Raw genomic sequence first — 72,089 nt, forward strand, 5'->3', positions numbered from 1 at the left:
GGAGCCAACACATGCCCATATACCCATACACAGTACAAGTATGAAAGCAGTATCAAACTCAAACTACCTATATACAAGATAACTGTGCTATCTCAGGTCTAAAGATTATATGCACTGATATGATTTATGACAAAACATTGACAAGAGTAAACTCCATGTGCTTGTCATAAGTGTCACTAGTTCGGCCTACTTATCATTTATAAGTGCCTATCATGTTTGTTATATGGCATGAGACTCACCATTCCATCTTATTTATATCTCATATAAATAACTTGGGAACAAACATGAATACAATCTTTCTGGATAAGTCATGTCCTTATTATGAAGTATCCTCGATTGTGAACCTATTTATGATACTTTGTGCTAGAAATATTGTCACTCATATTCTTAACAACTTAAGAATAATATTTCTAACAAAATATCAATGGACCTTTTCTATTACACATAAATATATTATATAAACAGAAAAGTGGAAATGCCATTTATTAATAAAATATGTACAAGATACATACTAAATGATATGCTCTAGGGCATACTACTAACAATAACTTGAGATTATTGTGTAGAGCTACGTACTACCCGATAGCACACCTAGATGAGAATAGTTGCCAACGGCATCTTTTTTGGTATAGTTATGCCAGGACAGAATTTAATTGTTAGAAATAAGTTTGAAAATCCTACTTAGGGATCTAAAACTCAAAGGTTAGAATATCGAAAGGTTATAGTTCAGTACAAAAGAAAGTAAGTTATAGAATATTGACAGATAAAAAGAGTTATGGAAGTAAAAATTCGAACAGTTGGTTCAAATATAACAAAGAAATGTTACGAATGTGAGGAAGACTATGGACTAGAATGGTCAGAGGACCAATGACTAGATAAATGATTCTAACATGACCTCAAGGGTCATTCAAGAAGGAACATGAATCGAAATATTAGACAGGACAATAGTAAGAGAAGATTGGTGTTATACAAACAAATTAAATGTTGTATTAGATTGTTAAAAGTCTTATACAAATTCGAGAGAAAGAAGATTATACGATCATATAGAAAGGAGAAAATAAACGTATGACTATTGTAAGATGGCTATTGGGAAAAATTTCATGGACGAAATTTATTTTAAGGGGGGGAGAATTGTAACACCCCTAAGTTCGATAGTGCGTTCTACTGTTCCGGTGACCAGTGTTGTCCGGACAGCTAGAATGCCTAGAACTACACTTCGATATGAGTGAGGAGACATTAAATAATGAAATACAAGAAAAGAAATTACAAGAAAAACAAAGGAAAAATAATAGTAAAGAAATGCAACCAAGTTAAGCGAGCCGAGAACCCTAGCGATGGGTGACCGCACTGGGAAGTCACGGCATGGACCGTTGACTAGCCCTGGACTGCGGGGAACCCTGGAAAATATTTTTAGGACTCAAATAAATATTTATTGAAGTATAAATATCATTAGAAATATCAAAGAAAAATTAAATAATTAGTACAAAGAAAAGTGAGAAATCGAAAAACGGACAAAACCCGGTGTTACCGAAAAATCGGGAATGCAACCCGAATAGGGGCATTGTGGTCATTTGACACCCCGAGTTGTCTTTTGACCTAAATATCCATTAAAAATAAATAATATTACACTTTGAAAATATAATGAAAAATTAATTTAGTGGTACCTAATGTAAATAGCAAAAATGGAGTGTAAATGGAGTAATTATCATTTAAAACATATAAAATAGTTTAATTAAGGTGAGTGGACCACTATGGATTAAATTAGACACTAAATGGGCAGGTGTAAATCCACTAATAAATCTGCAATTCATCTTCTTCAATTGAAAAGTCCCATTGCCGCATGAAAAACTCTCAAACCTCTCCCATGGCCACCCACCTTCAAACCATTACAACTCCATGATCAAGCCATCTTTTCCCACACTTGTCTTCATTAAATTTTATCCCCACATCACAAGGAAGAGTTTGATACCACAATCAAGAAGTGTAGTGAAGATTTGAGAAGTCTCATCCATAGGTAAGTTTGAGTTTTTTAATATTGCTTTGTTAAAGTTTGTAAGCATGTTATGGGTGTTTGATTTATGGAGGAATTTTTGAGTTTTGATGTTAAATGGGAATGTGCACTTTTGGCAGCCATGGAAGCACCTTGAAGGCAATTTAATTGTGCTTGTAAATGGTGAATTAAATGATTGATTAAATGTATATTGTGTAGGAAATTGTTTAGGTGATGTATACTTAGTATATGTAAATGTAAAATGAAGTTTAAAGCTTAGAAATTGATGTAATGTAAATGTACCATTGTGGCAATTTGTTAACCCTTGAAGAATGCTGGAATTCATGCTTGGTTTATGGAATAATGATGTTAAAATGTGTTGGTTGTTATGGCAGTTTGAGTGTGTGTAAGGTGGTGTGAAGTGGGACATGTAAATGAGCATAAAAAGGTGATTGAATTGTTGTAAATTGGATTGAAAAAAATTCTGCACTTGTTGGTGTATGTTGAATGTAATTGTAAGCTGCCAAAATGACCTATAATGTGTTGTGAATTATGTTTAGCTTGTGGTACAAGCAGAATTAGTTTGAATGTTAAGTTTGGTGAGTGTTAAAAGTGATGCTTGATGTGTATGCAAGAATTTCAATAAGGCAGTTTCAGTTTTAGGCCTATAACTTTAAGTGTGTGGCTCCAATTGGTATGAGACCAATTGGAAGTGAAACTAGGCACAAAATGTGCCAACTTTCATGAAGGAAGCTTGCCAAAATTCTGCTTGCAAGGTAGCTTGAAAAATGACCAAATCCGGATTAAGTGCAATTGAGGTCTGAAAATTGACCATTTCGGCAGCAGTTAGTGTTTAGGCCATAACTCACCCAAAACAGGTCCAATTGACCTGAAATTTTAACCATGAATAGTTAAGACCCATATCTACAAGTTTTATGAAGACACCAAAGCCCAGAAATGACCATAAGAAATTCAAACAGCTTGCACAATTTCGGGTCCAAAAACTACCCGAACCTAAAATGACCTAAAGTGACCTAAAATGACCAATTTCGGTGCAATTTGACCAGCAATAGTAAAATGACCATAACTTGGTCTACATAACTCGGAATGACCTGAAATTTTGCCCCGCGTTCCATAAGACATAGATCTACAAGTTTGTAGTTTTGACCAAAACCCGAAAACCGAGGGAACTAGGTTGTCCGGCTAGGTCAAACTAGTATCCCGGAATCCAGCAAATTGCAAGAAAACGCAATATACATGGAAATGAGTTTGGTAACATATACCAACCCTAAAAGACTATCGAATGTGACATATTGGTAATATTAAAACCTAAATTACCTAGAATGCACCGAGGGTCGACATATTAGGTTGACTAAGTAAATAATAGAATTCAGTGAATTACTTATCAAGCATTATCGTTAGAGACAGTTTAAATGAGTACTGAAACACTTCAAATTGTGTTTCTCAGTTAGCAAAGACTCAGGGAGGGGAAGGAAACACTGAGTCAGAGCCAAGAGACAATTATCAGAGGTTTGTGCACAATAAGTATTTCTTTTGAATTTTTCAATTGAAATAAATTATGATTATTTATATGTTATTGTTTTATTGTTTTAAATTGTGTTTGTGCACAATAATTTTGACTTCTCATTTTCTACTTAAAAATTAATTCAACATTATAGTTTTAAATTGTGTCCGTGCACAATACTTTTATATTCACTGCTTTTACTAGCAAATTTATGTAGAGAAATGAGTTATGAATAAGTTTTGATTACTTTGGTTTTGGGAATATTATTTGGAACTTATTGTATTGTCAACTTTGCAAATGGAAATTTTGAGATAAAATATGATTTATGGTTTGTATGAAATATTATGATTTGAAATTGTTTTGATTCACATTTGGCATGACACTGTTGATATATTCCTCCCTCTTTGACTTATCAGTCTGGGGTGAGTGTGATTATGTTCCTCCCTCATTGACTTCCCAGTCTGAGGTGAGTGTGGATGAGTACTCATTATTCAGCTAGCTTCCTCCCTTATTGATTTCGATTATTGGGGTGAGTATGTCTTGTCGTGGTGTACAACACGGCATGTGTGGAAAAAAATTGTGTCATGGCCTAAATTATGTTATCGATTGGCAACATTGTATTATTCAGTTATTTGATCGAATTGTGTTATTGATTTGCAAAATGGTATTATTCAGTTATTTGATCGAATTGTGTTATTGATTTGCAAAACGGTATTATTTAGTTATTTGATCGAATTGTGTTATTGATTTGCAAAATGGTATTATTCAATTACTTGATCAAATTTGTGTTAGATGAATTTTATAAATTGTGAAATGGAATTGTGAATCATTTGATTTGTGAACTGTCAATAAAAGATTTATATATCGCATTTCAAATTGTTATTGTGCACCACTGAGTAAATTTTACTCAGCGATAGCTTTTCATTGCTGTCGCAGGTAGACAGACTAATAGGGCAGCAGACTAGGCTGCTAGTACATTCAGCGAGAAATCATCGGGTATATTGAGTATACCATATTCTGCATTTTATATTGTAATGTATGTTCACTGTATGTGTATAGTGTTCTTGGTTTTGAGCAGTTGTAAATTAAAATTGTACATTAAAGTTGTAAAATAAATTATGAGTTATTTGGACTTGTAAAAATTGTATTATATTTCTTATATCTTAGTCTTTGAAAAATTATTGTGGACTTGTGTTGAATTATGCTAGAGTTTGAGATTGAGAAAAATAGTGAAGTGCTTTTTACAGGTTTTTGAAGAACTGTTTTATCCAAATTACGGAGGGCACTCTGCCAAAATTTTTTTACAGAAATTACTAATAGTCTAAATGTGTTAGTTAATTCACCTCAGTTCAAAAAGGTTTTTAACACCTGTAAATAGTGCTCACCACTGTAAAAGAAGTAAGAAAAGTTTTTGAAAATCCCTTGTAGTGTATTTAATGGGTTATCAGTAGGCGAAGTTGGTAATTCATTAGGTATACTACGGGATCATGTTATGCCTTACAGAGGGGTGGGGTGTGACATGTACCATGGACAAAGGAGAAACTCTGAGACTTGCCATAGTCTTGCGACTTAAGGCGTCAGCCACCACATTTGCTTTCTCTGGCTGATAGTCTATTAAGTAATCATAGTCTTTAATCAGTTCTAACCTTCTTCTCTATCTCAAATTCAATTCCTTCTGGGTGCCCAAGTACTTCAAGTTCTTGTGATCTGTGTAGATATAACACTTCTCCCCATATAAGTAATGTCTCTAGATGTTCAGAGCCAAAACAATAGCTGCTAGCTTCAAGTCATATGTTGGATAGTTCCTCTCGTGCGGTTTTAGCTGACGTGATGCATAAGCAATGACATTCCGATCTTGCATCAGTACACAGCCTAACGCATTGTGAGAAGCATCACTATAAACTGTGTATTCTTTACCCATAGTAGGTAAAGTAAGGACTAGAGCTTCAGTCAAATACTTCTTCAACTCATCAAAACTTTGCTGGCATTTATCCATCCACTAAAATTTCACATCTTTCCTAAGCAGCTTGGTCAGTGGAGAAGTCAACATAGAGAACCCTTTCACAAATCGGCGGTAGTATCCAACTAAACCCAAAAAACTGCGAATTTCTGTGATATTCATGGGTGGCTTCCAATTAAGGATAGCTTCTACCTTGTTGGAATCTACCTTGATCCCTTCAGCTGACACAATATGTCCCAAGAAAGAGATTTCCTTCAGCCAAAATTCACATTTCAAAAATTTGGCGTATAGCTGTTTCTCCCTTAAGGTCTGTAGTACAATTCGCAGATGTCTATCATGCTCCTCTGCATTCCTCAAATATATCAAAATGTCATCAATAAATACCACCACAAACTGGTCAAGATATGGTCTGAAGATAGTGTTCATCAGATCCATAAAAGCAGCTGGAGCATTAGTTAACCCGAAGGGAATTACCAGAAACTCATAGTGGCCATTTCGAGTTCTGAAAGCAGTTTTTGGAATACTCTGCTCTTGCACTTTCAACTGATAATAACCAGATCGCAAATCAATTTTGGAGAACACAGCTGCACCCTTCAACTGATCAAACAGGTCATCAATGCAAGGTAATGAATATCTGTTCTTTATTGTCACGTTATTCAACTGCCGGTAGTCAATACATAAGCGGAGAGTGCCATCTTTCTTCTTAATAAACAATACTGGCGCTCCCCAAGGAGACACACTAGGGCGGATGAAGCCCTTTTCAAGTAGTTCTTATAACTGTACCTTCAACTCCGTCAGTTCTACTGGTGCCATTCTATATGGTGTTATGGAGATAGGATCCACACCAGGTATAACATTAATCTCAAACTGCACTTCTCTTTCTAGAGGTAACCCTGGCAACTCATTAGAAAATACATCTGGAAAGTCACATACTGTAGGGATGTCCCTCAATGCTGGACTCTCCACTTGGGTGTCTACCACATGTGTCAAGTATGCTTCACACCCCTTTCTAATCATTTTTCTGGCTAGTGCAGCCGAAATGATATTTGATGGCAATAGCTACCTCTCCCCGTGTATTGCCACATCACTGTACTGAGAGAGATCAAAAGTGACTGTCTTCAGTCTACAGTCAATCATGGCGCGATGCCTGGCTAACCAATCCATGTCCAAGATGATATCATAATCTTTGAAGGGCATTTTAATCAGATCAAACAGAAAAGTATGTCCTTGAATCACCAAAGGACATTCCCTATACATTCTATTGACTCTGACCTCTTATCCTAGCGGACTTGTTACTAGCACCTCAAAGTCTATTTTCGTACACGGAACAACAATGCAATCAATGATACTAGCACTCACATAGTAGTAGGTAGAACCTGGATCAAATAACACAAACACATCTTGATTAAAAGTTGAGAAGGTACCAACCACAATATCAGATGTCTCAGCCTATTCTCTCTGTCTCATTGTGTAGACTCTGGCTGAAGCACTGCCTTACTCTGACTGATTTATTGTGCCTTGGCTGCCTGATGGACTACCTCTACCCCTGCCTCTACCTCTGCTAGGTGTTTGTGAACCACTGGTGGCTGGATTCTAAACTGACCCTTCTGCGGTAGTAGGAGGTGGCCCAACTCTACGGGTACTGGTGCAGTCTTTGGCAAAGTGTCCCATGCCTCCGCAGTTATAACAGGCTCCTATGGCCTTGTAGCATATCCCACCATGATTTCTTCCACAAGTTTCACATTGACGGGGAGGGTAGAAACTTCTGGTAATCTGCTGACCAGATAGAGGAGGTCTCTGTCCCGAAAATCTTCTCCTAACAGACTTTTTACCACCCCTATTGTATCCTCTAAAGTTCTTTCTCTTCCAAGTAGGACCACTGGAACTCTGATCTACTGACTTCCCCTCCTTCTCTTTTTCTGTCTTCTCTGATTTCTTTTTCTCTAGGGCCGCTTCTGACTCAATTCTTTCTAATTTAAGTGCTTGAGAAATGAGCTCAGAGAAGTTATTATGTTTGAATCTGACCACTTATAGTCTGAGACTAGGCTTCAAGCCGGTTTCAAACCTCTTACATCTTTCCCTGCTGGTAGAAAGGAGACTTCCTGCATAGTGGCTTAGGCGAGAAAACTCCCTTTCATACTCTGCCACTGATGTACTTCCCTGTTTTAGACTTATGAACTCCTGTAGTTTTTGGTTCACATAGGCATCTGGGATATATTTTTGTCTGAACTCCGGAAGAAAATCATCCCAAGTTAGTATTGGAGGTTCCACCAAACTATGGGGAACGGTTTTCCACCAGTCATATGCATCCCCCTATAATAGTGACACTGAATACTCAAATCTTAGCTCGTCTGTGCAGTGTAGTTTCTTAAACACCCTATCCATTCTCTCCAACCATCATTCTGCCTCTAGTGGATCTACTATCCCCTTGAACTCAGTAGCCCCGTATTTAATCAGCTTGTCGTACTACTTAGCTGAAGGCTGTGGTTGTACCACTAGTGCCTGCAGTGGGGCTTGAGCAGGCATGTTACCAGCCATCTGTTGGAACATCGCAGCCATCTGCTGAGCAAATTGAGTAGGGAACTGTGGCACTGAGGGGGTTGGTGTGACTGATCCACTCACATTGTGAAGGGCTGGGGCTTTTCCTTGCACCTCAGTGTCTATTGATTGATCGACTGAATGGTCCACTTCTTTCATAGTCAATTAGAGGATATTATACCTCCTGAACAAATAAAACAAGGAGTTTTTCTCCCCTTAGTGCATATTTATAATGTAATGTACTGTATGTAACAAACCATGACTTTGAGCAGTTGTACTATGAAGAAAGAATATTCAAATTACAGGTCAAAATAGAATTTAAAAACTAGCTCTGATACCACTAAAACATGTCACACCTTACCCTTCCGTAAGGCATAACATGATCCCATAGTATACCTAATGAATTACCAAACTTCGTCTATTGATAACCCATTAAATACACTACAAGAGATTTTAAACATTTTCTTATTTCTTTTTACAGTGGTGAGCACTTTTGACAGGTGTTAATTTTTTTTTTAACTGAAATGAAACCCAATAACACATCTGAAATATCAATAATTTCTGTAAAAATTTTGGCTGAGTACCGTCTGTATTTAGAGCGAAACAGTTTTTCATAAACCTATAAAAAAAAACACTTCCAATATATTTGTTCAATCCCAAACTCCAATATGGCTCAACCCAAAACAATTTTCTCAACAATAAGTCAAACTCAATTCAACATCAATTTTCAATAGTTCTAAAAATAGACTGCAAAATGACTGAGTAGTTTAAAAGCTGAGATGAGAGAAATACAATACAACATTTTTACAGGCCAAAATAATTTACAACTTTAGTTTACAACTGCTCAAGGCCAAGTGTAATATATACATACAGTTCACATACATTACAACAAAATTTACAAAGAGGTGGTATACTCAATATACCCATCAAAATCCCAAAAAGTAGCACAAATAGCCTACTCTGCTGCTCTATCTGTCTGTCTACCTGCGACAGTAATGAAAAAGCTATCGCTAAGCCAATGTCTCAGTGGTGCACAACATTAATAAAATGCAATTTAAAACCATAAACCATAAATCATATAAACTGTGGATACTTAAAATCATAGTTAATTTCAAAAGACAAAGAATATCATAAGGAATTAAATTCTATTTCACAATGTCTCAATAAATACCAATAAATTACACATACAGCTTAATCATGATTCCAAAGTCCAATTCATCACAAAAGCCAATGGCTAACGAGGAATAACATAGCTAGCTAGCAATTATGTGAGTACTCATCTTATTCGTCCTCAACAGGCGCACACCTCAACACTTCAGCCAAAGAGGGAATTCAAAGCCAATTCATCCCACTAGACAAGCTAGCGAGGAATTCAATCAAATATACATGATAGCTGTGATTTCAAACCATTTCCAATATTTTTCAAGCAATAAGTATCCATCAAATTTCATTCAAACAAATTTTCCACAATTTAAGCAATAACATACAAATTGTCATAATTTATTTCAAGTGAAAATTCAAAAGAAATAACTGTTGTGCACAAACCTTTGATGAGTGGCCTCTTGGCCTTGACTCAGTGGTTCTTTCCCCTTCTATGAGTCTTTGCTAACTGAAAAATATAATTTAAAGTGTTTCAGTACTCATTTAAATTGTTTCTAACAATAAAATCCAATATCTAAATTTTCTTAGTACTATTCCCTTCAATTCATTTCATTAGTCAACCTATAATGTTGACCTTTGATGCATTCTAAGTGAATTAATTTTAATGTTACCAATATGTCACATTTTATAGTCCTTTAGTGTTGGTATATGTTACCAATTTCATTTTCAAATGTATTACATTTTATTACAATTTATCGAATTTTGGTATACTGTTTTGACATAACTGGATGACCTAGTTCCCTCAGTTTCTAGGTTCTAGTCAAAATTACAAACTTATAGGTCTATGTCTCATTGAACTTTTGCCACAAATTTTATGTCATTTGGAGTTTACTAGACCAAGTTATGGTCATTTTACCAATGCTGGACAGGTTGCACTAAAATAGCAAACTTAGGTCATTTTTAGGTCATTTCTAATTCTGGTAGGTTTTATACCCGAACTTGTGCAAGCATTTTGACTTGCTTATGGTCATTTCTGGGTTTGGTGGTCTTAACCAAAATTGTAGCCCTATGTCTAAGCTTTCCAACCATATAAATTTTAGGTCATTTAGACCTGTTTTGACTGAGTTATGGCCAAAATACTGACTGCTGTTCAAATGGTCAATTTTCAGGGTTTGAAATGTTACCAATCTGGATTTGGTCAGTTTTCATGTTACTTTTTGGACAGAATTTAGGTCTGCTTTCTTCATTAAAGTTGACACATTTTGTGCTTAGTTTCATGTCCAATTGGCCTCATACCAATTGGAGTCACACAATTCCATTTATAGCCTAAAATATATACTGCCCTTAACACATTTTTAAAGCACCAACCAATCACGCATTCAACTAGCTATACTTCACTTCCCAAACCAAATTCTGCATTTGTATCATACCACAACCATTCATCACTTTACATTATAGTCACTTTGGACAGAATATAACCAATTGACAATGCACCAATTACACTTTCAATTCATAATATCCAATTCTAAACAACATATACACATAACACTCCTAACCATTACATATAACTTCCATCATCAAATTATATATATATTCACTACTAAATCATATACATATTCTGCCACTTTTAGTACCATATTTTAACAAACCTTTCATGAAATTAAACACTTCCAACTTCACCATAAGGCTACCCAAGTTACACATATACATAAAGCTTTCATTTTAAATTTTCAAACTTATAATTCAAACTATATACATGGTAAATCACTCCTATACATTTAAGCACTTAAATCAACACCTCAAAATACCATTTACATGAAGAAATAATTCATTAGCCTTGATATTCCATGGCTACCGATTTGGAGCTTTGTCCATATTCATCAAAACTTTCAATTTCTTTAACAAATCAACTTATCTCAACACCAAGACAACATTAATGAAGAAAGGGAGAGGAAATGAGCACTTACCTATTTTGAAGCTTGTCAAAAACTCATCAAAACCTTTCTCTCTTGCTCCCTATCTCTTGCCCAAGGTGTATAGGCAACTTTTAATGAAGGAGCCTTGAGGTTTTTATGGTTGGATCATGGATGCATGGAGGTCCTTCAAGGTTCGGCTATGGAGGAAACTCTTGGGAGGTTTCGGCTAGTTTGAAGTGAGGTTGAAGATGACAGATTTTCCGTCCCAAATGCAGTACATAGGTCCACTAAAGCTCACTTAGTGGAGCACTAATGGTGATTAATAGATTAAATAATCCAAAGTCCCTTAAATTGCAATTATGCCACAATTCTTCCACTATTTACATTATGTACCACAATTTTAATTTTCATGACATTTTCAAAGTTTAATATCATTTATTTTTAATGGAAATTTAGGTCAAAAGGTAACTCGGAGTGTCAAATGACCAAAATGCCCCTCTTCGGATTGCATTTCGAATTTTTCGGTGCTACCGATTAACTTCTTGACCCGCCGATTTCTTTAATTTTCGTTTTTTTTATATTGAATTGCTAAATTTTCTTTGACATTTCCAATGTCAATTACACTTCTATAATTATTTATTTAATTCTTAAAAAAATTTCCCAAGGTTCCCCACGGTCCAAGACTAGTCAACGGTCCTCGCCGCAACTTCCCAGTGCGATTACCCATCGCTATGGTTTTTGGCTCGTTTAACTTAGTTACATTTCATTGCTCTTATTTTTCCTTTTTTTTTCTTGTATTTTCCTCTATTGCATTTCATTATTTCATGTCTCCTTACTAACATTTAAGTGTAGTTTCAGGCATTCTAACTGTCCGGACAGACACTGGTCCTCGAAACAATAGAACGCACTACAAAATATAGGGGTGTTACATCAATACTCTCTTCAAGTATGATCCTTCTCCTCACGTTGTTCCAGCTTATGCATTTAATCTTGACTCTAACCTTGAAAATGATTCATGCTTGGAGGAGGCTGATTTTTTTTTCCTTTTTAATAGTGATGATAGTAAAGCTAGTGATACAGGTGATGATGACAAAATTGTTTCGTTAAATGCTTATTATGAGGGTTTCCTCCTTAGGCAAGTTCATGGGAGTAGGAGCCTCATGGGGTTGAATTAGCAATGTTAGGCTTATGGGCTTTATCTCTTGTTTTATCTTTACTGTCTATGGATTTGTCATTCCTAGCTTAAAATATTTATGGACCAAATCAAGTTGATTTTCTTCATAAATTTTTCACATAAAAGGTTGCATAAACTTGACATTATAATTCCTATTAAACTTATGATCATCACAATTCATCAAATTGACACCACACTAAGGATGGAAAATATTCTGTGAAATCAGGGTATCACTCTACTAAACAATTAAGGACCGATGTATTTCTTCACCTCAAGCAGGACCAAGCCCTTCCTCAATTAATAATAGCCACAAACTCTAGAGAGAGCTTTGGAAAATCAAACTCCCAAGTAAGTTTACAATTTTCCTTTATAGGCTCATTAAAAAAAAAAAAATCTACCAACTAAGCATCTACTCATGAGTCAAATTCCCCTTATCAATGAAGATTGTAATTTTCTATGGAAGCCTAAAACTATCAAGCACATCTTCTTTGAGTGTCCTAAAGCCATTGAAGTTTGGCTACATTCCCCTTTCAAATTGGGTCTTTGATGTTATCAGATTGAGGTTTTCGATGCTATGAGGCAATACAGTTTCGAGTGTTGGATGAAACTCAACTCAGTCCTAAAAAACCAACCTATTGGTGTATTTTGATACAGTAATAGATAGTCATAGGAGTGTAGATCTAGTGGTAGCTCTTGTATGGGACACAATTGGTCTTCCTTATGGTTGGATTTCCAAAAAAAATCTGGGGATCAAAGACCCATTGGTGATGAAAAGCTCAACATCTGAGAAACCTTCCTTATTGGCACACATAAAGGATTTCAAAACATTATTGTGGAAGGTTTTGTGCAAATTATGATCAATAGCATCAGTAGTGGAAGGTCTACTACTCTATTCAATGTGTCATTTAAGATATTAGTTATTTGGCTGCAAATATTATCTCCATTTTAGTTTTGTTTGAAGGCATAGTAACAGGGCTGCCCATTACTTGGTCACCAAAGCTCTCTATGGTGATTCCTTGCACAACTCAATGGTGGAACTTAACTTTGTAATTTCCTCTTTGCCTACTTATGGCTTTTAATGAAGTTCTACCTTTGGAAAAAAAAGAAAAAGAAAAAAACCCTCATGATCAATAGGATCAATTATATTTTGATTAAAACTTAAAAATTGAACTAAACCAATTTAGTTCAATTTTCAATTTGTTTTTCTAATCATTGTTCGATTTTGATTATATTGGTTTCCCCATCTCGCATTTGCCTTTCTGGAGCCTCTCTCCCTCACCTCACTTTCAATTTTCCTTGACATAGAGGTCTTCCCCATCAGCTTCCTCTCTTTATGGTTTTCTTCTTATTTCCCTCTTTTTTTTTCTCTTTCCTCCATGCTAAATTCCTCACTTGACCTTAGCCTTAACCACTTGCCAATCACTCCAACAACATGTAGTGTGTTAGTGCATCTCCCTCCTTCTATTCATGTTATGTTGTTCATTCTAGATCTCTAGAGATCCATATCTCCAATGGGATGGAGTATAGAGGATAACCTAGATTTATGAGAAATAAAATTGAAAGAAATCACACCTATGAAGAGGTTTGAATGGGGCCATGGACCCATGGTTTTAACAATAAAGCCAAAGCTTAGAACATGAGATCAAGTCTTCTTCTTCTTCTATTGAAGCATGATACTGTTGCTTCATACTCCAAATTCTAGCAAATCATTATTTTGAATATTAATATGTCTTATCTATGTGTAATAGCTAGTTCATATGTAGGAAATCAGTATTAGATTTTTGCCCAATCAAGTTTAAATTTCAAATAGTAATATGTTGATTGTGTAAGCCCATAAAAAGGGTTATGTTTTATTATTTTGTAATAAGAGAAACCAGTAGAGTTTCTAGACTAAGTCCTCCAAGTTTTCTTAGTTTTCTCTTTTTCAAATTTTCATTCCACACCAAAATATAGTATCATGGCTTTATTGATCTTAAAGGACCAAATCAGAGTTCTTTTCTTGTTGAAGAAACGAGGCTATAAATGCTTCACTTCCAGCACCACCAGTTTTAAAAAGGGAGAACTACAACTTTTGGTCTATCAAAGTGAAAGCTTTTCTCATGGCATATGATCTATGGGAGACGGTTGAGAAAGGCTATGAGCCAATTACACTTCCAGACAATCCTACTGAATAGAGGGAAGAATCAACCAAAAAAAAAAATTTCAAAGCACTCTCATTTCTCCATTCAGCAATAGATGATTTCATATTTCCAAGAATTATGGTAGGAATAACAATAAAATTGGCTTAGGATACTCTTCAATAGGAGTTTTAAGATTCAAAAAAGTTAAATGTTATTAAGTTGTTAAATTTGAGAAGGAAGTTTAAGTAATTAAAGATGAATGAAAAAGAGACAATCAAAGACTATGCTTCAAAGATAGTTAAGGTTGTTAATGAAATGAAAATTTTGTGGAGAGAATATTTTAGATCAAATGATTGTAAATAAGGTGTTAGTAAGTATACTAGATAAATATGAGCCATGAAGAAAAAGATTGCTAGCACAAGGAAAAGCCACAATGCTTCACATGTAAAAGGTTAGGGCATATGCAAAAAGCTTATAGATTCAAAGAAGAAAGCATATCAAACACATCATATGTAGCACAAGAAAGCCAAAAAATATATATATATTTTAAAAAAAGAAATTTTTGCTAGTAAGATGTGCACTAGAAAAATAAAAAAATGGTGAAAAAGTGCACCATAAAGAAAGAAGAAAAATGGTGAGAAATTGCACTAAAAATTAATCAAGGGTTGGAGAGAAGTGCTCCATAAAAGAGTTGGAGAGATGTGCATTATCAAAACAAATCAAACTAGCAAATTTAGAGAGATGTTGATATATGATCAAGATGACTCAATTTGGAGTCTCCAGCAAAAGCATAGGGAGTGTTGAAGTATGATATTGCTACTTCATACTCCAAGTTCCAACAAATCATTATTTTGTAAAATTAATATGTCTTATCTATGTGTAATGACTAGTTCAGAAGTATGAAATCAGTCTCGATTTTTTTATCCAATCAATTTTAAATTTTAAATTTCAAATAGTAATATATGTTGATTGTGCCTATAGAAAGGGTTACATTCTATTATTTTGTAACGAGAGAAACCACTACAATTTCAAGACTTAATCTTACTAATTTTCTTAGATTTCTCCATTTAAAATTTTCAGTTCACACCAACATCTTCTTCTTCATTGTGTTCTATTGAAAGTGCAAATATGGTTTGTTTGTTTGTTTATTGAAATTGTTACCCCTTATTTGTTCTATTGAAATTTTTGAAATTATTTTTCACCTTGATTTGTCGAATTGTTCTTCACCTTTTTTGTGTAGTTGAAATTTCTGAAGTTGTTCTACTTGGTTTGTGAAACTGCTCTTTTGGTCCCCCTATTGCAAAATGCTAATATGCTCTCTTGCTGCTTGGGTTTTCTAAATAGAATGATCTCCACTAAGTAGGGGTGAGCATTCGGTTCAAATCGAACAGAACCAAATCAAACCAAATTAAATCATAAAAATCGAATTATATATTTTAGAAACCGAACCAAATCAAAATGGATGAAAAATAGAATCAAACCGAATCGCTCTATTTCAGTTCGGTCTGGTTCAAACATATCGGTTTTGATTTTTTATTATTTTTTAATTTTGTTATGGAAAGTCAATCATTATATTATTTCTGTGTATATTCTGTATTCTGTATTCCTATTTAGGATTTCTTATTTAGGATTTCTTCCTAATTAGTATAACACAATTATAGGAATCAATTGTATATAAATACCCATGTACAGATTAATTGAAATATATATGAGAATCATCTCTTTCTACATGGTATCAGAGCAAGTCATCTATCTAGGGTGATTATTTGTTCTCACCACCCAGCTCAGGAGAGACCTTGGCCGCCGACCGGCCGTTTCGACTCCAATCAACATTGCCAGTGTCGCCTCAATCCCCTCATTCCACCACTGTGTCTTTGTTGCACGATCCGATTACACCATTAAAGGACTTACGAGGTTTGGCTCTCGGATCCTATTTCAGATTTGCTTGATTTGTGATTTTGGATTATTTTGTTCTCACAAGACTTTGGATTAGCGTTTCGGTTAGTTTTCTTTGTCTCAACAAATGGCAGACAATAAGAATGTTATTTCTGATGTGATTCCGATGATGACTAAGATCACGGAACACAAACTTAATGGTTCGAATTATCTGGAGTGGAGTAAGACTGTTAGGGTCTATTTGCGTAGCATTGATAAGGATGATCACCTTACTAAAGATCCACCTACCGATGATACACAACAAACTTGGCTAAGGGAGGATGCTCGGTTGTTTTTGCAGCTTCGGAACTCGATTCACAGTGAGGTAATTAGTTTAATTAATCACTGTGAATTTGTTAAGGAATTGATGGATTACTTAGATTTTACGTGATTCGGTAAAGGGAATATCTCCGTATTTATGATGTTTGTAAGGCATTCTACCGTCTTGAGAAAGAGAATAAGTCTCTCACGGCTTATTTTATGGATTTTAAGCGGGTATATGAGGAACTTAATGTATTGTTGCCTTTTAGTTACGATGTGAAAGTTCAGTGAGCCCAACGGAGCAAGCTGTTATGAGTTTTCTTGCAGGCCTTCCTTGAGTATGAGGCTGCTAAATCTCGAATTCTTTCGATTCCGAGATTTCCTCTTTGCATGAAACATTCACACGGGTCCTTCGTGCAGAGTACCCAATCTTCACGACACAAGAGTGCTCTTATTAGCCATAATCCAAATGGACAACAGGTAATAGAAGAGGAAGTAGAGGAGGAATTACGAACAAGTAATGTCGTAATGGAGAGGCTAGTTCTAATCAGGACTCAAGAGGAGTCATTTGTTATTATTGTCATGAGCCTGGCCATACAAAATATAATTGTCCGCAACTTCAGAGGAAAAATCAGCGATCACAGATGGCAAATATGGCAGCAGAGGATTCTACTGATATCTTCCTCCGAGAAAGCTGTTTTGGTATCCGCAGAGGATTTTGCACTGATTTTCCCGAAGATCGTGCATCTCTAAAGCCTACGGTTCCCTATCACTGCGATCACGAGTCAAGTAAATCCACTACATGCCTTGTGTCTTCCTCATCCAAATGGGTTATTGATTACGGTGCAACAGATCACATGACGAGTAATTCTAGTCTTCTATCTACTTTTCAGTCTAAACCCACTTCCTCTACTGTTACTTTAGCTGATGGTTCTACTTCTTGTGTTATGGGTTCTGGAACTGCGAATCCGACTTCGTCAATTTCTTTGTCATCTGTTTTGTGTCTACCAAATTTCTCTTTTAATCTACTTTCCGTTAGTAAACTTACTCGTACCTTAAATTGTTCTATTTCCTTTTTTTTCTGATCAGTGTTTGTTTCAGGATCTTACAACAAAGCAGATTATTGGTAGAGGACGTGAGTCAGGTAGTCTCTACATTCTGGAAAATCATGTACCGCGATCGCTTGTTTGCTCCAGTACCTTAACACCTCTTGAAGCTCATTGTAGATTGGGTCATCCTTCTTTGTCTACCATGAAGAAGTTGTGTCCTCGATTTGATCTTTATCGATCTAGAATGTGAGTCGTGTCAGTTTGCAAAACATCATCGTTTGCCTTCTGTGTCTAGAGTCAATAAACGGGCTTCATCCCCTTTTGAGTTAGTCCATTCTGATGTTTGGGGTCCTTGTTCTGTTACTTCTAAAACTGGATTTCGTTATTTTGTTACTTTTGTTGATGATTATTCTCGTGTTACCTGGTTATATTTAATGAAGAATCGTTCTGAGTTGTTTTCTATCTTTTGTGCCTTTTGTAATGAAATCAAAACGCAATTTAATATTTCTGTGCGCATATTAAGAAGTGACAATGCTAAAGAATATTTTTCAGCACAATTTCAGTCTTATATGACACAAAATGGCATTCTTCATCAGTTTTCCTGTGTGGATACCCCATCCCAAAATGGCGTGGCCGAAAGAAAAAATCGGCATCTTCTTGAGGTAACTCGTGCTCTTCTTTTTCAGATGAAAGTTCCTAAACACTTTTGGGCGGATGCGCTTTCTCGGCATGTTTTTGATCAATCGTATGCCTTCTTACATCCTTAATGGGGATATTCCTTATCGCTTTGTTCCCTACAAAATCTTTGTTTCCCGTTGAACCCCGTATTTTTTGTTGTACTTGTTTTGTACGTGATGTTCGTCCGCAGGTTACTAAATTGGATCCAAAGTCTCTCAAATGTGTCTTCCTTGGGTACTCCCGGATCCAAAAAGGGTACCGTTGATTCTCTCCTACTCTTAATCGTTATCTTGTTTCTGCAGATGTCACATTTTTTGAGTCCACTCCATTTTTTTCTCAATCATCTGTGTATGAAAGTCAGGGGGAGGAAGATGATATCTTAATATATACTGTCCAACCAATGTCTAGTCCTCTCTCACAGCCTATTTCTTCCGTCTCTAGACCTACTCGGCCTCCCGTTGTTCATGTTTATTCCAGGAGATTAGAGATTCCTGACTCAGATCCTCCACCAGCTACTTCGTTGGGAGATCCTGTACCTCATACTGATCATGATTCTGATCTAGACTTACCCATTGCTCTTCGTAAAGGTAAACGTTCATGTACTTACCCTATCTCTTCTTTTGTTTCTTATAATCAATTGTCTTCTTGTTCTCGGTGTTTTGTTACTTCTTTAGACTCTATTCCCATCCCTAATATCATTGGTGAGGCAATTGTCTCATCCCGGGCCGGTGTGTCGCTATGAAAGAGGAAATGGAGGCTTTAGATGCTAATGGTACATGGGAACTGTTGCCTTTGCCCACTGGTAAGAAAGCTATTGGTTGCAAATGGGTATTTACAGTAAAGGTAAATCCTGATGGTTCTGTGGCTAGATTAAAAGCACGCCTTGTAGCAAAAGGATATGCTCAGACATATGGGGTTGATTACTCTGACACTTTTTCTCCTGTAGCTAAACTTACTTCTGTTCGCTTGTTTATCTCTTTAGCAGCTACATATGATTGGCCCCTACACCAATTGGATATCAAGAATGCCTTCCTTCATGGTGATCTTCAGGAGGAGGTGTATATGGAGCAACCACCTGGGTTTGTTGCTCAGGAGGAGTTGGCTAAAGTTTGTAGGCTTCGGAAGTCTCTTTATGGCTTGAAACAAAGTCCTAGGGCCTGGTTTGGGAGATTCAGTGAAGCAGTACAGGAATTTGGTATGCAAAAGAGTAAGTGTGATCACTCAGTATTTTATAAGCAATCTGAGGCTGGTCTAATTCTCTTGGTAGTCTATGTGGATGACATTATCATCACTGGGAGTGACTCTGCAGGTATTTCATCTCTTAAAACCTTCCTCCAAACCCAGTTTCAGACCAAAGACTTGGGATTATTAAAGTATTTTTTGGGTATTGAAGTTATGAGAAGTAAGAAGGGTATTTTCTTGTCTCAAAGAAAATATGTCCTTGATCTATTGTGAGACAGAAAATTAGGTGCTAAGCCTTGTAGTGCACCAATGACTCTAAATTTACAATCATAGTTGTGGGATAGTGAGTTGTTTGAAGATCCAGAGAGATACAGGAGATTGGTAGGAAAATTGAATTACCTTACTGTCACTCGTCCTAACATTGCTTATGCCGTTAGTGTGGTAAGTCAGTTTATGTCTTCCCCAACTGTTGCTTATTGGGAAGCCTTGGGACAAATCTTGTGCTATCTGAAGGGAGCTCCAAGAAGAGGTTTGTTATATGGTAATCATGGGCATTTGAATGTTGAATGTTTTTCAGATGCCGACTGGGCTGGATCTAAGATTGATAGGAGGTCAACTACTGGATATTGCGTTTTTGTTGGAGGAAATTTGGTGTCTTGGAAAAGCAAGAAGCAGAGTGTAGTTTCTCGATCTAGTGCTGAATCCGAATACAGAGCCATGGCACAATCAGTATGTGAGGTAATGTGGATATTTCAATTACTAGATGAGACAGTTTTAAGACCCCCGTCGCGAAATTGTGGTGTGATAATCAAGCTGCTCTCCATATTGCTTCTAATCCGGTATTTCATGAGCGGACCAAACATATTGAGATTGATTGTCACTTTGTTCGTGAAAAGATTCAACAACAGATCATCTCAACAGGACATATCAAAACTGGAGAGCAGTTAGGAGATATTTTCACAAAAGCTCTGAATGGAGCTAGGATTGACTACATTTGTAACAAGTTGGGCATGATTAACATCTATGCTCCAACTTGAGGGGGAGTGTTATAGAAAGTCAATCATTATATTATTTCTGTGTATATTCTGTATTCTGTATTCCTATTTAGGATTTCTTATTTAGGATTTCTTCCTAATTAGTATAACACAATTATAGGAATCAATTGTATATAAATACCCATGTACAAATTAATTGAAATATATATGAGAATCATCTCTTTCTACAAATTTAAGCTTATTTTCAAGTTATTTGATCTAATTTTGATCTTGATTTAAATCTAATAACCATCAATCAATGAAATTAAACAATTTATATATATAAAATTACATAAAATTCATAAATTTTTCATAAAAATAAATTAATTTAAAAAGTAATAAAATTATTTGATTCAATTTGATTCAATCGATTTTTTTCTCTTCAAAACCGAACTGAACCAAAATAACTAAAATTTTTATAATACAAAATCGAGCCAAATTATATTAAAAATTAAACCAAATTACCGAATTAAAAAAATTCAATTCGATTTATTCAATTTAAACCGAATAATGCCCACCTAGTAAACAGGCTATTTGTATTTGATGTTTGTAATTAGAAAACCATCTTGATTTGATTATGTGGTAAACTATTTGTAATTAGTAAGCTGTTCTGCCAAACTGATAATCGAACTAAACTTTTTTGAGTTAGATTTGATTTCCTCCATACTTGAACTCGGTTTGGTTCCATGATTTTTAATTTTCATTTTTTTATTAGATTGCTTAAATGCAATTCGAAATTGAACAGACCAATTACATACCCTGACCAACATGCTATTCAAATTATTTGGAAATTAGGCTACAGTTTTAATTATTCATATAAATATACTCATGTACCAAATACCCAATGTATTAAATATCTAGTCTAATCGTACCCAAAATGTTTAATTGATTAATTAATTTTAAGCAAACGCAAGAGCTATAAGGTTTGAACTTTTTATTTGAAAATATATCCACGAGAGAAACTAGCAAGGAATAATAAGTTAATAACCATCTTCAACAAATTACAACAAAGGGGTAAAAGTAAAAGAATTTTATTTCATCCCTCATTATGAAGGCCAACTATATGGGCATTTCACGAACTACCTTATCAAACTACCAAGTAATATGATTTGCTAGAAACTGATGCTTAAAGCTTTGCAGCAGCATATCCAGGCAGGTGGAACCGAGCAGGAAGCTTTAGATCTTCCCATTCTTCATCAACTACTTTCAAAAAGTACTGCTCAACCATATTATTACTGATGAGCTCCAATTTAGAAGGTTCCCACTGAATGACCAATGGAATTCAGAGAATTATGGAAAGAAAATAAGTCTACCTATAGAATCGTATTATTGTGAATTTCATGGTTGGTTACTGACCTAAGATGTAGGGATAAAGAAAAAGCCCATACCTTTGGGTTCTTATCTTTGTCCAACAGTATAGCTCTGCAACCCTGCATCAGAAAGTGAAGTGTGAAGAGTAATTCACAAAAAATATGGTTAATTTCAAAAATTTTAAAAAAAAAAAAAAGCCTTTGAGATTTGCCAAAAAATACACTTTTGATCCATGCTGCTTCAAAATTAGCATTTTTAATCACTGAGATTTGTTATGAGCTAGTAGTTTCAGAAAGTGAGGTTTATTTCAAAATTTTCAACTATATACCTTGATGATTTAAAAAATATTATAGTTCAGTCTCTAAAATTTATTTGTACTTTAGCCCCTGAACTATTATTTATGAAATTGCTAATTTTGAAATAGCCTGGACCAAAGTGTTATTTGAGGCAGACTTTAAGAGGGTTTTAGTAATTAATCCAAAAATAAAAGTAGATGATCTTTGGCTCAATACCTCAAAGAAATCTTTGCTAAGTTTTCCCTGCATTACATGGCAAACCATTCTATACTCACGAACAAGGCATTGACCGACACCTTGGAGCCTTCCTTCTCTGATCTGGAACCACGGAAGGGAAATCACTTTCAGTTTGCAAATAATAACACAGAAGCAGCAGCAGTTGAGCTCCTCAGTGACAATATTCAATTCCTGTATTTTATCTTTAAAATGGGAAAATAATTTATGGACCTCTTTATATAAGCTTCAATTATAACATGAATTTTTCTTGCCTAAACCTGGACAACAATGAATCCAAGATACAAGATATATAGTGGGGTCCATCTGTTAAATACCTAGGTTCTAAACGATTGTATCTTGGATTCATGATAGACTAGGTATAAGCAAGAATTTCCCTTTTAACATTTATTTAAATGGATACTTTTGGAATGACTCAAGCCTTGTATATTAAATCTTGTTGCACAATGTCCATATTCATGGATGGGTAATCACATGCCCAGATCAAGCAACAAAAGAAATTCACACAAAATTGAGCAGAAAAATAACATGCTGAAAAAAAATTTTAAAGGCGATGAAGAAGAGTGGGGAAATATGACAAATATGAGAAACGTTTTCAATTAGTTCCTATTAACACAGTCTAAACCTAAGATATCAACTTATTTATAATTTCGATTTGGTGAGTTTCTAGTGGGTCACTATCTCATTAGAAGTTTACAAAATACAAAGACTTGCTATTTGATTTAATTATAATATTTGCCGCTAGATCAAATCTTTTGTGTATCAACTTATTATCTCCCTTTCTGAGTCTGCTCCAAGTCTACTTGAAAAGATTCAAATTTTAAGAGCCTTAAGAGAGAGAATTTAAGGAACCGTTCACGGAGGCAACATGATTTGCATGAAACTTTTTGGTTATCTAAATTTAATACTTAAGGTATGTCAAAAACTACAACCTAGTCACTCTATTTTTAAGGAGAAACAAGTTAGTCCCCAATTATGCTTTTGTTAACAAAGCAGTCATTTTATTCAATTTACTGTTAGTCAACCATAAACTGAAGCAATCATAAACTGTTATAAGTATTAAAATTACATAGACTAAACTATTACAAAAAGAGAAATGTGATGAACTAAATTGTTACATTCATTAGTCCACTAATAAGGAATTTTTAACAAAAGGATTATTCTATTAACATAAACATACCTTGGAGACAAACTTGTCTCTCCTTGAAAATAGAACTAAGTTTTGGTTTTTGTCATACCTTAGGGGCTAACATGTAAATTACCGAAAATTTGTTAACGTTTACTGAGTAATTCAGGTATGGAGCCAAAGGTTAGACACATAGGTGCAGTAAATATAGTTTACACAATTTGAGGTGGTAGAATGCGGCATTAAAAATTTAAAAAGGAATAATGGAGATGGAAGTCAATAATATTGCATATAGCAGTTCAAATGGCCACGTATTAGGTGGTCATGAGTGTCACGTGGCTTTTTACTCGAACAAACTCATGGAACTTAGTCAAAGGTCAAAGTAGGCTCATCCAAATTAAAAGGTTGTAAGGTTTCTTATTTTGGAACTTGAGAACCTAAAAACTTAAAACATATTATATAACTTCAGGGTTTAACAAGCGGAAGTTATGAAACTTAAGAACTTGGCATGGACAAAAAAAAAATGTAAATTATATATTTGCGATTGGGTGTTCCCATATCTGTTAGTTATTGGGCGTTCTAAATATATAATAAAGTGTTCTTGAAATCTGTTGCTATTTCTAATCTTTCCCTTCTTTTATAAATCGAATAACTACAACTCTTTTCTTCAAAAGAAAAATTATAATTACTTCATTTTCTTTGACAGCCTGCATAACTACAGTTCCCTTCTCAAAGTCCAAGTGAAGATTGAAGACTACTCTCCATCTTTCAGTTGCATCATTCTTAGGAGCTTAAAATTGATCTGATAAAAATAAAAAAAAATAAAAAATAAAAAAAGAAAAAAGAGTTTATCAAAGTGATGCTACACTACTGGTTTGCAAAAATAACCAAAGCAACCTTGGTGGTCTTATGTGGTGGTGAAGTCAAAACAAGATGCAATCAAGGTTTTAGGAGATACAAACTATTACTGGTTAACATATCTTATTAAAATGATTCAATATAATTGTAAGCTGTCAAATAATTAATTTCCATTTTTATTTTGAGGAACAAGTGGTGAAAAATGCTTTAAAAGCCATGTTAAAGCACCTTACCAATCTAAGAGAAATCTTAAGACTTGTTGGAGAAGCCTTCTTCAGTGACTGAATAGTGGTAGTTATCCAAGCATCTGCCTTATTCATGGCCTCCCTCTCCTGCATAATATCTCATGAGGGGTAATCTCACAGTAAAAGTCATATTTATGACTCCACACAACATACCAAAGTGAAAAAAAAGGGGCATCAGCTAATGCCATAAGAAGCATTCATTGGAAGATTATGAAGAGGATTCTAAAACCTTTTTTCTCCAAATCAAATCAATCCAGATCAGCAACTTACAAGGGCAGATAAAATCTCTTCAACTGTTCTCCGAGAGAAGCATCTATCAATAACATCCAACCTGAAACCAAGTAAACACCAAAAATGAAGATCTGGGGAAAACACAGCTATGCTAGACTGGCAAGTCTGCATCACAGAAAAAAAAAATTAATTTTTTTAAACTAAGATATGTTTAATAACTCCGCCTAAATAGTTTGTGCTTAGCCGGTCCTAAACCCGGATAAAGGAGGAGGGTTGCGGTAGATGACAACCAGAGTAAAAATTTCGTCACACCTTATGATATGGATTCAAATGATATAAACGTTGGGGCGTCCTCTACTTACGACGCGCTACATCGGAGCCCGGGTGTAATGAAAAATATGCAAGGGTGTAGGGCGTTCACCGAAAGCGACGCGCCATCCCGACGCCCGGGTGTGGTGTTAAGTGAGCAAGGGTTCCCACATCATGGACAGGTGTGGGTAAAGAAGTTAGTCCATAGGACAGATAGTAGAACAGATAATGAAACAGAACACAAGATAGACATAGAAAACAATAGAAGATATCATAGAAGGAGACCAGGAACAGGATAGAAGGAGGATCAGGGTTGGTACTTGGAATGTTGGATCACTTACAGGAAAATCAATGGAGCTTATGGATATATTGGAAAGGAGAAGAGTGAATATTATTTGCATTTAGGAGACTAAATGGATAGGAGAGAAAAGCAAGGAAGTGGGTAATTCATGGTACAAACTGTGGTTTACCAGAAAGGAGAGAAACAAGAACGGAGTGGGCATAATCATAGACAGGACATTGAAAGGCACTGTAATAGCTGTGAAAAGAATAGGAGATAGAATTATACTAGTAAAACTAGTAATAGAAGGAGAAACAATAAATGTAGTTAGTGCTTATGCCCTACAAATAGGACTAGATAGTGAGAGTAAACAAAGGTTTTGGAAAGATATGGATGATTTAATGCCAAACATACCAAATGAAGAGAATGTTTTCATTAGTGGAGATTTGAATAGACATGTAGGAAGTGATAGGCAAGGTTATGAGAATGTTCATGGAGATTTTGATTTAGGCAGTCGAAATGAGGAGGGAAAAAGCATCCTGGATTTTGCTATGGCATACGACCTAATACTAGCAAATACCTACTTTATAAAAAGAGAGTCACATTTAGTGACTTTCAAAAGTGGGCAACATAGAAGCCAAATCGACTTCCTCTTAACCAGGAAGACAAATAAAGCTCTATGCAAGGATTGCAAGGTCATTCCAGGAGAGGCTTTAACAAGTCAACATCAGTTAGTGGTCTTGAATGTCAAGTTTAGAAACAATTCAAGTAAGGTCAGAAGAAATAGTATAGCTCGAACAAAATGGCGGGAGTTCAAAGGAGTAAAGCAAGTGAAGTTCAAAAATGAGCTTCTTGAGTCCAAAGTATGGAAGCTGGATATGGAGGCCAATGATATGTGAATACAGATAGCATCATAGATTAGAAAAGTAGCTAGAAAAGTATTTGGAGAGTCTAAAGGACATGGACCACCCTCAAAAGAGAGATGGTGGTGGAATGAGGAAATACAAAAGGCAGTGAAGAGAAAAAGGGAATAGTATAAGAAATTACCTAAATGTGATAATAATGAGGCATATGAACAGTACAATATAGCAAAGAAAGAGACAAAAAAGACACTTAGTCAAGCAAGAGCACAGGCCTTTGAAAAGCTATATGAGAAACTTGAAACTAAAAAAGGGGAAAAAGATATTTATAAATTAGCAAGGAGGAGAGAAAGGAAATGTCAAGATCTCAATTAAGTTAGGTGCATTAAGAATAAAGAAGGAAAAGTGTTGGTGAAAGATGACGACATTAAAGAAAGATGAAAAAATTATTTTAATGATCTCTTTAATAATAGTCAAAATGGTAATAGCGTAAATATAGGCTATAGAACAATATAAAAGAATGTGAATTATACTAGAAGGATTATATCTTTAGAAGTAAAGGAAGCACTTAAGAGAATGAAAGTGGGTAAAGCCTGTGGACTCAATGGAATACCAATTGAAGTGTGGAAGTGTTTGGGAGATATGGGAGTGGCATGATTAACTAAATTATTTAATAAGATTCTAAACTCAAAAAAAATACCTAATAAATGGAGGTGGAATATTTTAGTACCTATTTTTAAAACTAAGGGAGACATATAGAGTTGCTCAAATTATAGGAGAATTAAATTCATGAGCCATACTATGAAGTTGTGAGAGAGAGTTGTGGAGCATCGACTACATTATAATACTTCTATTTCTCTCAATCAATTTGGCTTCATACCCGGTCGTTCAACTATGGAAGCGATTTTTTTTATTAGAAGCTTGATGGAGAAATATAGAGATGTGAAGAAAGATCTACACATGGTTTTTATTGATTTGGAGAAGGCTTATGATAGTGTTCCAAGAGATGTCTTATGGAGTGTGTTAGAACAAAAGAGGGTATCTATTAGGTACATAAAAGTATTGAAAGATATGTATGAAGGAGCAACTACTATTGTGCGCACAGTGGGAGGGGACACGAGATTTTCCGATCTCAATTGGATTACACCAAGGATCAGCTATAAACCCTTACCTTGTTACATTAGTTTTAGATGAATTAACAAAACATATACAAGAGAGTATTCCTTGGTGCATAATGTTTACGGATGATATTGTTCTGATAGATGAGACGCAAGAAGGAGTCAACAGAAAGCTAGAGCTTTGGAGAAGTACTCTAGAGTCAAAGGGCTTTAAGTAGAACAAAGACAGAATACATGCATTGCAAGTTCAGTGAAGGCCAAATTAGTGATAGGGAAGAAGTTAGTTTGCATGGAGTGGTACTGTCCCAAAGTAATCACTTTAAATATCTTGGCTCAGTCCTTCAAGTAGATGCGGGATTTGAGGAGGATGTTAGTCATAGGATTAAAGCCAGATGGTTGAAGTGGAGACGTGCTACGAGAGTTTTATGTGATTGCAAGATTCCCAATAAGTTGAAAGGAAAATTTTACCACACAGCTATACGACTGGCTATGTTATATGGTAGTGAGTCGCATGCGTCTAAGATAAGAATTGCAGATATGAGAATGTTAAGGTGGATGAGTGGCCATACTAGACTAGATAAAGTCCGTAATGAGAGTATTAGAGAAAAGGTAGGAGTGGTGCCAATTGAGGATAAATTGAGAGAAGGGAGATTGAGGTGATTTGGTCATGTGAAGCGTAGACATACGGAGGCTCCAGTTAGACAAGTAGAGCACATTAGGCTAGAGGATAGAAAGAAAAAAAGAGATAGACCTAAATTGACTTGGAGGAGAGTAGTACAACAGGACCTAAAAGCATTACACATTTCTGAGGATTTAACCCAAAATCATTTAGAGTGGAGAAAGCGAATCCATATATCCGACCCCAAATTTTTTGGATAAAGGCTTAGTTGAGTTGAGTTGAGTTGAGTTGAGTTGAGTTGAGTTTAAGATGTGTTTAATTTGGCCTTTGTGCATCATGCTTTGAATTATTAGATGGGTCTTAAAAGAAACAAGAAAAAAGAACAGAAAATCTTTTGAATGAAATTTTCTTAAGAGAAATGAAAGAGTATGATAATTGCCGCCAAAAAAACGAAAATAGACGCCAACCATTTAACCAACCCAATTCTAAGGTCTTAGCTAGCAACAAAGAAAATTGCATGATACTATGGATCAGAATCATGGTTTTAAGCTGTTATGTACAAATTTTTTTAGCCTCCCATCAATATGACGACTGTTATTTAAAAGCAAAAAAAAAATGTATATATATATCTCTAACAGCCGTTACCATGACATGTGACAATTGTTATTTACTGTTAAAGTAATGGGAACAGTCCGTTGCCTCATTTATTTTATTTATTTATTTGTCTAGGTGGATGTAGCAGCTTTTCCTTATGCGTTGTTTCTAGTTGGGGAGTTTTAAGCTGCTATGTGCTACTTTCTCTCTCAAACTTTCATCTAAAATTTTCTATCTTTATTCAGATCTTCCACATCTTGTCTCTTGAGCTAAGATCATCAACTATCTTTCTAGTTCCACACATCCATATCTTGGTGGTAATAAGGTTAGTTCTTTACTATCTACATAGTTATTTTAGTTTCAAATTGATTAATACTAATGATGTGTAAGGATAATGGGTTTAATATAATTATTTGATGTATTATGCTTGTTCTTTAGTTGTGTATCTTAGTTTTACTTATATTTTCAAATATCTATTCATTTCATGATCTTTGCAAATTTTTCAAAAGAAATTTGAGTAGAAATAAGCTATATAGGCTTGTTTCTGTTACTCACGATTGTGATTTAAATCCAAGATCAGAATCTGAAAACATAAACATTATGTATAATATTCATGCAAGGCTAATTACTTAAAGCTTTGAGCAGTAACTCGACTAACTTGCACAAGCCCATCCAATGCAAGAATATAGATTATTGACAACTTAAGCAAAGGGAAAAAGAAATAAAGGTCCATACATGGACTACGTCAAAGCAAAGCATTCAGTCTTTCTTGTAAAAGACAGAACAGAACAAGAATTGTGAATGTTTAAGTTAAAAACTAACCGTAGACAGGCACTTTGCTCTTTCAAATATGGTTGCTGAGAGTATTTATCAATGATAGATGAAATAGTCACTGGATCACTTGAATCTTCTTTGTGTAATGCTTCTTCTAACAAAGACAACTTCTGCCAATCAAGTAAAACATATCTAAGAGAAGAAAAACCAATAACCAATACATCCATCTTTGTTCAACCATGGTTGTACTTCAACTTATCCTATAAATCCAAGAAATCTCAATTTTAATCTTAATATTTCATCAGGTATAACCCTATAAAAAGAACTCAGCTTAATTTCTAAATTTAGAAGATTCATGTCATCATAAGTAGATGTTTGGAATTTTAACAGCATTTACCATAGAGATTAAACCTATATCGATAACATTCACATGAGCAGCTCCTCTATTTCACAGAGAATAATGAAGTCAGAACATCAGATAGACTCGAATTTAGCCAGCTTGATATGTTATCATTATATTAATATTGATGTCAAGTACCTACATGGCAATAACATGTGCTCCAAACAGAAATAACTTTTAAACTTTTTCCCATGAACATAATTTTAAATATTCAATTGAAGGATATACCGCTGATGGGACAAAGTGAGTTGCAAGGCCAGACTCCAGCATTTCAGCACCATCCAATTTGGCACCTGTAAGTCCAACATACTCTCCTGCCAAAGAAAACAAATAATACTAAAATCTTACGTATGAATGAGATTCAAATCTACAGTCTTCCATCAATCAAGACAAAATGAATGCAACACTTTGCCGGCCATTATTGGTTAGTGGCTCAAAAATATGAAGGTAAACCAAAATCATTTGCACTCAACATCTGGCAATAAGTAAAACATACGACATGCTGGGGCTCAGAATTCAATAATGAATATAATAGGCCAAGGCCAAAAGAAAAAAAAAACCATGGAAATTGGCCAGTCTGAAAAAAGGAAGAAAATATTATCAATAGATTTGGTGCTTGAACTAGGATTTTTCTTGTTCATAAGGTTCAATTTTCCCTTTGGTTTCTATCGTCTTTCAGCACATGATGGATTCTTGTTAAAATTTGTAATTTTCTCTTCCCTTAGTTAACTAGTTTATAATTTGCAATTACCCTTAGTCATTATTGTTTTCTAAAACAAATCTTACTTCAGTTTTTTTTTTTTTTTTCCTTCCCTGCCACCACACCATATCTACATGGATCAAATTAAGGGAAACAATTACTGGCTTGAATGTTGCCATGAAAGCACAAAAAGGAGTGAACCAAAAACCCACAAACTAATTGAAGAAACTGGACTTCATCTTCATTTTCAAGAAATTTATATTTATAAATTCCAATTTATGTATCAAGTAGGGAAATGTTTAAGGATAATCAAGGATATAAGTGGCATTACCAAAGAATCGAGGAAGTCTTGACAAGAAATAAGAGGCACCTACATCAGGGAAGAGTCCTAGAGCTGTTTCAGGCATTGCAAAGACCTGCAAAACATCACATATAAAGAAATTTGCCAAAGGAAACTAGAAACACTAACTTCTAAGACAGTGATAGATGTGAAACATATAAATTTCAGCTTCGCTAAGGCTCATATGCATTAATATCATTGAATTAATAAGCAAAAGGTGTTTAGAAGTGCATTCTTATGATCAATAAATGAGCAAAAATATGCAAGTAACTTGTTGGGAATTCACCCACATAGAAAACATTAAGATCATAGCGACAAAAGTTCACTTCTAATAGGGGTAAGAGATGTTCTCTATTGCTTCAAACCTTTACTAGAGAGAGAAAACTACCGAATTCTCAGTTGCAACACGAAATCTTCCATGTATAGAAGCACCAGCACCACCTCCCATGACAATTCCATTAAGGATAGAAACCTTCAAGAGAATTAAAAAATGCATTTAGAAGTTATTGGAAATGTAGATATAAATGATAGAATGCGCTACCTGGGGTTTAGCATATGTTGCCATCACATAGTTTAAAATGTATTCCTTCGCAAAGAACTTGGCACCTAATTTCCAATCACCTGATGCATGCAATGGAAATAAAGTTCCTCAAATTCATAAAAAGTGTCATTCAACTTATAAAAGCATGAATTTGAAATGCCTGTTAAAAAGATGCAAATCAAATACACATTAAAACTGAAAGAATTTTAGATTTAAAATCTCTCAATCCAAATGGAACCTATGACATGAAAAATATTCCATCTAGAGCAAAGTTATGGATGATCAGTGTTTTCAATGTGAAAGATTAATATTTAATAATGACAACATACCAAAAAGTAGTATCAAAAGATTTACAAATATTGAATATTGATATAGAAAATGATTTCAAATAAAGCTGAATAGCAAAAAATGATCCATATAGCTAACCCCAACAAGTTTGGGATTAAGACTTAGTTGTTGTTTGTTGTTGACACTAGATAAAAGGGAAAGGAAAAAGTATCCATATCCATACCTTCACGAATATAACGAACCACAGCAGAAACATCACCACCTGCGCAAAATGCTCTTCCATTTCCCTACATGGACATAGCCAGTCATGTTTAACAAATTTATGTTACAACTAACACAGGGAAATGTAACTTAGCAATGTAAAAAGAGCTCCATAATCTGCAAATTCCAGGGAAAAGATGACACTGGATTTGATTTTAATATATGGATCTTCAAATTTAAAGATGAAATGATAAACCAGGACCTTAAGAACAAGCAACTTGACATTGGGATCCTCCTCATAAGCAATGAAAAGCTCCAGTAGGCGAGAAACCTAGAAGACAGTAACATGAATGGAGTTACAACACTACTCATTTGCATAACATGAATGGAAAATCAAAGAGGAAAAAAAAAGCTTAAAAAAGATTGAATTGAAGTTGAACAAATACCATTTGATTGGAAAGGGCATTCAACTGTCTAGGCCTGTTTAATATCAAAGTTCTTGCAGACAAGGTCTCTTCCACCAGAACCTGTTAGAAATAAATAATTAAAAAAAAAAAAAACCCAAATTCCTATTGAAATGAAAATTTTAGAATAAACAAATAAATTTAGAAGAAATCAATGAAATTTCATTTGAATGAATGAGTTTTTACTTCTATAGTAGTCAGAGCTAAAGTCTGAAGTTCAACTAAAAGGAAGCAATAAAATAACAAATTTCATTGGACCCAGAGATAGTTAATGGATATGGTAACACAATCTCGATAAATTCAATTTAATAATGATTCTTTTTCGAAATTTTCAAAGATAAAAAGAATTAAATTAAATTAAACTATACCTCACCTTGAATATCTGTGAGTGTTAGAAAAAAGCAAAGGTTTTCTCATTTGTAGCTCTCAAATTAATGATAGATATAATCGAAATCAAATAAAAGTAACCAAAAATGAAAGCAAGAAGGCTGAGGAAGAACAGACCTGATCATCCTGGGCTTTGACTGAGGCCGAGGTACAAGAAGCCATTGATTTTCAGCTTCGATATTATCAGGCAAGCATAATATAACAAAGGAACGGAGGCTCCTGTCCTCGGCTGGGTTTCTATTTGCACTTTGGAATTTGATTGGTCTTGCTTTTGTGCATTTAAGGTCTTTCTCATGGCGAATAAAAATATAACTTGCATCTCTATTTAATTACAATAGAAAGAAGGTGGTAAAAAAAAAAAAAAAAAAAAGATAAATATGATAAATAAGAATAAAATTAAAAAATAATTAATATTTTATAAATAAAGTGAGAAAAAAAAATTTTAAAATATCATTTAAAATGAGGTAAAGGGCGTACTCCACAAACATTCACTTTGTTCCATTTTCATATAATTTGAAAAGTAAAATTTTTTGAAGGATAAAAAAAATTAACTGTAATTACAGTAAACCAAAAGGAAAGGAAAGTAAAAAAATTTATTTATTTATTTTTTATATTTAAGAGAGAAAATTATTATATTTTTATTTTTAAAAAATTATATTGAATAATATGATATAATATGATATAATTTTATAGTTAATTGTATAATAAATTATTTATAATATAATATTATAGGTAAATAATTTTTTATTCAATATAATTACTTACAATATAATTTTTATTTATAATAAAGTTATACTAGTTTGAATAATAATTTATAGAAATTAAAATAAAATAGTTTATTACATTAAAAATTAAAATAAATTAAATTAAAAATTATTTTCTCAAATAACATGTGAGGACATAAAAGAGAAAATAAAAAAAAAATTAATATTTATTTCCTCTCTTTTCATGAGATAAAAATAAAATGACTAAAAAAAGGTTCTTTTAGTAATTTTCATATAGATTTCTTTCATTCTCCTTCTCGTTATAAGATAAGAGAATTGAAATTATAATTTTTCTTTTTTTTAATAAAATAAGGGTAATGACTTTATATATATATATATATATATATATATATATATATATATATATATATATATATATATATATATATATATATATATATATATATATATATATTAGCCCACAATTCAATCTAATGATCGTAGAATTAGTTTTCATGCGACGAATCCCTATATCTATATATTAAAGCTAAGCCTACAAAATTCCTTTACCATTGTGTGCCACTTATATTAATAAAAGATTTAAAAAATCATCATATGGCAAAAAATTACTTTTTTCAATTTTTTTTTTACATTTTATATATAAAAATTATCTTATCATGTTAAATATCAACTTCTTATTTAAATGTTTTCAAACTTCAATTACTAAATCTTATCTTATAAAAAAATAATAATTATCTAAATTTCTTTTTACAATATCTTTTGAAAATTTTAAAATTTTTAAGGTTACAATTTCAAGTATTATAAAATTATGTTTAGAAAATATTTTTTTAGATAAATTTTCAATTACATTTAAAAAAATGATGATTTTTTTTAAAAGAATTATATATATATATATATATATATATATATATATATATATATATATAGAATTATTCACTAGAAAATTATTTATAAAATGTAAACATATATTTTATAAATATTTCTTATTTATAAAGTCTAATGATACTTTAAAACTTATCACGTTATAATTTTTTAAATTTTATATATAATTTTTTATTGAATATATATATATATATATATATATATATATATATATAATTTTTTTAACGTGCAATGCATATTACTATTTTTATTATTAATTTAATTTTTTATATAAGTTTTTGTTATCTTTTTATATTATTATTATTATTATTATTATTATTATTTAAATTAAAATTTTAATTTTAATTTTTTTAACTAATTATATGCATAAAAATATTTATTAATTTAAAATCATTATATTTATAAAAATTATATATGTGCTTATATAGGATAGCAACAACATAATTATAAGCTTAAATGTAATATAATAAAAAAAGATATAATAATAAATTTTAAAAATATAAATGGGTGAAGATGTTAAAAATTAAAATAAATTAATAAAAATTACAAGTTAACTCAATAAATTCAATTTATTCAAATTTTGTTATTTTACATTTTTTTAAATGTGTTTGATTTACTATATTATTTTTTTTAAATTTAAAATAATATTAATTTATATAATGAAGTTGTAAAATAAAAATTATTTATAAAATTAGAAAATAGGATGATTTTAAAATGTATTTTGTAGTTTAGAGTTGTAAAATAAAAATTATTTATAAAATTAGAAAATAGGATGATTTTAAAATGTATTTTGTAGTTTAGTGAACCATTATTATAAAATTTTCATTTTCTTTGTATTGATATATTGAAGTTTTATATTATTATATTATTTAATAGAAATAATTTTGAAATATATTTAATATATTATTTAATATATTTAATAATTATTTTTATTTTTTTAAAATTATAGGTTATACTATATATGTTATAAATACATTATTGATTAAAATATAAATATAAATTTAATAATACATTTTTAATTAATTCATATTAATTATATAATTAATAATCTTAAGCAGTCAAAAAAAAATTTTCTAATCCTTTTCATATTTTTTTTCTCATTTTTATTATTGTAAAATCTAAAACATAATAATTTAAAATTAATATTGAGATTAGCATGTTTTTTCACATTAATATATACAAAAATATAATTAGATTTTTTTATAACTTTTTGGTCAAAATTAAAAAACTATTTAAGATTATTAATAAATTAAAAATAAAAAATATGTGCATGGATATGAGGATATTAACAAATTAAAATTAGTCTACATTTAAATTAAATTGACTTTAAAAATTAAAATTTCATATAATTATGTGTAAAATATATTTTTTTTATGTAAAAATGATAATAATTATCATAAATATTATAGGATGCATCAATATTAAATATAAAAAAAAATAAAAATTAATCTATTTTAGCATATATAAATATATTAAATTTGTAAGGATATTAGTTTTATTTAGTATTGACAATAATAACAAAATCATAGTGATTTACATACAATTACCTATAAAAAAAATAATATCTGTGACGTACAAAAGCTCAAAAATTTAATTAAAATTTTGATTAGATTAAAAATGATAAATTATTTTCTAATAAACTATATTTAAAATCTAAAAATTTTAGTAATAGTATTTCAAAAATTTTCATGACATTTTTTTTCTATTTTGTTTATATTTTATTGATATATGAATATGTCAACTAATTTAAAAAATAATAACTTATTTATTTATCAACAATTTAAATAAAATTATAATTAATTAAAAATTTTATCATAATAAAACTTTATAATATTATTATAAAAATAAAAATATAAAAAATACATAATAAATTATATTATAAAAATAAAATAATAAATAAATTATCTAACACACAAATAAAATGACTAGTGTAATTAATACAGTTTAAAATAATAAATTTTATTTAGTCTTTTTTTAATATATCTTTTACTTATATTATTTAATTAAAAATTAAATAATTCATTTTATTAAATTATTTTTGAAATTATTGAATTTTATTTTTTTAATAAATATTAAATAAAAAGGTTTTAGTTAACAAATAAATAAATTGCTATTCGAAAAAAGAAAGTGGCTTACAATGACAGATGAAATAGAAAAATGACCTTATATTTTTAGAAGGAGAGAATAATATAATATTACTTTATCTTTTCTCTTCAATTTCTTAATATTATAAATTTTAGATTTTGAATAATTATTTTATTTCTCCAAAAAAAAATATTATATTTAAACTTTCAATTAAAGAAAATTATATTTTATTTTAAATTTTCTATGTAACTGATACAAAATTGATACAAAATATTGAAAGTATTTTACTAAATTGAAGCAAAATAGAGACAATTTTACCGATTAATTAAAATAAATTAATTTAATTAAAAATATAAAATTATGATTTTAATAATTATACAGTTTTTTGGATTTAATTAAATTAAGAATCTAATTTAATTTTTATTTTAAAAAATAAAAATCGATTGAAACTACAGTAAGTTGAAAATATACTACACTATTTTAAATTTTATATCAATATTGTTGTTTCTGCTAAATTTCATTTATGTTATAATATAGATTTTTTAATATACAAAATAAAATTAATTTCATCTATTTTAATTTTTACAAATAAATTAATATATATAGGTTGATTTATTTAATTATTAAGTATAAATAATTTAAATAAAAAAATAAATTTAAAAATCATCCAAATTGTCTTTCTTTTTTTTTTTTTTTAAGATCATCCAAACCGTCTGCCCTAAACTTTTTCTTTTTCTTTTCAAAGAAAACTGCACTAAACTCAAACTAGCCCACCCCTATCTATTCCGTTTCCCAACCGCATCAACTTCACTTTGACTAGAATTGCTCGTTCTTCTTATCAAGTATGGTATTCTTATTTCTTCCTCCTCCTTCCAAATTTCATTCAATTCCCTACCATTGGGTTGCTTAATTTCTGATTATAAGTAACAATTAAACAAAAGCCAATTGGGTATGTAATAGATTGATAGATTTTGATAGAAAATGATGGAAATATGGTTTTTTTAGGCTGCATATCTTAACAAAAGCAATTGCTTTTCTTGTACAATAATACCCTTTTCCTTGAAGAATGGTTGACGACCAATAGTGGAAGTACTTCTAGCAGTACCAGTATCACCACAAGCTACTCTTCTTCTTCGTCTGCTCAGGCCATCATTCAAGCATGGTCTGAGCTCAGAGACTCTCTTTAACATCAATCACTCCTACCCAATCATCTTCAAGCTCTCAAAATCCTTTTGCACTCTCAAACTTCCCTTCATGTTGTTGACTCCCAAGCCAAGCTTCTCCTTTCCATTTTATCATCTCAGAATCTCTTACTTCTTGTTGAAGCACATCCTTTGTTGCTAAGGCTTTTTTATATCTGGGTTAGGAAATCCTTCAGACCCTCTTCAATACTTGTTGATTCAGCGGTAAAGGTATTAATTAAGGTTTTAGATAGCAACTTTGGTGCTACGAAAAGCCTTGAGTTATTTGCTGAAGGCGTTCTCCTTTTGGATGCTTTTGCCTTTATACCTTCTGCATCAGAATCCTCTAAGACAGTTTGCTTAGAGTTGCTTTGTAAACTGTTGGATAAAAAGTACAAGCTTATTAGCTCATTTCATGAACTTATTCCAAATGTTCTTGCGGGGATTAGATATGCTTTATGTTCTTCTATGAATGCTTATTACATTAGGATTTTGGATGCACCATTGGGAATTTGGGGGAAGGACGATGGGCCACAAGGTAATGTTTCTCTTGGGCTCATGATTTTGCATTTGTTTGATTGGATTATGTTTGGGTTCATCAAATCACATTTTAATGAGAAATTGCAAAAGTTCTGTGAAGAGATTTTAGAGACTCTAAATCCAAAATATGTTCCTTTTGCTCTAGTCATAGCCACAGTTGGTGCTCTAAGAGCTTTGAATAGATCAATATCAAGTGGCCATGAGCTACAGATTATTTTGTGATTAAGGATTTCTGCAGAAAATCGAATAGAATTTGTGGTGTAGGATTTGATTACTAGCACAGGAGGCTTTTCTGGTATAGGAAATGATTGCAAAACTAGCTTTTTGCTACAATACATTTCATTAGCTTTGGCTCAATGTGGATCAGTGTCTTCTTGAGCTCCTATGCTTATATCCCTTGCTTCAGCATTGCTAGTGGAACTATTTCCCTTGCAGCGTTTATATACAAGAATTCTTGAGTTAGCACATGGCAGTTCTTCTAAATTGAATCCTGATGAGGTAAAAGAACATCTGGATAGTGTTCCTTTTAAGGAAGCAGGGGCCATAAATGGTGTTTTTCTGCAATCAATATGTCTCTATAGATGAAAAGAACAAAGTGAGTGGAAAATATGATATGGCATTTCTGCCAAGATCTAAACTTGGGGCATCGACAGGTGGCCTTGGTTCTTTGCGGCAAAGAGGATTAGTTACTTGGGGATATTGAGAAAATTGTTGAGTCTGCTTCTCTTATGGTTGTAGTTTTTGCATTGGCTGTTACTAAGCATAAGCTAAATCCAAAATTCTCCACTGAAGCTCCGATGGCGACATCCATTTCAATTCTAGTTTCATTCTCATGTGTAGAGTGTTTTCGCCAAATGCGTTTGCCAGATTATGTGGAAACAATACGAAGCATGGTTGTGAGTGTACAGGAGAATGAGACTACATGTAGCTCATTTGTAGAATCTATGCCCATTTGTACTGATTTGACAAATCCTCAAGGTATCCTGGTGTATTTTGTCATTTCATTCCACAAGTGTTGTGTTAGGCCACATAATAAGTTGGTTCTTGTGTTTTATTATTGTGGAATTGCTGCTTGTTCATAAAATTTCAAATGTTATATTGTAGAACTGTTAGTAGTATGCCTAGAACATATCATTTAGTATGTATCTTGTACATGTTTTATTAATAAAAAAAAACGCAATTTCACTTTTCCATTTACATAATATATTTCTGTGTAATAGAAAAGATCCATTGATATTTTGTTAGAAATTCTTTTTTTAAGTTGTTAAGAATATGAGTGACAGTATTTCTAATACAAAGTATCATAAATTGGTTCACAATCGAGGATACTTCACAATAAAGACATGATTTATCCAGAAAGATTGTAATAATGTTTGTTCCCAAGTTATTTATATGAGATGTAAATAAGATGGAATGGTGAGTCTCATGCCATATAACAAACATGATAGGCACTTATGCATGATAAGTAGGCCGAACCAGTGACACTTATGACAAGCACATGGAGTTTACTCTTGTCAATGCATTGTCATAAATCATATCAGTGCATATAATCTTTAAACCTGAGATAGCATAGTTATCTTATATATAAGTGGTTTGAGTTTGATACTACTTTCATACTTGTACTGTGTATGGGTATATAAGCATGTGTTGGCTCCTACCAGTTATATATGGAGATAGGTGTTGATCAAGATGGAATCTATTACCCTAAGTAAATAGAGGTAAAATCCTATGTTCATTTAATTGTTCTTGATGTTTCAAGTTCCTGGCCAAGGCAGACAGATTTAATCAAAAAAGAGTTTCTAATGAGAAAATCTTTTTAATCAAGAACTGGAATTAAAAGATAACATAATATTCATAGCAAATGGGGTTTGACATAAACCATGACTCCAACTCTAATTGGGATTTTATAACAGAGAGATTCTAGTGCATGGTAACATATGATTATAGGTTCATTTAAGGTATTCCTTATTACTGATTGGGTGGCCATGGCATGCTATGCTAGGTGTTAACCATGGTCTATGAGGTGCCTAAAATGATTTAGAGAAAATTATTTATGGTAAGAAAAAGTTCTGATGATATTAAGAGTTGATATCATATCTCATTGCCAATTAGTGATGAGCTTAGTGAGTCACACACATACACAAGTAATCACTAAGTTAAATGTGATTTAATTAATTAGTTAAAGAGTTTAATTGATTAATTAAATAGGTTTGGTTTGCGATTAGATTGCAAAGTCCCTAGCATGACTTAAAACCAAATATAGGTTATTGGATGTATAATATAAGTTAAATTTATATTTAAAGTGTTTAAATATGAATTTAATTATGAGAAATTAATTAATAGAGATTAATTAATTAATTTATATTTGATATAAATTGATTAGAAAAGGAGAAATAATTATTTTGGGTTGAGAACTCAAAATTACAATACAAGGATAATTTGGTTATTTCATAGGGTGACATGTGGCACCATGAGATGGTGACACATGGCATCATGGATTGTCATTTGTCTTCTTATCATGCAAGATGATCAAAGTCAAGATTAAGTTTAGCTTTGACACTTGGCTTTATGTGATTAGGTCAATTAAAATTAAGATGCAATCAGATGATGATATGTGGCAAGGGTTTTAAGTGATGACCTAATTATATAAATTGATGTTATGAGAAAATAAAAATCAGTCACTCTTCTTATTTTCTCTCAAGTGTGCCGCCACCCATAGCTCTCTATCCTCTCTTCATCTTCTCTCATCAATTCAAAGAGAATGATCTAAGTTCCTTTGAATTAAAATTGCTAGAAATTGTTTCTAGTGTCCTGTATACATCTACAACCTCTCTAAAGGCAAATCCCTAATTTCTAATTGGTTGGCAAGGCTTGAGAACCTGGTTTAGGGGCTGTCCATTAGTGATCTTGGTGTGGACAAGTTAGAGGGACAACTCTTGGGGTCCTAGGTGCTTCACAAAGGTACCAGTTACATCTACAGTGCATGAAAAGGTTAGTGCACATATTATTCTTTTAATCTAGGGTTCTAAAGAATTAATTTGTTAATTCAAAAATATAAAATGGAAAATGTAGATCCTAATACATATTAAAAGTGTTTTAATATGCAATTGAACATTGAAATCAACTAGGCACATAATAAATGTTGCATGATGCATGAGACCCTAAAAAAAATTTTTGAATTCAATGTTTTAATCTAATAATTTTCATGCTTTCGCTCCTTCAAGAATTACTGAAGAAAGTGGAATACAGATGGTTCAATGATTAAGTGCAAACCGCCTGTATTTTGTTTTACTTCTGGGTTATTCCAACATGTATTGAACGATTGCCTGGTCCAACATTTAATAGGGTGGTAGCTCCAACTATGTTCCTATATCCTAATATTCTTTTTAAACAATTAATTAGGTTTACTGAGAAGCTCATTTCTTATATGGTATTTGTGGATTTTGGTTCTTTATTATAAGTGTAATCAGATATATGGGACATCCAACTAGAAAAGTAGCTCAAGCCTCCCATTCTATATTTGTGGCATTTATACCTTCAGGGAAGTATTCTAATGAGAATGAAAGAGCATTATTGAAGGAGCAACTAGCTTTCTATTACCTACAGAGATCTTTAGCAGTATCTACGCGACTACAAGCAATATTTATTGAATTTAGCACATTATCATTTAAGTATAGGTGCTGACTTTGTGCTTTTGTATGAATGCAGGGATATCTTGGTATTACTTCTTTTAATGGTATGGCTTCGGGAGTTGCAACATTGGTTTGAAATCTTTTTACTAGAAGTCCAGCCATATTTTATTGTATCCACAATCTTCTTGAAAAGGCGAACATTCTCTGCAGTGATGTTTCCACTAAGGATACTAATATGTGGAAAAACTGGCAGGGAGACTCAGAACCTTGTAAGAAAATCTTGGAGTTGTTATTACGGCTTATTTCGTTAGTTGATATACAAATAAGTACTTCTTTGTTAAACTTTCCATTTTATTTCATTTTTTTGTCTCCATAGTGATATATTAGAAGTAGTGAAAACGGACTTAGTGGCCCTAGATTTCTAGAGATGTAGCCCAAAATGGGGAGGAATGGAGGAATTGTATCCACATGGTCAACTCCATCTAGCTTGGGATTAAGGCACAGTTGAGTTGGGTTTTCTAGCCTCTAATTGAAAGTTGGTTTTATAGTATAACTTGATTAGAATTGATTTGTGTGCCACTCAAAATCAATATAAAATTTTAGGATGCTCAATGTGAATGCATGCTTGGGTTTGTACCAAACATTACAATTTTTAAGGATGGCTGAAACACATAAATTTAGGAATAAATTTATGAGGCAAGGCTATACCATAACATACTCCTCTTTGGATATGAACTATATTAGCATTTGTTTGTTTTCCAGGTATTATCAAACAAAAATGAAGTTGTCGACACAGTTGATCATCCAGTTACCTAAGGATGGCCAGAATGTTGTCCTCAATGAGTTATATAATTAGGTTGCTGAATTTGATGATGTTACACGAAAGCCAACATTAGTTTCATGGGTGCAGTCATTATCTTACCTTTGTTCTGGAACAATAAGTACAGCCTTTGAAGGCAATAAAAGTGAAGAAAGTTTTGCTTTGTCTATTCCAGATCCATCAAACTAGGACAGGATAAAAGCACAGCTCTAAGTTGTTGAGGTGCACATTTTGTATTACCTTCCTTGTGAATTTTATTTTTATAACTTGACATCTTGTGGCTGATGCTGCCTTGCTGGTAAACTTAACTTGAGAATAATCTTAGGGAGTGATCATAAAATGAAAACATTCACATGAAATTGGTCTTTGCCTCTATTTATTATTTATCTCAGTAATCCAATTAATAGGACAATGTAACTGTTAACTCTCATTCTTCTTGGTGTAAGAACTAATAGAGAAAAGAAAATTAATTCTTTTTCCTGTGTGACTGCTTTCCTGTCTACATTCACATCATTGCTGGCAATTATTAATGTCTATATTTCTTTGAACAACATTTAAAAGTTCATAGTATTGGTTCACTAATTAGCATTTCACCCACTAACCCTTAACCAAAGTGTTTGGTAAGATACTATTTGATTTGAAAAACAACAGTTAACAAGGAACTTTTAGTTCATATTTCCATGAAAAGCTAAAAGTTGGAATATTATCCATTTTTGGGCATTTAGCTGATGGGAGCTTTTAGAGAGCTTTTGATTTATGTCTACATATTTACGTAATATGTATAAATTTGTGTATGCAAAAGTAATGAATTTGTTGGAATATATGGTTTGTAGTAACAACTTGGGTTGTGTACAAGAAAATTAAAGGGCTTATAAGTGTTGGCAAATTAAACCAAAATGGCTTAGGCCATTTTGGTGATAGAGAGCTTAGTTTCAAGCTGAGACCTGCATGTTTATTAATCCGCACTCCATGGCCCTTGATTTCAACATGGTATTAGAGTTGTGAGAGCCAACGGTCGTAGATTCAAGACTTGAAAGATTGGTAGGCTGAACCATAGTGAGCTAGACCCATGTGCTAAACTAACTAAACAGAACTTAGGTGGATCCATAGGCTAACTGTTACATATACAAGAAGAAGATATAATAAGAAAAGTAATAGGGATGCACTGAGTTGCAACTACAATTGTGCAAGGATGATCATAAGATATCAAGATTGTAGTTGAGATATACTGAGTTAGTTAGATAACAGGAAAAGGGCAAGAACAATTAGTTTGTTAGAGAGAATCTATATAAATAACAGCTTATAATGTGGGAATAAGAATAACCAACTGAAGAACTTAATCAATTTCAATACTATTCTCTCTTCCAATTCTCTCTTTTTTCTTCTTTTGTTTCTTTTTCCTATTTACCCAGTGAGCTAGACCTTGAAGGCAGGGCTAAGAGGAGCCAGATCCAGGTTAGATGGACCACCACATGTAATGCCGAGTGACAACTAGGCTTGTGAGGTCTAAGCCAAATCCCGTTACACTTTTTTTTTTTTTTTTTTTGCACTCGGGGGGTGGGTGGGGGGTGTGGCGGTTGGAGGGGAGTGCTAAGATATATGGTTTGTGGAAATAAGTCCTACATCATCAATGTATAAGAAAATTAAAGGACATATTAGTGTTGCAAACAAAACCAAAATGGAAAGCCTAGTTTCAAGCTTAGTTCAGCATGGGGACCTACTTGTTTATTAATCCACACTCCCTGGCCTTCGATTTCAAAAAATTCCAAATGAACAATGAGCACTTTGTTCACGTGCAACCTATGTTGTTGTTGCTGCTGCTATTTTTTTTTTTTTTTTTTTTTTTTACACTTATGACATTTTGATTAATGAATTCAGTTGAAATGACATAAAAACTTGTTATCTATTAGCATTTTGCTATATGTTTACAAGTGTTAAGGACTTCTCTATGTTCTTTTCACCAGGTATGAATGCTTTCATTCTTAATCCTAGAATTGTTAGATTAGAAAATGCAACTAGTGTGTCACACAATAGGCTGCACTGTTTGCTTAGTAGGTTCAACTCACTTGTTCTAAGATGAAGTGTGTTTAAGCTTAACTTATTTGATGACTCAACTTTAGCTCTTGATGGTTTGATTTGGTTTGCAAGTTTGTGAACTTAGTCATATGATGGGATTATTAGTTTGTGGCTTTCAACCCAAAGATTAAAGTTTTTTACTATTTTTAAAATTGGGGTAATCTTATACATGCCTTGCTAACTCTTCCAAAATATTAAACTTCCTTCCTCAAAGTATCTTTAGCCCATTTTCCTATCTTCCACATGGATCTAAAAATAGAATTGACATTTTCAACAATTTCTTGCATCATGGTTACGGGTCTTTATAGATGTATCAGAGTTACAGGGACTATGGATTGAAAAGCATGTGGAAAGCCCAACAACAACACAACTAAGCCTTAATCCCAAATTAGTTCGGGTTAGCTATATGGAGAGGTTAAAATAGGATTTCTTGTCACTGTGTCCTTATTTATTATTAGGGGGTTAAAGTTCAATGCTTGTCAAGAATGCATAAGAAGTGTCATGTTTGGTATGAGAGATCTCAGCTAAAGGAGTTTAAAGAGTTGATGGATTTTGAAATCATTTGTGTTTTTTTTTTTTTTTTTTTTTTTTGGTCATAAGCCAAACTAAGAGGAGGATTGGTGAATTTTCATAATTAACAAGGGTTTGGAATCCCAAATCTTAAGTATTTTTCATTGAGGTGAGATAAGGGATTTCACAAACTCATATATTCTTTTCATCAATTTGTTGTAAAATTTGTCTGAATAATAAGAAATTGGATTGCATGAGAGATGAGGGAACAAGAATACTAACAACTAAACCTTAATCCCAAATTAGTTGAGGCTTGGTATATGGATACTTTTTTACCATTCAGCTCTGTTCTGTTTGAGACCAATTCCACGTCAATATTTAAAAATTGTAAATCTCTTGATATTGCCTCTCTTCACATCATTTGTCTTAGAGATTAAGGAATATCTGAAAATTGAAGTTATAAGATTTCACATTCTTGATTTTTGATTCCTGAAATTTGGAGAAAAATAAAGTCCAAGGACTTTAAGCCCTCATTCTAGACATGATTTTGTTAAGGAAATTGTGATCATGAAAGGAGCATCTTTAAATTTTAGTGATGTTGGTCTTTTGATGCTTTCACATAAATTGCACAACCTTGATTAGTGTTAAATGAACTAGTGGTAGTATGAAATGGTAGAGGACCATTGGGAGTGTAAACTACATGGTAATATGAGATTGTGATAGGTAATCAATCAAATAGTAGTAGCATGAAACGATTTGTCAAGTGTTTGATTTCTAATTAATTTAAAGAGAACATTGTTTTTACTCCTCGAACTGAACATGGTCTTTTAATATTTATTTCTATGGACAATTTGTTTTGTTTGGTTTGATTTCTAAATGAGTTTAATCTGCTAACTTTTTGTCAAATGAGAATTTTAGCTTGGTAAAATTTTGCAATCTGAAATCAAGCTAGGCTTGAAACTTGGCTTAAGCTTGAGCTTTGGCATGTTGTTGATGGACCAAACTCAAATTTGCCTATTCTACTTGGTTTAGCTACTTGCTATCGAAAAGTAAATGGTCAAGAAGTAGCACAACCTCACTGGTAAGAGTGAGCATTGGTCAGTTCAATTCAGTTCAATATGGAAAACTAAAACACTGAATAAACTAAAATTTTTAGTACACTAAACCGAATTGAACAAACTAAAATTTCTGGCAGACTAAATCAAAATGACCCTAACCAATTCAGTTTGATTTATCAATTTATAGGTTTCATCTTGAGCTTTTTTTTTTTGGGAAATCATTTCAAAATTAATTTGTTATATTTCCTATTTTAACTCTAATTTGAGGTCAATTTCAGTTTGGTATGACTTGGTTCTATTATTTTTGCCTTAGAAAACTGAGCCTAACGGAACAGATTGAGTTTCTTAAAATCAAGAACCTATACTGAATCGAATTTCAAATTAAATTGATTTGGTCGATATTTTATTTGAACTGAATCCTGCTTACCCACATGCACTGGTCCCTTTATACATGGAACGCGCGCGCATACACACACACACACAAACTCAGTTTATTCAAGTTGGTTTGACCCATGAGATTATGTTATAGGAGATTTTTTAATATTTGGAGCCGGCACAACATCAAATTTCATGGAATCAGTTATGCCTGGTTGCTGCATGATCCTTGATTTGTGTGTCAGGCTCAAGGAATGTGTAACACCCTTATTTGCATAGCCTGGTACATTTTACTATTCCGGTGATTGGTGTCAGTCCGGATAATTAAGAGAATTAAAACCACATTTAAGAATCCTAAATAAGCCTTGAATACAAATAATTAGTAATTGCCAAATAGTTAAGTATAAAGAAGAAAAACAAAGCATAAAAAGTTAAATGAGCTGGGAGTCACAGTGATGGGTAGCCTTCTCGGGAAATGACTACGAGGTCAATCTAAACTCAAATTTCGAACTAGAAAATGTGACACCGCGGTCCTTAGGACTATTACGAACACAGTGGAAAAAAGAAAATCACGAAAAAGAGTTGTTAAGCAGGTCAAATAATTAGGTCAGAGATCCGAAAGAAATATTGAATTACTTACAAACCGGATCGAACTAGCGAGGGGCAATTTGGTCAATTCACCCCTAGAGCTGACTCCTGACCTAACTGTTCAATAAAATAAGAGAAAAAAATTTCAGGATCAAGAATTAAATTAAAGAACTAGTGGAAAAATAAATGCAAAAGAAAAAAAAAGTAAGGAAAATGAAATTATTACATCATGTGATGACATCAATTATGATGTCAAAATTAATTTAATTTTTCCTACAAATTTGGACTAAGTCAAATAGTTAATTAAAGATATAAATGACATAAAAAAAAAAAGAAAATCACTCTCATCTTCCTCACTAAACCAGCCGGCCACCCTCACTCTCTCTCTCTCCTCCATTGAAAACCTCCATGGAAGCTTGAGTTTAAGCTTGCAAACCCCCATTAAACCTCACTTTGTCCCCAAATTTTCCCATTAAAACTTGTTAGACCAACTTGAGAAAGCATTTGAAGAAGAAAGAAAGAAGAAACAAGGAGTGAAATTGAAAAATTGAAATTCAAGTGGAGGTAAGTAATTGAATTTGAAAATATTAGTTTATTTGCTATGTTTGTAGCTCAATTAAACTAGAAATTAACTTAAAAATCAAAACAAAACAATTGTTAGGGGATTAATTAGAATTTCGGCTAGCCTTAATTAGGGTTTGAAATGAATGATTTTAAGGTGTTTGAATGGTTGTTTTAGGTTTAGTTGTGTATGTGAAGTATGGATATATGTTTTGAATGCATTAGATTTGAACTCTATGTAATTAGGGTTTTGAGCAATTTGAAAAATGAGAGAAAAAGTTGAGAATTAGCCAATTGATGTAGTTGACTTTATTTGAGTTGAGAAATGGTCAATTGTGACCATTTGTGGTGTGTTTGAATTGTTAGAACTAAGTTTCAATTCGGATAGGTTAGGGTCAGTATGCAGGCAGCTTGACCTAGGTCTCTTTCAGGGACCAAAACTGAAAATTTACCAATCCAATTGGTGTGAAGCCAATAGGAAATGAAACTAGATACAAAATGACACATTTTTCATTTAGGAATTATGCCCAGAAAGTGACCATAACTTAGTGAACAATTAGGCCAAATCTGAAATTGGGCAAATTGACCTGTACAAAATGACCAAATGAACAGTAGTTACGTAAATGACCATAACTTAGTCTAGGAAGGTCCAAATGATCTGAATTTTATACCAATAGAAAGTTGAGACATAGCCCTACAGCTTTCATGTAGAAAACAAACTCCAATTTTGACCATAACCTGTCCAAAAACTCACTGGCAATCAGTATATAAAAATTGCCAAAATCCAGAAAATGCCCAGAATTCTAGGTAACACTAAATCTGGCCAGCCATGTTCAAATGGCTATAACTTGGGCTAAAAAACTTCAAATGAAGTGATTCAAAAAGGAAAATAAAGTTAAGACAATAAGGAACAACTTCTATGAAGAAAACTTAGCCAAATTTCAATAGCAACTTAGCCAATGAAACAGTGCAAAACAGGGCACCAAATCTGAAATTTGAAAATTTCACCTAAGAGACTTAAAATTTGAGGAAACAACCAAAAACAACAAATTAGGTAACCAAAATGTGGTATGTGAGTGAAATTAAAATTCTCATACCTATTAAGCATGAGAAAATCAACAAATTGATTTAAATAGTATCATGGATAGTAACCACGAAGTGCAAATTTTAAAGAACGTCAAGTTAAGCATATTTAAGCTAGATATAAATAGATTTAAAATTATTTTTGAATTTATGATAAATTGTGATACTGAAATACTGTAAAATTGTGTGTTTCAGTTGAAATGAATACCAAAAAATAACCCGAGGCGTCGACTCAAGGCTTAGAGGCGACTCGCACGAGGTTTGTGTACAACATAAATATTCTTTAAAATTCCTTTGCAAAGTGCATGAAATGAATTGTGAATTACTTATATTGCAAAATGATGATTGAAATGTGTATTATGTTTTTGACTTAAATTATTGAAAGTTTGCTGTATGTGTTTGAAATGGCAATAAATGTTTAGTAAATTGCTAAGACAGTTTTGAAACTACAGTGTTATGACCATGTATTTGAATGCCTCACTAGCATGACTAGTGGGAGGAATTAGTTTTAAATTTTGATTCCCTCTCTAGCTGAAGTGTTGAGATGTGTGCCAGTAGAGGAAGAAATTGAATGGGTACCCATTGTTTGAGCTAGCTAGCCTTGTGATTTCTCATAAGCCTCCGGCTATTACGATGAATATTGTTCTGAATGGCATGATATAACTGTGTGTTTTTATGAAACCTGTTTTGAGACTTTCGAAATGAGACTGTTTTGACTAAAAATTTATAAATTATGTTTTGTATCTGTTTTTCATGTTCAGTACCATATTTGAATAAATGTGATTTGAATTATGCATAAAATGTTATTTTAGTATATTGTGCACCACTGAGTCATAGTACTCAGCAATGGTTGTTATTGCTATTGCAGATATAGAGACTAGAGGAGCAGCAGAGTGAGCTGCTGAGGATCTTGGAGCTACATCCCTGAGGTTTTATCGGGTATAATTTTATACCCTGATTGTAATGTTTATATTTGTGTATGTAACCGTATGTACATGTATAAACTGATCCTGAGTAGTTGTATAGATTCTGTAATAATATTAGTTTGGATTTTCTCATGTAAATTTTGGGTTAATGAATGTAAATTGATTTTACTTTAATAAAATATGAATGAAATTATTTAGTATTATTTTGAAGACAATTGAATTAAGAATTGTTTTGAATTATGGAGTTGGGAGAAATTTGTTGAAGTTTGTTGTGGTAGTAGTGAGTTTGATGAAATGAATTATTGGAAGTGTTTTTACAGGTGTTTGAAGAACTGTTTTTCCCAAATATAAACGACACTCTGCTGAAATTTTTCCAAAATTTACGTAAAAATAAAAATGGATAAAAATTTTAACTAGTTTTTAAAACTCAATTAAATATTTCTAATACCTGCTATAAAAGCTCACCACTTTCAAAAAGTAAAAAAATTATTTTAAAATCCTTTGTAGTGTATTTAATGGGTTATCGGTAGACAAAGTCAGTAATTCATTAGGTATACTATGGAATCATATTATGCCTTACAAAGGGGTAAGGTGTGACAGAATGCGCAAGCCATTGGAGAAGTTGTGACATTAAAGCTTGCATTGCAAGGACCCTATAAACAGAAATGAATGTGAAAGGATCTCGAAAACTTGACTAGCTACTCCCCTCCTTCCTGCACCCAGAGGATGTAGAAATTTCGGTGAAAGGCATGGCCATAGGTGATGGTACAATTACATATGATTGAACCCAAACTCGTGTGCCTTAGTTTCTAGAATTGGAGTTGGATATTAAGTGCCAACTTTTTCTGTTTGGTGCTCGCTGATGAAACCTTGTGGATGGTACATTTGATGTTGACTTTAGCAAATTATCCTTTATTTACAATGGAGAGAATGGCAGAGGATGTGGACATGGAAGAGGAAGACATTTTATTGTGTATCATTTGATTTCAAGTTATATTCTTAGTCTTAAACAATAATATTTAGGAATTGTCTTTCTTAGTGAGTGATTCATAAACTCTACTGAGGCTGGTGGTATGCTCTAAAACCTCCCATCACTTAAAACTTTTTACGGGTAAAAAAAGGAAAAAAAAATATTTAGGAGATTTTTGTGTAATTTTCTATTTTAGAATTTTTATGTAGGAAAATTACAAAATATATTTGGAATATTTATTACTTAGGTAGCTTTATTATTTTTACCTACTTGGATTTTATTTTCTTATTTAGAGTTTTTTATTTAATGGAAAATAATTTGTATATAGAAAATATTTTTCTATGGAAAATATATTTTAAAAGAATATTTTTCACGAAATATTTTTTATTGTTTAGCTGCAATGTTAAATTAATGATATGCGTTATATATATATGTGTGTATATATATATATATATATATATATATATATATATATATATATATATATATATATATATATATATATATATATATATATATATATATATAAAAGTATTTTTATATTTTAATAAGATTATCCAAGTTTAAAAATTTGAAAAAAAAATGACTTTTTTAAAGTGATAAAGTTAATTTCCTTAAAAATGACTTAATTTTTTTTTTGACTAGAAATTTTTCGTTGACTTATTTTCCTGAGTACTTCAAACACTAAAAAATATAGAAAATATTTTTTGTGAATCGCCTTTGAATATAGTTTGTTTGTTCTATTGTTACCGTCACACCTTACCATTCTCTAAGGCATAACATGATTCCGTAGAATACTTAATAAACTACCGAATTTCACATACTGATAACTCATTAATTACCCTATAAGGGATTTTAAAACAATTTTCTTATATTTTGAAAGTAGTGAGCATTTTGGTAGAAATTAAAAACCATTTATTCAAAGTTTAAATACTAGTAAAAATTTTTGTCCATTTTAATTTTGTCGCAAATTTTATAAAAATTTTAACAGAGTTCCGTTTGTATTTGGAGAAAACAGTTCTTCAAATACCTAAAAAAAAACACTTCCAATAATTTTCTCAACTCCCAACCTTCAATTAATCTCAAATCAACTCTATTCAATTCACTTCAAAATAATTCCACAATCCAAATCAAAATTTATCATCTCAAAATATTTAATAATTTCATTCACAAGGCATAAAGTATGAAATTCATAAGTACAAATATTAATTTACAGAAGGAAATCCAAAAATAATATTATTACAATTTATTTTACAACTGCTCAACTTTACATTGATAAATAAAGCATTATAATATTTACATCAGAATTTACTACAAGGGTATAAAATAATACCCATACAAAAGATTAGTGTGGTCCTCAATTCAATAGCAGCTCACTCTGCTGCTTTTTCCTAGCTCTTATCTGCGCCAGCAAAATAAGCTATCGCTGAGTATAAAAATACTCAGTGGTGCACAATAAAAATTTAAAATATAATACATAAATCATTCATTGATGAAACACAATTTAAATATTTCTCAATCACATTTCACAAATTATCAAAGCTCATAATAACACAATTTAGTCAAATAATTTAATAAACACAGTGTTGCCAAAATCATACACAACTTAAGCCATGACACAAAATTTTTTATCAATGCCGTGCTGTACACCACGACAAAGCAATCTACAACCCCATTAATCGAAATCAATGAGGGAGGTGGCTAGCTAGCTAATGAGTACTCATCCGATCTCAACCTCAACTGGCAAGCCAGAGAGGGAGGAAAATAAACGATCTCAACCCCATAAATGGAGGAGGAATAATGTGATGCTGTCATGCTAAGTGTGAACACAAAATCAATTCAAAACAATTTATTTAAATAATTTATGAGAAATCTGATCAATTTCCAAAGTCATATTTACGATTATAAAATGGCAACACAGTATATAATTAATCACAGAAGTCAAATTTTTGAGAATAAAATATTTAAACAAGAATTATTGTGCACAGACCTGACGTGAGTCGCCTCTAGGCCTTGACTCAGTTTCTCAGAGCTTCCAAGCCTTTTTCAGCTGAAACACACAGTTTCACAGTGTTTCAGTACCATAACTTAGCATAAATCCAAAAATAAATTTAACTTCACTTTTACCTAGCTTTAATGTGCTAAATTCGACGTTCTCGAAGTTTTTGTGTTTCGGGTTACTATTCACTATAGTATTCAAGTCAAATTGTTGACTTTTTAATGCTTAATAGGTATGGGAACTCCAACTTCACCCACATACCCCATTTTAGTCATTAAATTTGTTGGTTTTGGTCATTTTCTCAAAGCTTAAGTCCTTTAGGCAAAATTATCAATTTTCAGTTTTGGTATTTCTAGTTGCACTGTTCCATTGGTCATTTTACTGTTGGAATTTGGCAAAACTTCCTTCATAGAAAATGTTCCCTATTGTCTTAAGTTTATTCTCCTTTTTGAATCACTCTAATTGAAGTTTTATAGCTCAAGTTATGGCCATTTGAACCATGGCTGCCGGATTGGACACAACCCAGATTTTCTGGGCAATTTTGGTGCTGGCAGTTTTGGGTTACCAAATTGGGGTGGCCAAATGGCTTGGTTGCTGGCAGAATTTGGGTTTGTGTTCTTCATGAAAGTTTTAGGTCTATATCTCGTCTAACCACTGGTAAAATATCAGGTCATGTTGACCTTCCTAGCTCAAGTTATGACCAAATGAACAAATATTATTCATTTGGTCAGTTTGTATAGGGAAGCCTGCAATTTTTCAACTTTGGTCAATTTGTTCACTAGGTTTTGGTCACATTTTGGGCATGCTTCATTAATAAAAATTGTGTCATTTAGTGTCTATTATCATCCCCAATTGGTCCCATACCAATTGGACTTGTAAAATTTCATTTTTGGTCCTTCAAATTTGACTTGGTCATGCTGCCAGCAGCATGACCACACTCCCTCCGAATTTGACTTTAATTCCAACCATTCCAACACAACTCAATTGGTCACAAATGACCATTTTTCACTTCACAATAGGTCAAACACATCATTTACCCATTTCTCTAAATTTTTTCCTCAAAACCCTAGGTCTCAAACCCTAACCACACTAATTCATTGCATTTAATCACATTTAAGCATTTCAATCTTACTACCACTTTCATACAAGTTACTAACAAATTTAATTCATTCAAAACGCATCATATTCTCATACATCCATGGCTGGCTGAAATTCCCTTTGGTCCTCTACAAATGTTTTCTTTTGATTTTAATTAAATTTCTAGGTTAATCAAACCACAAACATAACCAATAAACTAAAATTTTCAATTTAGTTTGCTTACTTCAACTTTGATATCCAATCTTCAATTTTTCTCCTCTTTTCTTCTTTCTTTCTTGTTAAATTTCTTTCTCAAGGGAAGGGAATAAGGTTTTATGGAGTGATTATAGAAAAAGTTGGGATTTGGTAAGGGTTTCAAAGCTTGAAGACAAGCTTTAATGGAGGTTTAACTATAGTGAGGGAGAGAGAGATGGGAGGCGGCAACAAGGAAAAAAAAGATGACCAAAATGATTTTTTTTTTCTTTTTATTTCTTTTATGTAATTTGTCTTATGGAAGACCCAAAAAAATCTAATTAATTAAGTATATTAATTATTACTTTTATGGCATCATGCATGATGTCATGCATGATGTCATCTCTCTACACTTTTTCATTTTCTTTGTTTTTATTTTTTATTAGTTCTTTAATTTAATTCTCGATTCCGAAATTTTCTTTTCTCTGATTTTATTTGACAGTTAGGTTAGGAGTCAGCTCTTGGGGTCAATTGACCAAATTGCCCCTCGTCAGTTCATCTCGGTTTGCAAATAATTTAATATTTCTTCCGGCTCCCTGACCTAATTATTTGACTGACTTAACAGTTCTTTTTCGTGATTTTCTCTTTTCCACTGTGTTCATAAGGGTCCTAAGGATCGCAACGTCACATTTTACAGTTCGAAATTTAAGTTTAAAATGACTTCGCAGTCATTCCCGAGATGGTCACCCATCGTTGTGACTCTCGGCTCATTTAACTTCTTATATTTTGTTTTTCTTATTTATACTTAACTAATTAAACATTACTAATTATTTGTGTTTATGGCTTCTCTAGTTGTCTTAAGTGTGGTTCTAATCCCCTTAATTGTCCGGACCGACTCCGGTCACTGGAATAGTGAAATATAACAGGCTATACAAATAGGGGGGTGTTACAGTTACGATCCCACATTATTGAGGAACAACCTTGGTAAAAGGTTAATAAGTCTTTAGGCACCCTCTCCTTGCAAGCCAGTTTTCAAGAGTGAATTTTACTTAGGTAGCCTATTTCTTACATGGTTCAACCTCAGTGACTCTCAGTGACTGGTGGTGCTCATATCAATTGGTATCAGAGCTAGCCCCATCTTGCGAGACCCAACCCTTGGAGTAGTGGCACTAGGGAAGGATGAGTTTAAAATCATCTTGCATTGTGGCATTGTGCTGTTCCCAATTGTAAATTCTTTTTCATCACACACCAAGAGGCTTGAATGAAATCTAGAATAAGCAGGTTAAAGGCTTTAATTTCAATCATCTCTGCAAGCAAATCATATTCTGGTTCAATTTGTGACCTAAATTCTCTTCTCCAGCTCATTTGTTGCCCTTTTCTTTGGCAAACAATTGCCTATGGAGCAGATAAGGCTTACAACTTGTTTAAAAATTAGAAATTTGTGAGAATTTAATTAAATTATTATTATTATTATTATTATTATTATTATTATTATTATTATTATTATTATTATTATTATTATTATTATTATTAGAGAATGAATTCAATTTGTATGATTGTGTAGAGATTCAATTAAGTATTTTTTTGTCTATGATTTATTGCAAAGAAAATTTTAGATCGTATTTAATATGACGTAATTATAATTATAATGTAATCATGATTATATTACATATTTAATTACGTTGTTTAGTAATACAAAAAAATTTGATATAATGAAATAACAATTATATAATATAATTAGTTACACTTAAAAAAATAATAATTATTATATGCAAAAATTGATGTAATTGCTTGTTTTGATTTTTTTTTATTTATTGTCAATACTATCACCACTACCACTACTTAGCCATCATTATTACTACCACCGCTAGCTCCACCTTGTCGTCGTTGTCACCGCAGCCGCCACCACCTTATCACCACTATTGCTATCACCACCACTACCATTTGACCACTGCTACTACCGCTTAGCCTATAACACCCCTCACCCGTCTATAGTGTAATAGAGCAAGGTGTGCTACATTCGATGCCGAAGTACCCTGTCTTGTCTTGTCGTGTACAATATTAATTTAATGTCTATTTAATTATATTATCTTACGTGTAGAAATTTTTTTTTATATCCCATTTCATTTTTATGGAGACCTAGGCAGAGTCTCCTCTGTTTTATTAGTGCATGACAGGTTTCCTTGTTTAGTTATTAAAAATAATTTCATATCATTTTCACACAGCATCTCATTGCTCATATCAATTTCCAGACATTATATTATATCATAGCTTATAAAATTTCAAGAAAATAAATTTCATTTCATTCATATAAACTTCATACATTCATATAAAATTTATATACAATAATTTACAATTTATTTACATTCACAAAATGATGTACATAGTTTACTTACATACAATACCCAAAATGCAAAAACCTAAATATACATGAGCCCTACAAAAATGGACTGCTGAGGTAACACTGATACTATAGCAGATCTAGTCAAGATCCTAGCTAGAGTCTACTACTGTTGCTGCGACTGCTAGTGGTAGTCTCTTGTACCTACACAAGGAAACAATCCATCATGCTAAGCATTTCTGCTTAGTAGTGCAATAATTGAAATAAAAATAACTAATAATTGAAATAATTATTCCATATAAAATTTACTAAAATTTTGAATTAATTACATATTTATGAAACTTTGGGAGCAAACAATTTATTGGGATTTTTTTATTCATATATTATATATTCAATCTTATTATACCCACATTAATACTTTCTTCATGTATTTATTTAAACTTAAAGTGTATTACATATATCTGTATCCTAGTAACCTATGACAGACTATAAAGACTGGATACACGGTAGTATACTAGTTAAACATCTGTATGTTTAACATGTATACATCTGTCATGTCAGGCATAGGGCCAGTGGGCAGGTATAAAGCCAGAAATAAAATCAGACACAAAAGTCAACGGGCAGACATAAAGCCAGTAGAACAATCATTTTACACATATATTGTCTATCAATGATTATTCCTGTGGGCAGTGCTGTAATCTGTAGTCCCTGATTGGTATACCAATTGATCCATGCTATTATATAAATAAGTTTAGGTATACTTTAGGCAAATTAATATTATTACATATTTATTAACATTTTCATATTACTTATGATGGGAAACACAAGTCCCCCATGCATATTGTCACTTTTATGGTTAACACTTCATTTTAATCAACTTTAAATCATATAATAAGTTATTTTATGAACCTTTCTCAAGGTCCAGATTTGATATCTTAACTTTTCCTAACAAATTAGTCAAGGTGTGGCCACTATTTGGCCATACATCCTTCATGGGAATTGTTCCTCTATGTGTTATCTTTATTTTTCTTTTTGGAATCATGTCATTTGGAGTTTTAGAACTCAAGTTATGGTCAAATAACCAAAACTGGTTCCTTAACTCACTCAAGTTCTAGAACTAGGCAGATTCTGGAGTCAATATTTTCTTAATTATTTGGACATGTTACAGCTACTTTTAGGCCTAATATTTTTCACAGAAGTTGTTACCCTATGTCTTATGATTACTCAAAATTTTGAATTACAATTTTTCAGGTCTTGTAGAATTAATTATAGCAAATTAACTGGCCTGGACTCAGGTGTCCTGTGTCTACAGGATTTCAGGTTCAGGTCAGTGGCTTTGACTCTCATTTTAGGATTCTTATACTCAAATTTTGAGAAAAATTTCTAAATCAAAGTTGAAGCCCTATCTCTTAGATTTCTAAAACAGTTTGGCTCATCCCATTTGGAATTTCCTAGTGGGAGATATGCTATAAAAACTATTATGGGATCAAGTGGTGGTTTAGCCAAATTCCAGGTTTTGATATGTTGAATTGTTCTAGCAATTTGGTCTAGTTCCCTTAGATTCTGGGTTCTTGTAAAAACATCAATATTGTAGATTTATATCTTGTGGAAATTTTGGCATTGGTTTTAATGCATTTGAAAATTTGTGGACCAAGTTATGGCATTTTTTTCCAAAACTGGTCAGGTGAGCCTAAGTCCAGAAATTCTGGGCAGTTTGGTTCTAGACAGTTTTGTTGACCTAACTTATGCTAGCAATTTAATTTGGTTAGAGGCATTTCTGGGCTCTGTGTTCTCCATAAAATTTGTAGTCCTATGTCTACTTTCCAATGGTATAAAATGCAGGTCATTTGGACCTATCTAGAGAAAGTTATGGCTAAATGAACAAGTTAGTCATTTTTTTGGGTTTAGGGTATGGTCAGCCGGATTAGAATAGTAATTTGGTCAAGTTTTGGATAAAATTTGGGCATGGTTTCTACATGGAAAGTGGAGTGTTTTGGGTTTATTTTCACCTCCAATTTGCCCCATACCAATTGGAGCTGCACAATTTCAGTTATAAATCAAAAACCAAATTGGACTCATTGAGTCTCACAACCTACATAAGAGAGCATTCCCAAATTTTCAATTTCCTCCAACTCCCTTACTTCAATTGGCATACATAGCACTTCTAAATATCATCAAGCAATATCAATTTGCCAATTTCAAACAATTTCACAAAAAGCCCTAATTTATGATCAAACCCTAAGTCAAAATGTCAATCTCATGCAAATTCTCATTCAATTTGATTTCTACCATATCCAACCTCATCAATAACACTAACAAACCAAATTATTTCATCAAAACTCATCAAATTTCTCTTATTCCTATGGCTGCCGAAAATTCATGATGTTGATACATAGTTATTTTATTTTATTTTCCTTGCAATTTCCAACTCTAATTAAGTTCTTAACATAGAATAAAGAGAGAGAGAAGAGATACTAGCACTAACCTTTATCAAGAGGTGTTCAAGCTTATAAAAACTCCAATATTTCTCTCTTTCTTGGCTGCCACTAGTTCTCTTAAGGTGTAAAAGCAAGTTTTTGTGAAGGGGCTTAGGGTTTTTAGGGTGAGATGTAAGAAGAATCAAGCTTGAGAATAAAAAAAAAAAAAATAGAGAAGAGAACTCAAGGAAAAATTCGGCCATGGTAAGTTCAAGAAGAAGTTGAGTGGTTTTTAATTAATTTTAGTCAAATTTATCTTCATTTATGTGTGTTTGTCTAATTATCATTGGCTAAAAATTTTAATTAGGTCACCTTTACATCATGCTTATGCAATAATTTTGTTTTTCTTTCTTTTCTATTCTTTTCCCATTTCTATACATAATTTCATAATTTTAATATATTTTCAATATTTTATTCTCTCTTATTTCGACTGACATTTAGGTCAAAAATCATCACTAAGGGTGAATTGATCAAAATGCTCTTCATTGGACTTACCAGGTTATATTTATCTGTACTGATTGACTAAATTTTCTTGTATTTTTCTTGAGATTTTTTTTATTACCTTTTAAACCTCCTATAACCTTCAATTTAGTCATATTATTTATCTTACAGGGTTTTCCCACAGGTCTGGGTTTGGCAACCGTCTCTGTAGTTGCTTTCCATTACGGTCACCCATTGCCGTGACCCCGGCTTGTTTAACCGAATTGTACTTCACTTCTTTTACTTTTCTTTAATTTTTACTTAGTCTTTATTTAGTCAATTTATGTTTCCTCACTCTAGTTTGAGTGTAGTTTCAGACATCCTGACGGTCCGAACCGACGTCAGTCATCAGAACAGTAGAATGTACGGACTACCTAAAGTGATGACATTATATAGCCACTGCCACCATCACCACTAGCCTCTATCACCAGCACTACCCTCACATTACCATAAAGGCCACCACTTAGTTACTACTAATACTTGACTACTAAATTATTACTACACTTAGTTACCACTTAGTTACTATTACACTCGACTACTAACACTCAGTTACTACAACAATTATTACTTATTATTAACCTCAAAAATAAATTAAATATTAAAAAAAAATTATTATTAACCATTTTTACTACCATCGCTGGCTCCACCTTGTCATCGTCACCACAGCCCTTGCCGTCATCACCAGCACCTTATCACCACTACTGCTATCACTACCACTACCATTTGACCACTGTTGCTACCGTTTAGTCCCTGCCACCATCACCACTGGCCTCTATCACAAGCACTACCCTTACATTGCCATAAACACCACCACTTAGCTACTACTAACAGTCGACCACAAATTACTACAATAATTATTACTTATTATTAATCTCAAAAATAAATTAAATATTAAAACAAAAATTATTATTACATTACATTACTTATATTTTTATTTTATAAAATGATAATTATACATTACATTATAATTTTGATTTCAATATATAATTGATTATATTATATAATCGATTACATTGCACTTAATTACGATCAACCAAGTACAGCGTTATTAACATGAATTACTTGGTCTTGAGAATCCAACTTATTGCTCGGAATATTTTAAGCATTTGTCTTGATCATTTACTTATTGTTGAAGAATAAAGCTAGAAGATGCACTTTGAATTTTCGGAATCAATCTCGAGACTTTCTGGAAATTATTTCAGCAAGCTTTCGCACTAAGCTCGTTGTCATTAGTTTGGCTGTGAATTTAATTTAACTAATAACTGAAACTGTATATCTAGAGTCAGAAAAGGCTAGAAAAAAGCCCAATTAAGATACCAAACTTTCACAAAAATTGCATTTATCGGAAGAAAGGTAAGTGTGTTTTTTATGTTTGAATTTTACATAGTGAATCTGGAAAAAGCTGATTCCAATCCACAAACAAATACACTATACTCACAGATTCCATCCTCTTTGCCAAGCATTACAACAAAAAGAATTTGAAGAATGATTATAACACCCCAAACAAATAAAGACTGAAACGGAATATCATCAAAGTGATACAACAAAGGCTTCCAAATACAATTTATCTTCAGCAACAGAGGGGACAGATTATTAGACCATTTTCATTACAATCCTGGCATTTCCTTGACATTCCGTCATCTTCAACAATCCTATGGCTTCCACTGCAATTGAAACAAACCACAAATTTGAAACCTGCACATCCTTCACAGGGCCCTGTAGATTTATCTATTGGAACTCCTTCAAAAAGTACTCTAAACTTTCCTTGTTCATGTAACCTCAAAACCTCCTCTGCACCACCTATGTATCTTCCCCTAATGAAAAGTCTTGGGGGCTTTACTTTACCTTCCAAAACTCTCCATAGCTCCTCCTTAAATTCCATGTGCATTGACACATCTCTCTCGCAGAAGATCACCCGGAAACTCTCTAAAAGAAAGCGAATGCTGTTGCATTCCTCGAAAGTTTTTCGTATTCCTCTAAGCGTTGTTGTGTAGAGAATTACAGAGTCACTATCTCCTGGAGGGCACTTCTCTTCAAAGCTTAATAAAGGGTTTTCTTCTTCTTCTTCTTCTTCTTCTTCTTCTTCAATTCTACGGGATTTTAATGGAGGTTCCTCTTCACATTTTTCAAGATTTCTCGCGTTCCTCTCTGCTTCTTCTTCTTCTCGTTTTCTTCTTTCAAGATTTTCTTTCTCAATTCTTGCTTGTCTCTCTGCTTCACTCAACCTAAAGTGCTCTTTCACCGCTTGTTCAAAGGCTGATAAAAGGTTCGGGTCGAAAAGGGTACCGGAATTCAAATCTGGTCGTCGGAAAGATGAGATGTTAATCTCTAACAAAGGTGTTTGCTGTCTAAAAGAAGTTTCCATCTTATCTTTAACCCCAATTGGCGGCCCAATATTTTCCTTATCGCCAGTATCATCATCAACTTCCATTTCATCTTCTTCAAGATCTCTCATGAGCTCTGCTACATCAATAATATCAGGTTCTTGCTTCAGAACCCTTGTTTCTTCAACCTTTTCTCGGACTGGCTCTTTGGGTATGAACTGAGTTTCAGCACTGAAACTTGGGCTCTTTGTCAATGTTTCGATGAACCCATCTGCGGCATTCACCTGAAGAACTCGATCAAGCTTCAAGTAACCAATTGGCTTGATTGATTTCAGCTTCTTGACTAGTTTCCCTTTCATGCCCTTCATTTCTTTCTTTCTTTCTTACCCAATTTTAGGTATGAAAATCTGAAATGCAAAACCTGAATATGCAGAGATTTACAGCAAAGATTGAGAAGTTTTGATCCTTTGTTGGGGTTTCAACGGCTATAAAGCTGTTCTTTTACTTTTAAAATTCGAAAAATGTGAAGTGGGGACTAGGAGTAATCCTGTGCAGCTGAACTCACGATAAAAGTATGCGCAACCTATCCCTATCAGAGAAGAAAACAAATCGTCGTATAGACAGGAAAATGATGACCGTAACGTGTGAGTAAGTGGACAACGGTCATAATTCTCAGGTGGGCCTACATACTTTCAGTTGAATATATTTATCATTATTCATTAATACTTGGTGGCCTTTCCCATCTTTCCTTTTACAAAGTTAAAATTACTAAGTACGTTAACGCACTTGCCTTGAATGAATATCAAACTACTTATAACACAATTATTTTATTTATATATATAATAATTAAATTACTTAAATTAAAACATTAAATTTTTATTATAATTTAATTAATATGATATATAGATATTAGAAATATTTTTATATTATTATTTTTATTAATGTTAGAAAATTTTTCTACGTTGATAGTAAAATTATAAAATAAATCTTTTCAAAGTATGAAAACTCTATTTTTATTAAAAATTTTATATTGAGGTAGTATTAATTCAAGTTTTCTTACATATTAATTAATACACTTAGTATTAAATTATTTAATTACATATTTTTATTGTAACTTCATTGAAATATATGTTTATCTAGTAATTAAAAGAGCAGAAGCAGTGGACAATTAAAAAATTTTAATTTTAATTAATCTAAGTTTCACACATCACATGCACTCAGTTTCACTTTCTATGTTAATAATTAGCATATCAAACATATGGTTACAACCCTTGCAACCCCAAATGGCCTTTAATCCTATTTTACTATTAGAAAACTTAAGATAAAGACCCCAAATGGCCTTTAATCCTATTTTACTATTAGAAAACTTAAGATAAAGAATGTAACACCTCCATATTAAGTAGACTATACATTCTATTGTTCTGGTAACTAGTATCTGTCCGGACAGACAGGATGTTTAGAATTATAATTAAGTTATCTAGAAAAGTCATAAATAAAAATTAATAGAGATCACATGAAGGTGAAATGAAAATAAGAAAATAAAGTCTGATCGGTTAAATGAGTCGAGGTCCCAGCGATGGGTGACCAACCAGGGAAGCGACTGCGAGCTCAGTTGCTACCCTAAATTCGTGTGGGACCCTATGACACCCTAGGCCTAGGGATAATTGCGAAACTATTAGGAACTAGAAAACCATAGAAAAGAATAGAGAACAGGTTCAAAAAATGGAATCAACATACAAAGAGCTACCAAACACTATTAGAAAGACGGATTGAACCGAAGAGGGGTATTTTGGTCAATTCACCCATAGAGGTGATTTTTGACCCAAATGTCCATTAAAATGTGTAAAATTAAAATATTAAAAAAAATAAATTAAAAGTGAAGAGGTATAGTGGAAGAAAGGAAAAAAGAAAAGAAAAATTCAAAATTTAAGTGCTTTATGACATCATAAAGACATAAGCAAGACATAATTAATAAATATAATTTAAATAAATTAATTAATGGATTTATCTACATCAAATAAGAGACAAAAGACCAAAAAATCAATTAAAAAGAAATTGTCTTCTTCCTTTTTCCCAAAACCAACCGAAACCTGTCTCTTTCTCTACTTCCCTCATATTCTTCCATTAAAACACACAACAAGCTCCAAAAACCCTAATTTCTCCCCCTAAATTCCATACTCAATTGAACAAAAACTTGTTCTAGGATCTTGGTAGTAAGATTAGAAACAAAAAGGAGAAGAAAAGATTAAAGAATTTGAAGATTGGAGAAGAGAAAATTCTGCTTAAATAAGGTAAGCCAACTCTCTAACTAAATCAATGGTGTATGTATAAATTTAAGTTGACTTTGATGAAATTACAGGAAGAAGCATGAAAATCATGCATGAGATTAAGGGAGAGGGATTCGGCCAGCCATGGGATTTTAGGGTTTTGATGTGTTCAATTTAAATTGAACATGAACTTGAACTTAAATGAACTTATATGTGTGATTGATGAAGTGAATTTGCATGAAATTGCATGGGTTAGGAAGAAGGGAATTAGGGTTTTGATAAGAATTAGGGTTTTGGTGAAATGTTGACCAATTGGTGTTTATAATGCTTAATTATGGTCATTTAGTGTGTTATGAAGAGAGAATTGATGAATGGAATTGAGAAAACTTATGCTTGTTGAATTGCTGATTTCTGGACCTCTGAGTTCGGTGTGCCTTTAAGGTTATAAGTAGAGCTAGGCAGCTCCAATTGGTGTGAGGCCAATTGGAGAAGAAATTTTTAACCTAAAACCACATTTTTTATGAAGAAACCTTGCACAAAAACTAACCATAAGTTGGTCTAAAAATTGCTTGAATCCAGAATTGGTGTTTTGGAACTAGGCAGAAATGATCAAATGAATAGTAAATGTTCAAATGGCCATAATTCACTCTAGGAAGGTCAGAATGACCTAATTCTTAAACCATTGGAAACGTTAGACATAGGAACACATTTTTCATGAGGATCATAAGCCCAAATTCTAACTCTAACCCAACCAATTTGCTAGAAAAAATTAGGTCAACAAATCTAACCAGAACCAAAACTGACCTGAAATCTTGGACAAATGACTATCCGATCAGTTTTGGTAAAAATATCATAACTTGGTCCACAAAACTGCAAATGTAGTGAAACCAAAGCCAAAACTTCTATAAGACCTAGAACTACAACTTTGATGTTTTGATAAGAATCCAAAACCAAATGCAACTTAGAGAAATTGCTATCACAAGTTAGGGATTCCAATTCTGGAAATTCCTGCACCTGGTCAGATTGACCACTTGATACCCGAATGGTAAATTGATCATAACTAGAGCTACACAACTCCAAATTAAGTGATTCAAATTGGAAACAAAACTTAACACATAAAGGAACAACTTTCATTGAGATCATGTTATTAAATGAGGACTAGAACTAGGTTGAAATTGGGTTTCAAAGTCAGGGCATAAATCTGTCTATGACCCAAACTCTTTGAAATTGCTTAAGTAACTTAGGAATACATTAGGCATTTAATTAATTACCTATTAGTGGTCATTAAATTGAGTATTAAGACATCTCCATTGTATGTTTTCAGTGGAGAAAGAAATATCAAAGAATAAGGAGAAGTTGAACTAAGTAAGAAGAAGATAAAGAGGTTTGTGCACAATAACAATTTCCTTTTCGATTTTCAAATTGAATTTTGTTTTGAATGAATTATATGAACGGTTTATGACCTTTGTTGCATTGAAAATTCTTAATTGAGAAATTATGTGTGGTTAACCAATTTTTAGGTAATTATTTTGAATGAAATATAAATACGAGTCGATAAATATATTTGATGAATGAAAAATTTCTGAATATGGTTTGAAACCACAGTTTGAAACCACAGTTAACATGACTATGTATTTTGTATTCTTACTAGCTTGCCTAGAGGGACGAATTGAAAATTATATTCCCTCTCTGCCTGGAGTGTTGAGATGTGTGTCAATTGAGGACGAATTGAATGAGTACTCATATATATATTAGCTAGCCCTTGCATTCTCCATTAGCCCTTGGTTATTGAGAAGAGTTGGATAATTGTGTCATGTTCTAAATTGTGTGATTTTTAGAAAATTTATGTTTTATGGATATTTGAAATAAGAATATGCTTTTATTTATTGATCCCTTTGTTTTAGAAATATTGTGAAATTTTATATGTGGTTGATATTATAATTTATTTAGTTTTGACAAATTATGACTTATATTGAGATTTAAAATTTTAAGTTGTGCACCACTGAGTTTTTGCTCAGCGATAGCTTGTTTATGCTGTTGCAGGTAAGGAGATAGATAAAACAGTAGAGTGAGCTGCTTGTGGCGGTAGTTAAAGCATTATTTTGGATTTGTTACTGTGTATATTGATTATACTCTTTGTAAATTTTCTTTTGATGTATATATATTTATATGTATGTATGTAAAGGACTTGAGCAGTTGTATAAAAAGTTTGAAATTTTATTTTTGGTTCATGTAAATTTTTGTAATGTAAACTTGTTTATTCCTATTAATACAATATTTAAGTTTCTTTTTGAATTTTACAAATAATGAATCGCTACCCTCTTGTTTGAGGTTGTTGAGATTGAGATGTATTGATTTTAATGGAGTTGTGGATAATAAATCTATTGGAAGTGTTTTTAACAGGTTTTGAAGAACTATTTTCTCAATTTTTAGACGGTACTCTGCTAAAATTTCTGTAAAATTTTGAGAATCCCAAATTAATTAAAATTATAGTTTTTGATATAAATATCATTTAAAAGCTCTTTAATAATTAATTATCATTTCTTTACACTTTAAAATGAATTGAAATTGTTTAAAATCCCTTGTAATATATTTAATGGGTTATCGGTAGGCGAAGTTCGATAATTCATTAGATATGTTACGGGATCATGTCATGCTTTATGTAGGGATAGGATGTGACATGTTTTAGTGGTATCAGAGCAGATTTTCAAAGCATGTTTTGAACTGTGAATTTGAATATTTTTCTTGATAAGTACAACTACTCATTATCATTAATTGATACGTACGGTGCTTTACATTATGAATATGAACTGATGGAGGGAAATCTCCTTGTGTTGTTTGTTTAGGAGATAGAATACCCTTCGATTGAAATGGAGGAAGGTGATTGCTCCATAAAGCAGTCAGTCACGGCTGAGGCTCAAGGGGAAGCCCCAGTTCCTCAGAACGCCAGTGGGTCAACTACACCGCTCCACCAACGTAGCAGTTCCCTGCACAATTCACTCAACAAATGGTTGCTCTATTTCAAAAAATGGCTGGAAATATGCCAGTCCAAGCCCCGATCCAAGCACCAGCAATGTAACCTCGGCCTCCAGCCAGACAATATGATAAGCTATTAAAAAATGGGGCAATTGAATTTAAAGGAATGGTGGATCCACTGGAGGCAGAACAGTGGCTAGAATGGATGGAAAGAGTATTCAAGAAGCTGCATTATACAGATGAATTAAAATTTGAATATTCAATTTCTTTGTTACAAGAGGATGCGTATGATTGGTGGAAGACCATCCCCCACAGTTTGCTGAAACCCCCAGTGCTGACTTGGAATGATTTTTTTAGAGAGTTCAGGCAGAAATATGTTTCGGATACTTATGTAGATATGAAGTTGTAAGAATTTTTATATCTGAAATAGGGAAACTGATCAGTGGCTGAGTATGAAAGGGAATTTTCCCGCTTAAGCCACTATATTAGGAGCCTACTCACCACTAGTAGGGACAGATGCAAAAGATTTGAGTTTGGTTTGAAGCCTAGTCTAAGATTGCAAGTGGTCAGATTCCGACATGACAATTTCTCTGAACTAATATCTCAAGCCCTAGAGTTAGAGAGAATAGAATCAGAAGGGACACTAGAGAAAGAAAAAACAGAAAAAGAGAGAAGTGGAAAATCAGTGGGTCAGAGTTCCAGCAGTAATTCTGGTAAGAGGAAGAACTTCGAGGGACAGAGTAGCAGAAAATCTAGTAGGGGAAGGTTTTCAGGACAGAAACCACCTAGATCCGGTTAGCAGACAACTAGGAGTTCCTTCCCTCCCCATCCCTGCGATACATGTGGTAAGACCCACGGAGGGGTATGTTACAACGCTACTGAAGCATGCTTTAATTGTGGTGGAACGGGACATTTTGCAAAGGATTGCACCAGTCCCCGTAGATATGGGCCACCTACCACCACTGAAGGGTTAGTCCAATATTTTGCCACAAGAGGTTCACAACTAGTCAGCAGAGGCAGAGGCAGAGGCAGAGGTAGGGGCAGCACTTCTGGCAGTCAAGGCACAGTTAATCAGCCAGAGCAGGGTAGCGCTCCAGCTAGAGTATACACTATGCGCCAGAGGGAGGAGGCCGAAACTTCAGATGTGGTTACTGGTAATTTCTCTATTTTTGGTAGAGATTTATATGTGTTATGTAATCTTGGCTCCATACACTCGTATGCTAGTGCTAAAATTGTATGTTCTACTGCTATGCCTTGCTTGAAAATGGATTTTGATGTTCTAGTAACTAGTCCATTAGGGCAGGAGGTTAGGGTGAATAAGTTATATAAGGATTGTCATTTGGTGATCCAAGAACATACTTTTCTGTCCGATTTGATTGAAATGCCCTTCAAAAATTATGATATCATCTTGGGCATGGATTGGTTAGCCAGGCATCATGCCATGTTTGACTATAGACTGAAGACAGTCACTTTTGGTCTCCCTCAGTATGGTGATGTGGTAATACATGGGGAGAGGCAATTATTACCATCAAACCTCATTTCGGCTACACTTGCTAGAAGGATGATTAGAAAGGGGAAACTTTGTGACACCCCTTACCCGTGTACTGTATACCCGAGTAAGTAATGCCACATGGTGTACCGGCACACTCTAATATACCTTAATTAATTTTCATCATAATTTTGAATATAACATGTAAAATATAACTCATTTAAGTCATTTATTGAATTCATAATTTATTTGAGGTTCCGAAAATTTTATAGAAAATCCGGCAGAATACCGGCTAAAAATGGAGAAAACAGTTCTTCGGAACCTGTTAAAAACACTTCCAATAAACAAATTCATTCATTCTCAACTCCAATATCAACACAAAACTCAATATCAAGATTTCAACATTTCAATTTCTATTCTCATTCATCATTCACATGTGATGTTCACATATAAATCACAAGTAAACATTTACTTTTCCATTAACAAATACAATTTTCATAATTTACATATACATCAATATACATTACACAAGTTTAATTACATATGAAGAAAAATCAAAATTAAGTTACAAAATGTCAAAATGACACCTAGTGTCCTACCAATGCACAGCAGAAGTTGAGGTGACACGGACACTGAGCAGAACTGCCGGATGGACTCACCCAGTCTGTGGTCTATTGGGCTCACGATCGGGGACTCCAGTACCTACGCGTGGCAAAAGCAACGCGCTAAGCAATAATGCTTAGTGGTGCAATAATATAATAGAAGAAAATAGCAAGAAAATGAATGTGTATATAATGTGTATGCTTTCTTTGTTTGGTATTGGTATATCCATTATTTCGTTAACGTTATTCACTTTTATTCATTGTGAACCATTGTTTAGAATTGTGATCAATATGAATAACATAATGAATGGATAAATAAACCATATTAATGTATGAATGAGACATTAGTTCTCATTATTGTAAAGAGGAGAAGTATTTTGAGTACAATGGTATAAAAGAATAATTGATGTGAATTGTGATCATATAAATGATCAAATGAATGTATGAATTATGATTGAAATTTATCATGAAATAATGAAGTCATAAAGCATAATATATTAACATTTTAAAGTATTAAATGCCCTAGTATTTCTAACAAGATTGGTTTGGATAGTTTGGCATGCCAATATGATATTGTTTTAGCAGTACTGCGAAAGGCTTTATGCCTGTATTCATGGCTTTTATGCCCGTATTCATGGCTTTTTATGCCCGTATGCATGGCTTTTATGCCCGATTATGTGATATCATGGCTTTTTAGCCATACTGACTGCATACATGGTTGACGTTCTGCGTCCCATAGTATGACGGCCCAAGGCACCGCGGTGTCCAGTGCCAACGACCCGTTATCGATCGATCGTCAAAGATAGGTTACTTGGGTATGGAAAAGTATAACTGTGATTGAACTGATTATTAAAGAAAATACGAAAATTAAGTATCAGGAATGATTACAAAAACACAAAGAAGCTCAATATCATGAAGAAAATAATTAACGAAATGCATGAAGAAGTTAATATCATGAAACATGATTAGCCCTCGACTATACAATAAGTTAGTAATTATTCATTTCTTATGAACACAATAGCAAGGAAATTATTATTTTTATGTGCATATTATATTTTCTTGTATTATTGGCACCACTAAGCTTTATGCTTAGCGCGTCGCTTTTGCAACGCGTAGGTACTGAAGATTTGGACAGAGGGCCCAGTAGACCACAGATTGGGTAAGGCCGTTCACAGTTCTGCATAGTGTCCGTGTCACCTCGTCACCTGCAGTGCATTGGTAGGATACTAGGTGTCATTTTGATATTTTGTAACTAAATTTTTATCTTCTCATATGTATTTGGATCTATGTAACATATTTTGATGTTCATGTAAATAATGAAAATTGTATTTGTGAATGGAAGAGTGAATGTCTATTTATGACTTGTACATGATTAACAAATGAGATGAATGATTGAGAAATGAATTTGAACTGAAAAATATTGAGATTTTGATAAATGGAGTTGAGAGTAATTGAATACGAATATATGAATATTGGAAGTGTTTTTCACAGGTTTCGAAGAACTGTTTTCCCCATTTTTAGCCGGTACTCCGCCGGATTTTCTTTAAAATTTTCAGAACCTTAAATAAATTATATTTCACAAGTTATATTCAAAAGGAAGAATAAAAATGAATTAAGATAAAATAGAGTGCTCGGCACACTGAGTGGCATAACTTGCTCGGCTACACTGTAGTCGGGTAAGGGGTGTCACATTTAGTGGTATCGAGCGGTTTAGGCGTTTCTGGACCTAGATAGATTGCATATCATGCATTGCATTCATAAGAGTCGAGGTGACACTATTGCAGATCTGTATTTCCCGTTTATTTTAGGTTAAGGTATGGAATAAGAAAGTGAAGAGACAATGAGATAGCGAATGGAGATGAGAAGCAGACTGTATTTAAGATGAAAAATGATGAGTACATAACTGTTTGAGGATAGAATTGAGACTAAGGAGAAAGTGAAGAAGGATAACACGAAAAGGTGAAGAAATAAAGAGGTAGTAGCTCCTTGGCTATTTACATTGGGTAAATTTCGAGGACGAAATTTAAATTAGAGGGGAAGAATTGTAACACCCTCACTATAGCAACTCATACGATCTCTCCGGTGACGATGTCGGTCCGGACAGCTAGAACGTCCGGAAAAATATTTAAACTAAAGTCAGGAACCATAATTAACTCAAATATTAATAAGAAAAATTTAGTAAAAATTTTAGAAATAAAATACAACTAAGTCAAATGAGCCGGTGCCCAAGCGATGGGTAACCCAGAGGTAAGTTACGGTTCTCGCAATGAGGAGCTCTAGACCCGGAGAAAAATTTATAAAATAATTTTTGGGACTCCAGAGAAGGGTCATTGAGGTTCCTATGATATTAGAATTCCAAGAAAATATTTAGAAAAATTTTTCAATCGGTACAGACAATTTTGACCCGTTAAGCCAAACGGAGGGCATTTTGGTCATTTCGCCTTCAGAGGTGATTTTTGGCCTACTTGTCCAGTCAAGTAAATAATTATTATGATCTAAAATATGAATAAATATTGCTAAAAATTAAATTGAAATTTAGTAGAAAAGAAAAGAAAGAAAAAGGAGCTAAATTGGGAATTATGATGTCATGCTTAGGTAATTAAAAATGCTATGGCAAATCACATTAAAGCAAGACAATTAAAATTCAATAAAAAGGGATAAATGAGGCAGAATTCCAGAAATTTCAGCAGCCCTTTCTCTCTTCAAAAAATGTCACCCATGCTCCTCCATTTTTGGTTCTTAAAAGCTTCAATTTCCATGCTTTCCTCACCCCAAAACCCTAAGTCACCTTCACTAAAACTTGTCCATACCTCTTGGGGAAGTGTTTGGCAGCCTAGAAAAGGAAGGAAAGTGAAGTTTTAGCTTGGAGAAATCTGCCCTACAAGAGGTTAAAGTGAGGTTAGTGCCTACTTATATATATACTTCTTTGATTCCATGTTAGAAGCTTGAAATAAGTGAGAAATTGTAAATTAAATGAACATGAATTATGTGTATACATACTATGAATTTTCTGCAGCCCTTGTGAAGGAATTATTTTGATAGTTTTGATGGACTTAGAGTGAACTAGAGCTTATGTTTAAAGTGTATACATATACATATACAAAGAATGGAAGAGTTAAATAAGGAATTTGTGAAAACTCATATGGGAATTAGGGTTTTGAGAAGTGAAAAATTGACTTGGCTTAGGAAATTGTTAGAGAACCTTTTAATGGTC

General features: G+C 32.8%; 2 protein-coding genes and 1 pseudogene across 2 annotated transcripts; 1 reads left to right on the forward strand and 2 right to left on the reverse strand.

Annotated features, from left to right (window-relative positions):
* Positions 1-21,377: 21,377 nt before the first annotated feature.
* Positions 21,378-32,952, reverse strand: LOC110667280 (3-hydroxyisobutyryl-CoA hydrolase 1). The gene is made up of 14 exons (XM_021828077.2): positions 32,757-32,952; positions 32,235-32,315; positions 32,051-32,119; positions 31,811-31,874; positions 31,300-31,379; positions 31,147-31,230; positions 30,750-30,834; positions 29,947-30,032; positions 29,367-29,488; positions 24,804-24,864; positions 24,522-24,620; positions 22,287-22,388; positions 21,852-21,893; positions 21,378-21,727 (listed from the first exon to the last, which is right to left on the reverse strand). The coding sequence occupies exons 1-14, from the start codon at positions 32,799-32,801 to the stop codon at positions 21,590-21,592; spliced, it is 1,158 nt and encodes a 385-aa protein (XP_021683769.2). The 5' UTR covers positions 32,802-32,952; the 3' UTR covers positions 21,378-21,589.
* A 4,360-nt stretch (positions 32,953-37,312) lies between these two features.
* Positions 37,313-42,693, forward strand: LOC110667309 (uncharacterized; annotated as a pseudogene).
* Positions 42,694-60,555: 17,862 nt separating this feature from the next.
* Positions 60,556-62,014, reverse strand: LOC110667303 (uncharacterized). The gene has a single exon (XM_021828106.2). It carries the CDS (start codon positions 61,907-61,909, stop codon positions 60,788-60,790), a length of 1,122 nt encoding a protein of 373 aa, XP_021683798.2. The 5' UTR covers positions 61,910-62,014; the 3' UTR covers positions 60,556-60,787.
* Positions 62,015-72,089: the final 10,075 nt, after the last annotated feature.

This window comes from Hevea brasiliensis, chromosome 14 (assembly GCF_030052815.1).
Source record: "Hevea brasiliensis isolate MT/VB/25A 57/8 chromosome 14, ASM3005281v1, whole genome shotgun sequence".
NCBI lineage: Eukaryota > Viridiplantae > Streptophyta > Magnoliopsida > Malpighiales > Euphorbiaceae > Hevea > Hevea brasiliensis.

Excerpts from the sequence above, each read along its gene's own strand:
- LOC110667280 (XM_021828077.2), bottom strand. The coding sequence starts at position 32,801 with ATGGCTTCTTGTACCTCGGCCTCAGTCAAAGCCCAGGATGATCAG. Across the intron at positions 32,120-32,234 it reads ATGCCCTTTCCAATCAAATG|GTTTCTCGCCTACTGGAGCT; the intron begins GTATTTGTTCAA and ends ACTGTCTTCTAG. Across the intron at positions 21,894-22,286 it reads TTAGCAAAGATTTCTTTGAG|GGTTGCAGAGCTATACTGTT; the intron begins GTATTGAGCCAA and ends TTTCTGATGCAG.
- LOC110667303 (XM_021828106.2), bottom strand. The coding sequence starts at position 61,909 with ATGAAGGGCATGAAAGGGAAACTAGTCAAGAAGCTGAAATCAATCAAG.